This window comes from Vicia villosa, unplaced genomic scaffold (genome assembly GCF_029867415.1).
Source record: "Vicia villosa cultivar HV-30 ecotype Madison, WI unplaced genomic scaffold, Vvil1.0 ctg.001123F_1_1_3, whole genome shotgun sequence".
Lineage (NCBI taxonomy): Eukaryota > Viridiplantae > Streptophyta > Magnoliopsida > Fabales > Fabaceae > Vicia > Vicia villosa.
In genome coordinates this window covers 1,035-73,123 of record NW_026705491.1, presented here as the reverse complement: position 1 = coordinate 73,123, position 72,089 = coordinate 1,035, and the positions used below count along the sequence as shown (strand labels likewise).

The 72,089-nt window shown below is 33.9% G+C and overlaps 1 protein-coding gene and 1 pseudogene across 1 annotated transcript; both read right to left on the bottom strand.

Moving 5' to 3' along the window:
* Positions 1 to 40,888: 40,888 nt before the first annotated feature.
* LOC131633422 (cell division control protein 2 homolog 1-like) lies at positions 40,889 to 48,126 on the bottom strand. The gene is made up of 7 exons (XM_058904136.1): positions 48,089 to 48,126; positions 47,004 to 47,124; positions 46,083 to 46,256; positions 45,063 to 45,226; positions 42,588 to 42,675; positions 42,450 to 42,503; positions 40,889 to 41,698 (listed from the first exon to the last, which is right to left on the bottom strand). Exons 1-7 carry the CDS (start codon positions 48,109 to 48,111, stop codon positions 41,609 to 41,611), a joined length of 714 nt encoding a protein of 237 aa, XP_058760119.1. The 5' UTR covers positions 48,112 to 48,126; the 3' UTR covers positions 40,889 to 41,608.
* Positions 48,127 to 48,158: 32 nt separating this feature from the next.
* LOC131633426 (pentatricopeptide repeat-containing protein At2g22410, mitochondrial-like) lies at positions 48,159 to 49,967 on the bottom strand (annotated as a pseudogene).
* Between the last annotated feature and the right edge of the window lie 22,122 nt (positions 49,968 to 72,089).

The following is a 72,089-nucleotide window of genomic DNA, read 5'->3' as shown; positions in this document are numbered from 1 at the left end:
CTTTTGAACATAAACCTTCTTAATCCAAAATCTCTCAAAATAATCACTTTTAACCAAAAGTTGCATTGTGATAAGTTGTTTGTTTTGTCAATATCTACAACTTTCATGTTTGGAGATTTTTGAGTTTGTAGGCAAAATTTGAAGTTCCTAAAATTAGGTTAAAAATCTCACTTAAAACCCTAAATTTGACTTTTGTTGACTTTTTGATTCTTGATGAATTCTTTGAATTTTCTTTGATAAAATTTCTTCAATATATATATATATATGATGATGATTTGGATCCTTAAAAGTCCATAGTTGACCATTTTTCTCAAAAAACAAAGGTTGACTTGCACATTTGACCTTTTCTAAATGAACTGCAATTTTGTGATTTTCTTATGAATCAAGGTCTCCTATTAAAATGAATGATGTGAATGGATTATAATGTTGATTTGTATATCCTTGAATCATAGTTTGAGTCTTGGAGCCATGTCCTGATTAAAAGTCAACCCTCTAGAGGTATTAGGTGAAAAACCCTAATTGGAGCTTCTGATGAACTTGAAGGTGATTGATCTTGCATTGAACTATCCTTGGACTTTGATATTGATTTATAGAATCCTTTGAATCATAGAATAATGTTGAATTCCTTTGTAGGCCTCAAAACCTAATTTGCTCAGCCTCCTCTTGATCAGTCTCCTGTCTTAGGACACAAGCAACAAACAACAATTTTTTGTATTTTTTGTTAGCAAATGATAAATACATGATGATTATGATGATAGTGATGATCCTAACATTTAATATATGGTGGAATCTCAGTGGTCAAAAATTGGGGTACAACAGGCACTTATAAGATTACTTATAAAAGCAAAAATGTAACTTCATTTTCTTCTCTTTTACAATATTTTGAGCTTACTTCATTTGTATTTTCTCTCATTAATTCCAATTCTAAACTTTCTTCATATAATATGTCTTTTATATCCCAAATCACTACTTCTATACCTCCAACCATGGATTTCCAAATTCCTAAGCAAGTTAAAAGGGAAAATTGACTTTAATCATGAGTTTGAAGGTGGTTTGGTAGAAAAGGACATATGGAGATCTCATGTGTTATTCATATTCCTCATAAATTCTAAAAGTTTAGTCTTTTAGTTTCATTTCCTCCTTTTTAATATTATCTACACTCTAAATCAATTTTCTCATTAAACTCGCCCATTGAACTCTAGATTTCTATAAATTTTTACGAACTCCTTTTGTTCTATATTTGGTAGGTTTAATCCTTCCAAATCTAGTTCTAGAAAACCTTATGTTAATATCTTATACATTGAATGACTCTCCCGTGTTTCTGCCAAAAAATCTTCCTTTGGGAAGCAAAAAAAGTATCTATTGGTATTCATAAATTTAGGTTTAGCTCAATTAATTCCGAGTTTAGACATATTAACTAAAAAAACACATACCCTTCTCTAGAAATTTAATTTGGTTCTCATATGATTCTATTTTAGCTTAATTTTGATAAATGACATAGAAAGTATTTCACCAAGCTTACAAAAACATTCTATGCATATTTCAACCTTCCTCATGTTGACAACTTATTTCTATAATAATACTTCTTGAGTTGTTACTTTTTTTATTAATACCTTAGTTGAGAAAATTCAAACTAGAACATAAAACATTAAACTTGTGCTAATATTTTAACAAAATACCCCAAATAAAAGAAATTTTTCATTTTTTTCCCCTAAGTTTTCTCCTTTACCTAACACTTCTTTTGGAGTAGGTGATGGTAAATTCGGCAAGTGTACCAAATGTCGTAAAGTTATAAAATCACAAAGGTAGCTCAATACACCCACACTATATTATTGCTCACACACCCACACTACATTAGTTCTACTCTTAAGGCCACCACCCCACACAAAGGTAGCTCAATATACCAAAACACCAATAATACCATCAAATAAATCACAAACCGCCAATTAAATAATAAATAAAATATTCATAGTGTTACACATATATTGCTCAAATCCTTATCTAGGATGATTATATGTTAGTTTTTATACTCTAGAGATAGAAATTATAACTAACATTCACTTGGGTATATGTACGTAATGCCTTTGTGTCTGTTGTATTGTGTTGAGAGATCGTCGGTGTGAGCAACACAATTGTCTTTTGTGTTGTCGAGGTGTGTGGAAAGATCGCCGCTGAGGTGACACAATGAGTTTATGGTTGATACGTGATGACATTGACGAGAATCGTAGATTGAGTATAACTGATCGATAAGTTTAAGTTTGTGACGAGTGAGTATGTTTGCATGCCTGATAAGCTAATTCTATCTGAATAATGTATTTATTTTCTATTTATATCTTTTTATTTTCTATGAACCGCCCAAATCAGACATTCTTGTTGTTTTTTGGCTTCTTGATTTTTGGCAATCTTGAAACATATATTTTTCTCTTCATCAACAAAGATGTTAAGGCACATTTACAACTATCTCCACCTTGACTTTAAACCTTGTAGATACCAATTTAACAATCAACAATACTGCTGTTCTCTACCAGGTTAAAACTCTAATCAATAACCTTGATCAAATTCAAACAACCCTTGAATATTGATCTCTCAAGTTGCATCCACTTGTTTCTAATTACCTTTTTGTGCCTAGGTAATTTAACAAACCTACTAGTATTATTTTTCAACCACCCTTGACTTCACCTATTTTCAAATGCCTCCTTGAAGGATTTTCTTCTTTTATTTTTCAGTCCTTCAGCCATATTAAAAACATAATAGCCAAGGCTAACATAATTGTCCCTTTGAGATGCTACAATAACCCTTTTTACCTTATCATGAGTCAAATGATAATCAAATATCTCTGTAGCCATTCTCTCATTACTACTAGTATTCATAGTAGGAAACTCCACCTCAAACTGATTTTTCTCCGTTATAGTTTCTCCCAGGCATCTCCCTTGGTTTTCATTATTCTCCCTCTGAAGAAATTCTCTACCAACCAAGTAAGTTGTTTTATCTTTAGCTCTTCCCCAAAAACTCAATAACAACTCAGCGGTAGCATGCATTTTTATCCCTTGATTCCTGAAAATTTTATTATACTCCTCTGAAACTTTCTCAAGGCATTCATAACGCCTTAAACTCAAATCTCATAGTTCTTCTTTGTCATGAAAGTCTCCACTAATTACTGATGAATGTATGACAATATTTGCACCTTCTAAAATATATAGACCACATATTTTATAACCTTTTACAATAATCACTTCATCATGCAAAATCTTCAACACTCCATGTTCAACTCTAGTACAATAGCCTAGATCGTCAAACATACTTATAGATAACAAACTTCGCTTGAGTTATGAAACATTCCTAACATTCTGAATAACAAGTTTACAATCATCAAACATTTTAAATCTGACCGTACCAATACCATTAACCTTGCATGCTTTATTATCACCAAGGCGAACTATCCACCTTGCATCATCTTCAAAGTTTCAAAGTATTCTATTCTTAGACACATGTGATAAGAGCAACTTGATTCAGTGACCCAACTACCTTCAGTTTCCAAACTCGATACTACTAGTTCACTGGCATCCTCATAACTTTCCTCACCCAAGGCAACGTCAACTTGAAAAAAATATTCATTGACCTTTCTCTCAAGAAAATCCCTTTAAAGTGACCAATTTTATGACAATTAAAATATTTTACCTTTGAATTTTCACACCTCTTTGATTTGGACACCCCTTTACGCTCACCTCTTCCTCTTGACATATTTAAGCCTTCACCGCTATCTTCAATCTTTAAATCTTTTGATTTTGAAAATTATTTGGATTTCACCGCTGTCAAGACTTCATCCAAACTAATAATACCTTCCTTCCCATAAAGAAGAGCATCCTTAAAGTTCTCAAAGGATCTGGGTAATTTTTGTCCTCATCATCAATCTTCACTTCAAGATCATCGATAATCATGTGAAATTTTGTAAGCAACTCAACTATGGATTTGTTCTTCACCATTCGGAATGAATAAAGTTGTTGTTTTATATACTACATGTGAGCCAAAGACTTTTTCATCTACAATGATTCAATTTTTTCCCACAAAGAACCGCAGTTTGCTCCCTGGCAACTTTTCTTAGAACTTTATCCCCGAGGCACAAGATAATGACACTCCTAGCCTTATCCAACATCTCGGTCTTATGTACCTGTAAGCCCTGCAGATATCGATACACTTCAAATCATTGATACACTTCTCTTGAATTAAAATTGCTTGCATCTTAATTTTCCATAATCCAAATTCGTTGTTACAGGAAATTTTTTTGATCTCCCATCTAACCAAGGTGCTCACTTATAAACAGTACCTCTTTGCTCCATGCTCACCGCACCACCTGTTGGGAATTTTGTTATGAATTACAAAAAAAAATCAATATCAATTTGTGAGGAAAAGAATAGTAGAAACTAAAATAAATGGTCTACAACAATAATAATCCGTACAAAGATAATATAACATAATAAGGAAAGAAAAAGACGAAGGTTTGTTTACCCAGTTTGATCAAACGATCTACTCTATGGGAGATAGTAGCTCTCCAATTCACTATACTCAGAAAGTTGTTACAAGAGATTATATCTGAGTTACAAGAAAATAGCCTTTTCCTTCATGTTCCCAAGAAAAACCCTGAAGGCGCCCAAAAGTTAACCCTATTTTCTACCCAAGTGTTTCCCAACCTCTTTAACCTTCAATATATGAAAAACCCAAACTCAAGGTGTAAACAAGTGTTTCCCGATTCCCCAATTCCCTTAGATAATTCCAAAGGTTTCCCAAAACCCTTGTCTTTCTAAGGTTTCCCTTTTGAATAGCCAAAACCCAATGCTATGTATTTAAACCCTTGATCTCCCTTGTTGCTGTAAGCTATGATATTGTCATCCTATAAACACAACAAAGAGATACATATTTATAATAGAAAAAACCCAAGCCCAAAAAATACAACCCATAATAAAATATTATAAATACATCATAATATATTTTATATTAATTTATAATATTTCTAAATTAATATATCCAATATTCTAACATTAAATAACGGATCTGTAAACCGAACCGGTCAAACCTGAAATTTGTGGACCACCCAAACCGGATATTGTTATTGTTTTCGGTTTCTTGATTTTTGGTAATCTAGAAACATGTTTTATTTCTCTTCATCAACAAAGGTTTTAAGGCACATTTACAACATTCTTGTAAAGACAATTTGGGAAAACATTGGCACTAAGTAAACCTAAAAGAAAATTCGATGGGCGAATTATAACTTGCACAATGAATGAGGACAACTTTATGAAATATATAAATAGGAATGCTTGACTAGTTATTTTCACATATCCTTTTGCATTATTTTAGTTAGTTTTATAGTTTAGTGATATTATCAATGAGAGAGAGAGAGAGAGAGAGAGAGAGAGAGAGAGAGAGAGAGCTAGAGTTGTTATAACGATGAATACTTATCAATGTTGATCTAAGGAGGACTGAGAGACCGTCCAAAAGAGATTATGCTTCTACACCTTCTATATAGCTACCACCTTCATGTTTAGTTAAGTTCTCTCTTATCGGGGTTAGGTTTGTACCTTATTCTATATTTTATGTACTTTATATAAACACATTTGATCTATCATCTATTTCTTAATGCATATTATATTTGTATTATGCTTATGGATATTAGAGGTGTCAAGAGGGACGCATAGGTCTATACCAAGGGTAACTCGTGGTTGTGGATTGAAGGACATGATCATTTATAACATGAATATATGGAGCTAGTTGATTCTGAAAGGTGATGTTATATTTTACCTAGATAATCATCTATCATGGGTAGAGTCTAAACATAGATCTAGACATGGTATTCACATATAATTATTGAAGTGTAATGATTTTGTCTTGTTTAATATGCCAAGAGATCTTCGAATAAATAATATAATTGATATCGCATTGTCATTTCATGCATGAATAACATTACCGAAAAACATTTGATAATATCTGTTGATGATTAAATTGAGAATAATTGATCAATGATATGATTGTAATTTATTATTATTATATATATTAAAATAGACTCCGAAGATTTATAACGCTTCAACTATTTTAGTGCCACATCATCTAAATTTCTATTTGACACACTCTAAAACTCTTCTTCGTTTTTCAAAAAGGAAAAACACATATTTATTCTCTGTGAAAGGTAATGAGTTCATACCCTGACAAATGCAAAAATGTGTTATTTTCTTAAATTTTAAATAACATTATTTATATTTATCTTGCAATTATTTCTTTCTTATAAAACTAAAATAATTATACATTGGTTTATGTATCAATTATTTACAAATCATTATTAAAAACTTTATATAGATTCTTACTACAATATTCTTACTACAATATTTTCTATTATAATTCTATATAATATAATTTAAAGTTTTACCTTAATAATTTTAAAACTTAACTAAAATATAAATAAACAAATGAAGACATATTGAGCAAGCTGGAAAAAAAAACAAAAAGAAAATAGATTAAGAATTGTATAAAATATTAGTTGGACATATCTCTCACTATAATATTTTTTAATGTAATTATATCAAATAAATAGGAAGTAAATTTCATCAACTATTGTATCTATTGAAAACAATTATTAAAAATATCATATAAATTCATACTATAATATTTTTAATATAAATCTATAAAATAAAATTAAACTTGTTTCTGATGTAGACTTTGATTCTAATATGGAGCAGCAACATCTTGATAGACTCTAGAGACGTTTGAGACTTCTAAAGCAGCAGCTTGTTGAGAAGTGTTCTGGAGATCTTCTTTCTGAGTCATTCAGCAATTCATGTACCTACAAAAATTAAAGAGAGTAGTCTTTTTGACAACAGCTTTTCTGACGATTCTTTAGACAACAGTCATAAATCATACACAGCTTTCTTATCTGCAAACTCAAGAAAACATTAGAAAGACAATTGTTAAATATAAAATATATGTGTTGTTATCATCAAAACTTAGAGATGAGGTGTAGAAAAAAATCTTGTTCTAACACAAAAACTTGCATTAAATAGACTTGGCTCAATTGACATAGTCGAAGAGATAGGAGTCCTTGAAGCAATGAAAGAAGAAGTAGAATATTATGCAAATAACTTATACAATTTCTCTTTTATGTTGCCTAACTACAACTCCCAATTTAGTGGATCAACCACTTTATAACAATAGCCCAATAACTCTAACGTCATGCTTGTTCCGGATATCAAATTGGTAATTTCATAAAATGATAACAAGAACTTACTCATTTTTTCAAGTCTCGTCCACTCTTCCTTTGAAGGATTACATATATAATTTGCATCATAATAATGAAGATTTTGAAATGCACGTTGATACTTAAGTGCACTTTTAAGTGCACTTTTAAGCATCAAATATATTGAATTCTATCTTGTAGGCACATGTGTAGCCAACCTACTTGATACATCAATTTTGTCAACCATATCAATGCATTGCTTAAATCTTACCATCCTACTCTCTGAACCCTTCACATATTTGATGCTTTCCCAAATCTTTTGCAAAGCACTAGAAGCTACTTTAAGTCCCACTTGCACAATTAGATTTAAGACATGTGCAGAACAACGAACATGAAAGAACTCCCCTTTGTGAAGTCAAAACACTCCATCTATTTTATTTTGATGAAGACAGAGTAATAATTAAATGATCATGACAAAAGTATGGAAAAAGCCTCAAGTGCATTTAATCAAATCAAGTACTCAAAATTCATCATGTGTGAAAGCTAGCATCAAAGAAATTATATTTTAAAGAATAGCATTGATCTTGATTTATTGAGGTATAAGCATGCAATTATATTGATAATTTTAGTGCTCAAATTATTCTCCAAAAATCACTTGCATGCATTGGTCATTTGTGTTCAAAATCACTTTCAAATATTTTTTTTAATCATATTTGAACCATGTTAAAACTCTTTTAAGTATAATTTTTTTATCATGTTTGAACCATATTAAATAACTTTCAAATATAATATATTGACTTGAATAAATCAATAGATGCTGCATTAGGTCGGTTCAAATATTTAGACAATTCTTTAAATATTTTAATTTTTTTCAAACATGCAGTTTTTGGTAAATTATGGCGTTTTTAGCCGCCGTAACAACACAAAAACCGCCACAATATACAACAAGGTTTGAAAAACATGCAGTTTTCAAATAAGGTTTGAAACAGTATTTTTGAAATTTGAAAAATACTGCGAACTTGTTAAGTCAAGTGACCCTTTTAACTGACTTAAGAAGTGATGTACATAATTTAAAATTATATATTTTCATGAACCATTGTTATTTTAAACTATTGCAAACCTTCATGAAAATGTCTCAAAATTTACCATGTTTCATAGAGGTGTTATGCACTTATAAATACATGAAATTTCAAATTAAAAATCACCTTTTCCATTGCAATTTAACATCATTTTTTTACTCAAATTTTCAAACAACTGTTTTTGTTCTTAATATTTCATAAAGAATTTTCTACATGTATGTTCATAACATTCTAGAAAATTCATATCATTCTCATATATATTTGGTTATTATTGACTTGCTATCCAGGATTGTTGGAAGCAAGGGTTTTTGATTAGTGAGAGGATTGTTCTCATCATCAATTTAGTAAATTCAAGAGGATTGTTCTTGGTGGTTGAAATCTTGCTGTCCAGGATTGTTGGAAACAAGTGAGTCATTAAGGGAGGATTGTTCTCTTAGTGTACTTAGTGAAAATCCAAGAGGATTGTTCTTGGTGTTTGGTTTGTCTTGTGTAAGTCACAAACAATAGTAAAATCTCTTTCATGTTGAAAGGGGACTGAAGTACTCTCAGAATGTGAGGGAAACTGTTGAAGCAGGCATAGCGGCAAACAACAAAAGTTTTGGAAATATTTATCCAGAATTTATCGTGTCCACAGAGATAGTGAGAATGCCATTCAACAGTTTCTATGGTTTCGAACTTGGGTTTGAATGAACAAAAGTATAAAAACAGAAAAATAAATATGAACATAAAAAGAATTCATTCTTCGGAAAGATAAGATTTATCAAGCTTTGCATACAATCTACTTCTTACAAACTTAAACTTATCGACCAGTTATACTTAACCTACGATACTCGTCTATGTCATCACGTATCTCTCACATAAGTGTTCATCTCTAAAGCACCTACGAGACAATTCACAACTAAGGTTATCTCTAACGCAAAGTTGCGAGAACTTCTGTATTCTCGCGTCGACGATCTCACGCGCGCCGCTCATTCACGAAAGCATTAAGTACAGATACCCACAGTAATTGTTAGCTCTAAATCTATCTCTAGAGTTCAAAAACTAACAGATAATCATCCTAGATAAGGATTCAAGAAATTTTCTCTAAAGCAACCCAAATCCCGAGCAAAGAGCAAAAATCTAAAACAACAATCAACACATATTTATAAAGCAAGTTTTATATAACGCCATGGGCAACAAATATACATGAGTTCAAAGTAAATACATACATAAAATCCAACTATAAGAGAAAACACAAAGAGGAAGAGAAATGAACCGAAAATCTCCCGGTTTGTCAGCTCCGATCGATGATCAATCTATCTCCAATCATCCAAATGCAAGCTCCATAGTTGTTTTCTAACCTAATCTACCCTAAGAATGAAGGTTTGATGAGTTGGGAACAAATACCCCAAAACATAACCTAAAAAATGTGATTTTCCCCCTTTTAACGAGTTGATATATCAGGAAATCTCGCTTAGCGAGCTTGATCTCGCTAAGCGGGTAGCAGAAAAAACCAAATTTTGTTTTCGCCATAACTTGAGAACCGTAACTCTGAATTGCGCCCGATTTGAAGCGTTGGAAAGCTTATTCAATTCTGTATCTAACAATGACTAAATGGCAACCAAATTGATGATTTTTATCATCCTTATTTTGAGCCTTATTCTTTGATGAATTAATAAATTTTGCATTATTGAAGCTTAGTCTTTGGTCCTTATTACTCAATGCTCCAAATATGCATGAATACCTATAAAATAAGTGAAAGACTATTAATTGGTATAAAAATGAATAAAAAACACAAGTATGCACATATTTACACAAAAGTTAGGATTTTATTACAAAAAACATAAGAATAGAATCGATAAGTGCCACAAATATATACTCAAAATGTTGATACTTTGGCACTTATCAGGAACCAGTATGCATCATTGTGTTCTTTACTTTTCCGCATTTACCTTTTTCACAAATCATAACCAGTAAAGAAAGTAACACATTTCCAAACTCTTGCACCAAACCAGAAAAATTAGAACTTGTTTCTAAAACCGGATAAAATTTCAAGGTCCTAATTCACCCCCCTCCCCCCTCTTAGGCGCACTCTTATACTTACACCCTTTACATAACAACCAATTTTGCAAGGCTAGTTGACTCTTCAAATTTTGTTGCATGACATCATTTGTTGAAGCATTATCCAAAGTAATGCTAAAAACCTTCTTCTTTATTCCCCAATCAGTCAAAAAATCAAAAAAAAATTACACAACTCAAAACTAGAGTGAGGAGGAGGCATGTGACAAAAGTTGGGGATTTTACTATTTAACTTCCAATTTTTATCAACATAATGAGCAGTTAAAGTAATATAGCCCTTAGTATTAATTGATGTCCATAAATAAAAAGTTAAATAAATCCTACAAAGAGTGTTGGCTATTGTTAAGTGCCAAATTGTAGTTATTTTGTGTATGTAAATAGTGGCACTTATCAATGCTTTTTGTTAATACCGTTTGAATAATTCCCCGTTTTTGTGTAAATACGTATACTTTGTGAATAGATGTATTTTCATACACTTTTATACCGTTTGATAGTTTTGTTGTATTTTTGTAGGTATTCTTGCGTTTTTGGAGCCTTGAGGAATAAAGTGTCGAAGACACGGCTGCAAGAGCAAAGAGGAAATAATTCTGCTGTTCTGGTGCAGGGCGCTTCGCGCGCTGTAGGGCGCGTCGCGCCCTCTTTGAGTTTGAAGAACAAAAGCTGGCAGAAGTTAGGGCGCGTCGCGCCGGATTAGGGCGCGTCGCGCTCTAGGGCGGTTTGGTAAATTTATACAGGGCGCGTCGCACTGAAATAGGGCGCGTCGCGCCCACTGCGAAACTCAGTTTTGTATAAATAGTTAATAACAGATTTTTTAGGTTTTTTATCACCTCTTCTTGACAAGTTGAGCTCTGATCCTTTTTTGGTAGTTTAGAGGCTTAGGAAACACCATTGGGTGCGACGTCAAGTGGATTGATCATGGATCTGACTCGATTTCATTGTACCGGTGAGATCTTTCCGGTTCATCTTCTCTCTTCCCTTTGTTTCATTCCAATGGTGGGTGTTGTATGTATATTTCTACTCTTATTGTATGTACATTTGTGGATCTTGGGATCGTTTATATATTTGCTTTACAAATCATCATTGTTGTTGTTCTTGATCTTTTTGCTTAAATGCTCTGGATTTGTGTTGTTGCAGACATGGACACCATAGATCTTGATTAGGAATGATAACTGTTAGTTTCTGGGTTGCAGACATGGATTCAGGACTAACAATCTTAGTGGGTATCGAGTCTAATGCCTCCGTGTTGTTTGTGTCGGTGGAGAAATCGCTGATGTGAATAGTACGGTTGAGCTTTCGTCGGTGTTGCAGACATGGACACCGATGTGGCATCTCGAGTGATGCCCGGTGATGTTGATGCGTATTGTGAGTGTCGAGCGATAGATCTTCAGATTTAAGTATTCGACGGGTAGAACTAAATGCAACTCCATAACTATTTCTCTTAGACTATTGAGATTGTTTATCTGCTTTTATTTACTTTTCCCGCATTTACCTTTCCGCACCCAATTCATGAAACTTAGAACGCGAGATAGTCGAACGGCAGTTCTTCTCACCAATCTCTGTGGACTACGATACGATATAACCTATATCACCCGGTAATAAATAATACCTATTACTTTTTGCTTGCCGCTTTACCGCTCCAACAAAATGGCGCCGTTGCCGGGGATTGGTTGAGATTAATCGCATTGCGATGGTTTTATGTTTTAAGTTTCGTATAGTTTTGATTAAGTGTTTGGGCAGGTCATTTTCTTTAGGTTGCGTTTGAGGCGAAAGCATTGGCGTACCGCGAGGAAGTTTCTTACCATTCGCGAAACAATAAAGGCGTCGAGCTAACGACGTTAAACGAGCGCTTGTTGGGAGGCACCCCAACGGTTTTATTTTTCTGTTTTTCTGTAATTAAGTTGTGTAGGTGTTAAGTGGTGGCTCACTGGAAAATCTGTCTTTTTAGACTGGTCTGGTTTTTCTGGTGTAGCGCGCGTCGCGCGCTCATGGGTGCGTCGCGCGCTGGGTTGCTTTTGGCCAGTGACCTCTTTTTAACGGGTCACTCGGCTCGCCTTTTTCCCACTTACACCAAGGCTTTATAGTATAGTATTTTATCGATTTATTTTTAATTCTTTTGTTTGTGTTTAGACTCAAATTTTGGCCCGATTACTTGGAGTCGCATTTGGTAATTCTTCGATTTTGATTGATTCAACAAGCCGGTTGTGCGGTAATGATTGATCGAATTTGTACGTTGCAAGGTACTCGTTTATCGCTTTCTATAGCATAGCATGTTTAGGAGACTTTTCATTTGTACAATTTTCATACTATTCATTCTTTTTGCATAACTTGCTCATGACTTGAATCACAATTAGTTTTCCCTTTTTACCATAAATGTGAGGTGGCTTTCCATTGTGTATATATGTGAGTGACCGACATTTCTTGTTTTAACTGGATATTATTATGTTTAATCTTTCGTCTGTATCGATTTTGTGAATGCACGAAAGTGATCAAGGCACTTGTTTGATTTTGAGCACAACTACCATAAGCCAAATGTCATTTTACCTTGTGAGTGTGTGACCATTCGTACCCCCTTTGAGCCTTTTTGTCATTGTCCATTTTGTTTTTGAACTTGAGACATAGTTCACCCTTTTTGATGGATTTTGATTATCTTTGTTTTCTTGACCTTAACTATGATGTTTAGTTGGATTTTTACCTTGCCTTAGAAAGTAGGGAGTATTCGCTTTATGTTATGGTTGAATTCAAGTTGGGGAGAAGATGTTTGCCTCTTTATGTTGTGATTGATGTGAGGTTAAGAAAAGAAAAAGAAAAAGAAAAAAAAAAGTGAGAAAGAAAGAAAAGAAAAAGAAAGAAAAAAAAGAGAAAAGCTTGAAAAAGAAAAGAACAAAAAGAGTTTTGAATAAGAATGTGCTAATAAGTTTTGTGTTTGGTGTGAAATTTGTGATAAAGAGAAAAGTTGGATTGAAATTGTATTGTTTGAAACTTTGTGGAAGTAATTACTCCCTTAGGTTTAGGCAAGTTTTTGTTTCGATTAGCTTTAGGACTTATCACTTGTTTGTTAACCGAGCCACATTACAACCTTAAAAGCCCTGGTGATTCGTGCCGTTGCAATTTCGATACTATTTTTTGATGAATGCATAATTTTGTCTATTGTTTTCAAGATTGTTGGATGTGTGTTCAAAGTCCTCACCTTTCGGTGTTTTTCATCTACCGATGAGTTTTTGCTAGGCGTGATTCATTATTGAGCTTGTTTTGTTTTAGGATGTTTTGTATGAATTTTCGTACTTAGGAATCGTTTCATTTTCATGTTGTCGTTGTAGGATAGTGGTAAGTGTTTACTTTGTTCGTACGTTTTTGTTTGAACCGTACAATTGTTTCGTTTTTCCAAATCTTGTTGATTCTTGATTCTTTGGATTTTTACTTTTGATTCTTTGAGTGTTTGGCCTTGTTTGAGGACAAACAAATTCTAGTTGGGGAGAGTTGTTAAGTGCCAAATTGTAGTTATTTTGTGTATGTAAATAGTGGCACTTATCAATGCTTTTTGTTAATACCGTTTGAATAATTCCCCGTTTTTGTGTAAATACGTATACTTTGTGAATAGATGTATTTTCATACACTTTTATACCGTTTGATAGTTTTGTTGTATTTTTGTAGGTATTCTTGCGTTTTTGGAGCCTTGAGGAATAAAGTGTCGAAGACACGGCTGCAAGAGCAAAGAGGAAATAATTCTGCTGTTCTGGTGCAGGGCGCTTCGCGCGCTGTAGGGCGCGTCGCGCCCTCTTTGAGTTTGAAGAACAAAAGCTGGCAGAAGTTAGGGCGCGTCGCGCCGGATTAGGGCGCGTCGCGCTCTAGGGCGGTTTGGTAAATTTATACAGGGCGCGTCGCGCCCACTGCGAAACTCAGTTTTGTATAAATAGTTAATAACAGATTTTTTAGGTTTTTTATCACCTCTTCTTGACAAGTTGAGCTCTGATCCTTTTTTGGTAGTTTAGAGGCTTAGGAAACACCATTGGGTGCGACGTCAAGTGGATTGATCATGGATCTGACTCGATTTCATTGTACCGGTGAGATCTTTCCGGTTCATCTTCTCTCTTCCCTTTGTTTCATTCCAATGGTGGGTGTTGTATGTATATTTCTACTCTTATTGTATGTACATTTGTGGATCTTGGGATCGTTTATATATTTGCTTTACAAATCATCATTGTTGTTGTTCTTGATCTTTTTGCTTAAATGCTCTGGATTTGTGTTGTTGCAGACATGGACACCATAGATCTTGATTAGGAATGATAACTGTTAGTTTCTGGGTTGCAGACATGGATTCAGGACTAACAATCTTAGTGGGTATCGAGTCTAATGCCTCCGTGTTGTTTGTGTCGGTGGAGAAATCGCTGATGTGAATAGTACGGTTGAGCTTTCGTCGGTGTTGCAGACATGGACACCGATGTGGCATCTCGAGTGATGCCCGGTGATGTTGATGCGTATTGTGAGTGTCGAGCGATAGATCTTCAGATTTAAGTATTCGACGGGTAGAACTAAATGCAACTCCATAACTATTTCTCTTAGACTATTGAGATTGTTTATCTGCTTTTATTTACTTTTCCCGCATTTACCTTTCCGCACCCAATTCATGAAACTTAGAACGCGAGATAGTCGAACGGAAGTTCTTCTCACCAATCTCTGTGGACTACGATACGATATAACCTATATCACCCGGTAATAAATAATACCTATTACTTTTTGCTTGCCGCTTTACCGCTTCAACAGCTATTTCTATCTTAATATTTTCCTTTTCCATATTGTATATCTTCACAACATCAACTTTGGTGGTATTTCTAGTGATAAAAATGTAATCAGGATTCAAGTACTGAAGCCAAGAAGTAAGCTCATCAAACTCAGCAAATTTAAAAGGAAGGTCTCGCTTGATAATTAGCCGATAACACATTTCACAAGATATCAAATTATCAACCTTTCAGGATTTTAGCTTTCACTGCATGTCTAATATCATCTGACCAACATCTCCAAAATTAACTTTCTTACAAACTTCAAGATGACGTTTTAGAGAAGTTGTACCATATCATTTTCCTCCACATGCATATGATGAATCACATTCATTGCATTTTGCTTGTTGTCTTCCCTCACTATCCCACCCTTCTATCATAGTAAAATACTTCCACACATGGGATTTCAACTTTCTTTTAGTGTTCTTCATTTTACTAGGTTTCCCTAATACATTACTATTAGGTTTCACCGACTCACAGTCTTGTACAACAGTTAGGTCTAAATCCACACCATTATTTTAATCAATTGGAGCCAACAAATCCATATCCAAACTAAGTCCTAAAACACAATAAATAGAAATAGAGATAAGAATAAGTCAATAATAAAAATAATAACAATAATAATTAGATTGTCACACTAAAAGAGATCACCCCATCAATAAGTAATAACAACATCAGTAATAAGAAAGATAATTGGAGAAGAGACATTAAAAATGAAGAGTTTAATCAAAGATAACAACTAACGTCTTTGGATGAAAAGTTAAATATCATGCTGTATTAATTTTGTACCAAGATATATTGTGGTGTATTGTTGGTTGCTATACCACTATGCAGAAATCACTAATGTGTTATTTAACTACTGTATACCAGTATGCAGAAATCACTGTTGTATTATTTAACTAGCGGAATTAATAGTATGCAAAAATCACTACTGTATTATTTAACTACTTGCAAAAATCACTAAGAAAATAACTAATTGTTTTTTCTTGCAAATGATAACAAGAACATCAGTACTAAGAAACAACAACATCAACAACCTTAGTTTCACCCAAAATTGATATGTGAAAAGTTGTCAATAAGTAACAACAACATCAATAATAAGAAATTAATAACACATGACAATAAGTGATGTGTGAATTTTTCTGCTATTGGGGGTACATGTCGCCCCATGATCGTCTTATTTTTCAAATTTCACGATACTTTTTGGTTATTTTTATCCACGTGTGTAGAACTCTCTTAAAACACGGTTCTTTTCTATAAACATGGAGCACAAGTAAATATTTCAATTGTCTAGCCCTACTGAATTTCGACTCATTTTTTAGAAAGATTCGACTATTTAACATTCAATTTTATGTACACTTTTCTATCCTTTGATCGACTAAGCGGGCATTGTCTGATCTTAAATCACAAGTCTTCTATTTCAATTATTTGCACTCCCTTAACCTTTGATCCATTGACAATCAATTTACATCAACAATAGTTCTATTTCCCTCTACTCAATCACATGGTCAAGATAGTAATCAACTAAGTTCACAACATGCATGAAGGCTTATTTCTTTAAATAGAATGAGTTATTAAGTGTGTGTCTGTGTTTAACTGATGTAGAAGATGATAACTTAGTTGATGAAATATTGTGAGATATAAATACGACGAATCAAACATATAGTAAATTAACCAAATAAACAATCAATCAATTAAACACAAAACTATTCGGCTTAACACCAAATTTTGTATGACAACAACAACGGGCTTGTTTGGTTTGACTTATTTAAACTTGTCTTAAGCCATAAATTTTGTAACACTGTTTGAAAGGACTTATTAAAACAACTTTTAGCATTATTCATAAATTTTTTTGAACTTTTATTATAAATTCTCAAAAATAAATTATGCAAATAATTTAATATATATATATATATATATATATATATATATATAATTTAAATTTAATTTATTTTTGTTACGAAAATAGCTTATGCAAGCTTTTTCATAAATGATTATTTTCATAAGTATTTGTGATATAATTAAACTCTAAATAAACTGTTTATCTAATTAATTTCAAGCTAACAAATGTTAAAAATATATTTGGCCACCAAGCCATGCTGACCCGGGTTGAATTATTTAACACGTCAACAATAAATTTGATTAGATTAATTAATATTGAACAATGTTATATCTACGAGAGTGGTCATTAATTAAGCAAAGCTTGTAGAAAAAGACAATAGAATGAGAAGAAAATATTGATTTTTGAATTCATGTTTGCTTGAGAATATCCATGTCCATTTACTCCATTCAAAGTCAAAACGAGCTGACTTTACATGCCACCTAGTATATTGATTTTTGAATTTCTTTTGGGTGAGCATTCTTCTATTTTTATAAATAAACTATGTTAGCTTATGGAAATTGATCTCATTTTTCATCATCTTTGGAGGTCATAAGCAAGGAAAAATCTAAATAATTAGTATTTAATTACAAATAGAACTAAAAGACAAATTAACATTTAGCTACTTGAGGACGGCTTTTAGAAGAGTATTATTAATAATAAGTTTCTAAAAGTGATTATGATCAGATTGTGAGATATGCAATTAACTAGGAACTACTAATTATAAAGTATGTCGGAATGATAAAGAACAAAGATTAGAAAAATATTAATAGCTTAACCTAAGTTATTTAAATATTAATTAGGGTTAGTGTATATCTTTCTTAAAAGGATATATAATCGTTTGTTTAGTTTGAAAAGTTAATTCTTGGTTAAGTTTAGTCTTGTGACACGTTCAAAGATGATGCTAAAAGAATCATATCTTGTAGATAAAATGATACAAGCATGATAAGACACTTTTGAAGGCTCTCATTTTTATTACTTTTTTGACTAAGAGGTTTCCAAACGTTTTCTTCCCTTTTCACACTATTATTTTTTTTCTTATGTGTATACAAATCAACTATGATGTGGGGACAAAGAGGGACCATAATTTTGTTTTAATATTTGAGGGAAGAACTATGATATTTTGACACAATTTAACACAAAATATATGTATGTATGCAATTCAAATTTTTTGATAAAAAACAAATATTTTTTATATAATTGTAATGATTAATATTTCGAATAAAAAGAATCATAATAAATAATAAAAAAAATTAAAATTTTTTAACTCTAATATATGTGCAAGACTGAATTCAAATATAAATTTTTTGATAAAGCTGAATCTTACCACTTATGATCATGTTATAGATTGATGTTTGATATTAAACAGTGTTGTTTACCCTCGTGAAAATTTCATTTTTGATTAGTTTTTTAATAGATTTGCGGAGGTTTTGAACCTCCACAAAATAAACTTCGTTATTTATTTTTATCATTCATCAAATAAATATATTGTTTAACATTATTTTGTAAGAATTTTTATTTTTTTTAATTAATTACTCTTGATACATGTTTTGAGAAAAAACAAAACAAAAAATTGTCGGAAAATAAGGTCTCTCACCTTAGTGAGCGCGCTAAAAACAAACATTAAATTTATGTATTAATTTTTGTTTATATTTTAATAAGTATTATGGAATGTTTGAAGTATTCAAATTCTTAATGGGCCAATAATTAGAGAGAATCATCTTTGTGTTTGATGAGACATTTTGAGAATCTAATGTAAGACACCTTCAATATTTCTCTATCTTCTTGAGGGCATTTGATCACTACAAATTTCGATTTTGATATCATTTTGAGAATGCTCCAAAACGGATACTATTTTGCCAACCACATCTATAACTGTTCATTGCCCCCAAACTCTTAAACTAGTTGATTATAGGCTTCAAATCAAATCGTGCTATCGAGTTATTGCGATAATCATGAGGAGACACCAATTGTGATTGTTGTCCTATAAACAATGGAAAATTGTTTTTATACTATTTGTTGTTTATTGATTCTCTTATTTATATGTAATGTTTATTTTAGTTAATATATAATAGTTTTTTGAAGTTTAATAAATATTAATAATTAATTTAGTAATAATATTTTTATTATTATTTATAGTAATATGAAAATTAGATGATATATGATATAAATATATATTTATAAGTGATGCGTAGTCTTTACCTTATATGGTCTAGTAATGGAGAAATGGATTAGAGGTGATATCTTTTGGAAATATGTTTATGAGTGATATGTAGGTTTTTTTATTAAAATAGTGATATGTAGGTTTTATCTTACAAATCGATCAATTTTATAAGAATGGGTTAGGTTTAATCCAAAATATAAAATGGTAATATAATCAATTCATAATTTATTGAACTTCTACTATCTACTCATTTTTATCAAGTTCTGCTCTAAATCTCCAATCGTGTGCGAGTGGAGTGGAGTGGAGTGTTAGGAATATCATATTAGATGAGATATGGCATGTAAATGTGTTTTTAAGTGCTCATTAATTGTCACTTTATAAAAATGGATTTGTAAGAATAAACTAACTTAATACAAATTTTAAGATATGGTTTCAAATATTATCCAAGATGTATTATGTCACCATTATATCGAATCACCTGATAATGCTCAATAAGCTCAATTCTAAGCACAAATATGTATTAAGACCGCTAATATTTTAAGAGATATAGATTGAACACGTGTTTAGATGTAGTGATAGTTTCTCACCTTAATTACAAGATGATTTTGTAAGAATTGAGTTAGACACAATCCATATTATAAGATAAAGTGGAACATCACAATTTTTATGATTTCACCATAGTCTATAGTCTAGTTGAATACTCATTAGAAATAAAGATGTCTTTTGTTATTTGAAAATAAAAAATAATAGATTTATTTTAGTGTAAAGTTTCTCTACGAGTATACATAATCTTGTAATATGCATTAGAATGTTTTATTTTCATTCTATTTAGTCGTCTTTATGAAATATTTAGAAAGTTAATTCAAAAGTGCCTATCATGATTATATGTAGGTTAAAAATCTAATTCATCAAATTTTCATGCCTAATCTAATAATGAATCTGATATCTATGTTATCTTATGTACTTTTTGTTTATCTTTGGAAAGTATCTTCGTATCTAATTTAGTGATGAACCTGCATTACTAAAAAAAACATGTTTTATTTCAAATGTGAAATTTAAATTCGGTTACATAAACGAATTAATGAAGAGTGTATTAAAAAACTGTCACTTTACCCCTTAATTTTTAAAACACCAAGTAAAGTTATCAGCACATGAGTACTACTAAATCTGCATTTTCATTATTTTCAAAACTATCGCATCATACCTTTCGGTTTATCAACAAAATTGAAAGATAAGATAGATTATTTTTTATAAAAAAATTTGTTATATTATTTACGCAGAATATTAGTAAATTAATTTGTTTACAAACAATATTGTTTATCCAGAATATTACACTGTTTACATATAATATTTAAGTAAAAATTAATTTGTCAATGAAGATTAGATGTTGGATCTTCGAACCATTGAATTTTGGAGAAGGTCAAATGCTGAGTGTCGGGATATTTTCAAAGAGAACAAGATATTTTCAAAAGGGATTAGAAATATATTGCATCCAACATTTTATCTTTGCCGACATTTCAATGAAACGAAGATCCAATATCTGATCTTCACCAATAGTGATAACGATGAATCAGATTTGAAAATCATTATATAAATTTATAGAAATATTATGCGTAAATAAAATGTATTCATGTGGGTTCATTACCAACATATCTGAGAGCTTAATGATCTAGTGTTAGTGTGAGGATAAAATGTCTCGGTGTATAGTGCATATCAATGTAATTGGTATTGTTTAATAGTTTAATATATTTAATCCCTAGGATAATATGTTTGATTTTGAGGATCCTAAAAGGGAGAATTTCTATGTGGATGGTAATAACCTTTAATATTCATTTACATGACACTTGAGATGTATCATCCAAATATATGTGTTTTAGACAATCCTACATAATTTGGGGTTGTCACTCAATGTAGTTTTAGCAAGTACAATTAGCACCTGCCGTTGGACCCAGAAAATTGACATGTGTTACACTCATTATCATTCACCTTTTGTTTTCTACACCTTCCCTGCAAGGATGTAAAAATGAAATTCCAAAATTGTTGTCAACACCATTTTTAGAGGGTTGCGGAGGGAAATCAAGTTCTTCCCGCTAAAAAATATGTCACGTTGATTTTGATAGCAAGCATCGTACCCGCCAACCCTAAAGTAAATTTGGAGAAGGGGTTAGAGTTTAAAATCACATTTTCCAACAAAGATACCATTACCATTCTCCCTCACAACAATGACCTCATGGTTATTATGATACAATATGATGATTTGGAAGTGAAGCAAGTTGATTGACCTTGGAAGCTCAATATAGGTCATATTCCCTCATAGCGACTTTCAGTGGTTTCGAATTGATCTAGATGACATTTGAGAATTTCAAGATTCTCTAGTTGGTCTAACAGGTAATCATGTATAGTTGAAAGGTCACACAATTCTTAAAATGATGTTCAGTTTGGGGGCAAGCACAAATATAGTGAAGGTAAAATATATTGTAGTAGACACTTTGTCTCCATATAACACCATCCTATGATGGACCACCCTTTACTTAATGGAAGCGGTGTTATCCATCCTCCATTTAAGCATGAAGTAACTGCTACCTGGCGCAAGAGCTGGAGTGGTTTTGGGGGAGCGGGAGGTTGCTCAAGAATGTTATTAAAATAATCTAGAGATAAGAAGGGATTAAATTTCCACAGTCATCGTACCACTTCCAGACACACGCGAAGTAGATGGTTTAAGTTGGGATCCTAGATTGGAGACATAATAAAGGCTCTCTCCCACAGAGGACCTAAAAGAAGTCCTTATTGAACCCTCGGACCATCAAATTTTCAAGTTAGGTACCTTTATGTCTGATTCTGAGGAGGGGAGTGAATAGGTCTCCCTAATAAGAAAAAACATAGAATCGTTCTCCTGGGTGACCTTTAATATGTTAGGGATAGATTCCATGGTGGTATGCCAATGTCCCATCATTCACTCCATAATGAAACCTATTTCTTAGAGAAAATAAAATATGGACGGGAAAAATAGGAGGCCATTAATGAAGAGGTTTAGAAGTTGGGAAATGAGGGTTACATAACTAAGCTAAAGTATCCATCTTGGATAGATAACATAGTCTTGTTGAGGAAGTCTTCGAACAAATGGCGTATGTGTCTCGACTTCACTGACTTAAACGTCGTCTGCCTTAGAGATACATATTCACTTCCCAACCTAGATTTTCTAATTGATGGATCCTCCATCATGTTATAAACCATGAGCTTCGTGGATGCCTATTATGACTATAATCAGATTAAGATGGGCCATATGGATGCACCAAATACAACATTCATGTCCAACTATGGGCACTATTACTACAATATCATGCCTTTTAGACTGAAGAATGTAGGAGCAACCTATCAATGGCTTGTGGATGTCGTATTTTTAAAGTGGATATGACATAACCTAGAAGAAAGCGTTGATGATATGATTGTGAAGACATCATAAGCGTTAAAGCCACACTGCATATCTAGAAGACATCCTGGAATGAGTTAAAAGGTATAACATGCGCTTAAATCCTGCCAAATACTCTTTTGATGTGTATGTGTGTAAATTCATGGGATATATGTTAACCAGTAGAAGATTAGAGGTTAACCCAGATAAGTTTCAAGCCATTATGAATATGAGGAGTCCATCCAGAATAAAAGAGGTTCAACCACTAATAGGGTGTTTAGACTCCCTAGCACCCTTTCTTCCTTGTGCAAGTTACACAACATTCCAGTTCTTTAACATCCTAAAAAATAGGGATAACTTTGAATGGAAGAGCGAGTGTAGGGAGGCTCTTTCCAACCTGAAAACATTCTTCGAACCGCCGCCCATATTAATGTGCCTTATAGAAGGCATGCCCCTCTATTTATAGTTATCTAACATTGATTAGTCAATGAGCTTTGTGCTTTTTTGGAGATAGACAAAGTTAATAATCTTATCTACATTCATGTACCTATCTATGGTTGATGGTGCAACAATCATTATGAAATGTGTTAAATGCAAGAAACACACCAATCTACATCATACACCAATTGAGGTCCTTCATTTGTCATGTCGCCTTGGCCATTTTACAATGAAGTATGGACATATTAGACCTATTGGTTCATGGCCAATTGAAGTTTCTAATTATTAGAATATACTATTTCACAAAATGGATTGATATTGAATTTGTTGCCAAGATCACATATTAAAGGGTTATCCGCTTTTATTGGCAGAAATCATGTGCAGATTTGGTTTACTATGAATTATCATCTTTGAAATCAGTACCCAATTCATCATCTCCATTATGGTTGACTTCTACTGAAAAACGGGAATTCATAATAGGTTTATTTGAATTGTCCACCACAGGCGAACAATCATATTGAGTTGGTAAACAAAGTGATATTAGGTGGGGTAAAGAAAAAGTTGGATGAATCTAAAGAGTTCTAGGTGGAACAACTCCACAAAGTATTGTATTCATATCATACCACCCCATTAAAAAACCAAAGAGACTCCATTTACAATGGTTTACGATACTAACGATATGCTTCCTATTGAAATTTACTCAGCAGAGAGGAGAACGAGAGAGGACTTAGATTTGGATCCAACCTAATTAACAAGACCCAATATGTCTTCCACATTTGGAAGTTCTCGTTAAGAAAAGGGAGGCCATAAGGTATAACTTAAAAGTATCTCCGAGAAAAATGTAGGAGGAAGACCTCATACTTAGACAGGTTGTCATGCCATCCCAGTAAGGGAAACTGCAACCTAACTTGGAAAGCCTGTATCGCATATGACAGAAATTTCCTAATAGATCCTACAAGGTCGAATAGCTGAGGTGATGACTCGTCCCAAAAACATGGAGCTCGGTTAACGTAAAATATTATTATAGTTATTCGTTTTTCTATTATTTCTTTTAAATAAGGTGAAAGGTGCTAGCACGCTAATGTACGTATTCTCTTGAAAAAACAATTTATTATCGTGTTCAAAATAAGGTTGATCCATTTCTAAGTTCATGTAGATGTTGAACTTCCGTTGAAAGACCATTGTTGCCCTTAGAAGGAATAAAAATGTTGGACTTCCATTGGAAAATCTTTGTCTCCCTCATAGGAAAAGCGAATGTTGGTTTTCCACTAGAAGTCTCTTTCCATCCTAAGAGTCAATACAAATGTTAAACTTCCATTATAAGATCCTTTCCTCCCTCTTAGGAAATTTAAATATTGGACTTCCATTGAAAGATCCTTATCTCCCTTAAAGGCAATAGAAATGATGGATTTCCATTGGAATATCTTTGCCACCCTAAGAGGGAATATAAATATTTGAACTTCCATTAGAAAATTCTTGTTGCCTAGAAAAATATGGAGGAGGGACTCAACAAAATTCCCCCCTGAGGGACTTAACCTAAAGTCTCGCCTAAGGGAATCAACTAAAATTCTAGCTTGAGAGAGTCAACTATAGTATGTCTTGAGGGAGTCAAATTAAAGTCTCACTTGAGAGACTTGGCTAAAAGTCTCGCATAGAGGTCTCAACTAAAATTCTCAAATGGGGGACTCAGCTAAAGACTCACTTGAGGAACTCAACTAAAGACTCTCGTGAGGGACTAAACTTAAACTCGTGTGTGATGGACTCAACTAAAGTCTCGCCTAAAGAAATCAACTTAAAGTCTCGCCTAATGGACTTAACTAAAGTCTTACATGAGATAGTCAATTAAAGTTTTTCTTGAGGCACTCATATAAAAGTTTTACAGTAAAGAATCAAATTAAATTCTAGTTTGAGGGACTTAACTAAAAGTCTCGCTTGAGAGACTTGACTTAAATTTTCACAAAAGAGTTTGGGCCTAAATCACTTTGTCCTTTAAAATATCTAGTGCTTGAGAGATTGTGTACTGGTATACCAGTAAATGACGTATGTGTATTTGTTAAGGATTCACAAGAGTTGACAAGCGATTCGCCAAGGGCAGACACATCTCACTCCGAATAGGTTGTCTAGTCACCTAGTCCTCATAACATATGCCCATTTATCACAATGTTCTCCTATTGTTTGGTACACTCACCATTTGACCAAGTCACTCGCCTTATGGGCTTGGATGAAACTATATGTTGCCCACTCACATAATGTGGTAATTGACATATCCTAATGCACTAATGTCATGGAAGCTATGTCAAATATGGAAGGCCACATCCTTTTGAAAAATTGGGAAAATAACGGCTTCACTCCCCTAAGAGGATCAAAGTAAATTGTCCATAGTTCCTAGGATCCAAACCTATCAATCTATATAAATATCTCTATCATTGGGTTAAGATGAACATTCAATTAACTCACCAAACACTCTTCTCACCATCCTTGCATGAGCTTTCTCTAACACCCATAACAACTATAAAAACCCTCAGGCAACCATACACAACTAGGGGTTGTCACTCATTGTAATTTTAGCAAGTACAACAATGCTTGTGGCACTTAGTTTTCCAAGTCTTGTCCGAGGTACTCATCTTTACAAGTGATGCTTGAGAGTCTCATCCCGGATATTTCTTGAAGGATTCATTATCGAGAATACCAATAAGACCACTGCCAATTTAAATAAGTAAGTTCAATTGTTCCAAGGTCTCATGCTTGAGAGATTGTGGACTAGGGACTATTTCGTTGGACCTATAAAGGAAAGGTCCTTTATAAAACATCTTAAACTAAGTACAGTAATGTTAGGCATGTGTTGGAAGCAACGATGGACGCCTGAAGTAGAGTTAGTTGTATAGATCGCCCGAAGCAAGGCTAGTCGCTCAAAGCACATTGCAGGTCACCCTATAGGGTCGGGCCCAAGATTCATGATCTACCTCATTTAACACATGTGACTTGTGAGGTGTCCAATGAATAACAGTTTAAAAGTATCACTCAAAGGTAAAAAAAACTATATCCTCCACGTTTTGAGGGAGGAAATTATTTTCTCTTGGGACCTTGCCTAGGGATCCACTATAAGTATCACAACCTCATAATTGGGAAGGGATGATTTATTTACTAATTCACAACACACTAACATACACATACAAAGTCTCTCATCATTCATATGTGAGTTTACTCTCTCCAACCTTCATTGTGTATTTTGCAAGTACAACAATAAATATATTTGTATAAACAATATATATATATATATATATATATATATATATATATATATATATATATATATATATATATATATATATATATATATATGTGTGTGTGTGTGTGTGTGTGTGTATTTCAAAATAGTCTATCATTGTGAAATGAAAATAATATATTTTTTTATCATAATCAAGTCAATATCAAGAAATGAAAATGATATATTTTTTATCATAGTCAAGTCAACATCAAGTGGATATTCGAAAGAAAAAAAACACTTACTAAACAAGTAAGGTAAAAAAAACTACAAAATAAATACGACATGAAATTTAAATAATTATCAAAATAAATGGGTGTGAATGCAATGCACAAATATTTTATTACCCACTCGTTAAATATTTAGACATGAATATCTTATTATCTATTCGCCATATATATATATATATATATATATATATATATATATATATATATATATATATATATATATATATATATATATATATATATATATATATATTGTCCATTTATTTCATAACAACCATACATACATCACTTAGATAAGAAGCATTTATTTTGAATATGTAACCAATTATTAAAAATATTTATTGAATTGCTCACCAACTCCAACAAAGAATGAATTTAATACAATAAGTAGTATAGTATATAAATACATATCCCACAAAACCCGAGCTAGCTAAGCATAAGTACACACACTAGTTGTAAAATGAAATTTATAGATTGAGTTAAGACAAACACTTGCCTCACGTTTGAAGCATGACAACCCAATGACACTTGCCACAAAAGAACAAAACTAAACTGGGATTCTTTCACCATTACTATAACTAAGTTTTTGTCTTCTCACCATCACCCTACCATGTGAAGCAGGCAGGCCTCTAAATTAATGTAACATATGCTCATGTATTTACAAATGATACATTATTAAAGAATATACCTTATAGCTCTCTTAAATTTAATGCCAACCCTTCACACTCGCTTACACTGCATTTTCGTATTAAACTAATCAAATGTTTAAGCCCCAAATGTAATAGTAATTAAAATATTGTTTTTGGTATTGCTTGTGATATTCTTGTTTTTGGCCACGCGGGACACTTGGCATAGGCCATGACCCATGTACATCATATAGCCCTTGAAAATTGGAATGGTTCTCATGGACGGCTTTGATCATGCATGCCACCTTTTAAACTTGAAGTTTTGAGGAAGTGATGAAACACATTCTAATGAACCCTTAAACAAGGTCAAAGTAGGGGTCCACTTTAAAATTATGAATCTATTTTTCCCTTTTTTCCTCTCTGGATTTTTCAATTTGCTAGCTATATCAAGATCATGTAGGAGTTGTTTGCTTCATCCTTTATTTTGCACTTTAGAATATGTGAGTACATTTTATATAAGAAACAAACCAATAGAAAAAAGACAAATTGACATTAAATCGGGTATGGTGGAGTTCTTGTAGCCGACCACCAACCACAGTGCCTATTTAATAGACTTAGCTGTAGAATTTTATGCAGGCTAGCCTATGGACCATATCGTCACTCACACGTACATTTAATTTCACCATGACTTAAAATAGGACTGAAAAATCGGTCGGTTCGAATCGGTTTTGGGCTCAAAATTAAAATCCATTGTAAATTGCAATTGCAATTTTATTTTTAAAGTTCAATTTCGACCCATAAATTTTAGTTTTTGGCAAATTTGATTAACTCGGTTAAACAAATTAATCGGATCGGTTTAGTCGGTTTAACATTTATAAAGTAAATCTACAAAAATGGTTCATCTTTTATAAAATTCCCATATATTTTAACTTTTTACCTTTTTTAAAAAAACTATTAATGGAAAAGTATTCTTTATTATTGAAAAAAATTATTATTATGTGATAATATTTTAAATAGGATCATGCTAACGTGTGCTCTAAGGGCATATGTTAAGGATACTATAATTAGAAAAAGTTAAATGTAATTAAATGCAATAGAGTCATATTTAAAGTTTCAATACATTGAATGCACGCGTTCCAAGAAAATATTTCCATAAATATCTCATTAACTTATGCCCTTGGGGCACATGTTAGTTTTTCCCTTTTAAATAGGGGTGATCAAAACCAAATCAACCCAATAGAAAACCGCAAACCAAACCAAACCAAACTGAAACCGCGAAAAAACCGCATTTGGTTCGGATTAGTTTGGGTCATCTTTTAACAAAACCGCACGGTTCGGTTAGCGGTTTGTATTTTGTAAACCGAACCAAACCGAATCAAACCGCGTTATGTTACAACCTAACTTTTACTTAATTCACATCCAACCCAAACTTAAATCTATTACACCTTAGCCTTATGATTACGAACAATTTTCTCATCCTTACACATATGATTTTAGTCCTGATCTTCTCAAATCTCTAATAGCATCATCGCGCCTTCTTTGCCACATACATCTTCCCTTTTTTTCTATAATCTCTACTCTATTATATTCTTTCTTTTTCACCTTCTCATTTTTATGCAAATGTTCCCTATTTTAGTTTCGTTTTTATTGCATTTTTCTTCTATAATCTCTCAATTCCTTTGTTTTTTCTCTTTCACCTTCACTAATCTCTTATCTCTTCTATTTTTGTGTTTCATTCTAATAATTTTTATATTGTTTTATACTATTATTTTATGTTTATTAATTTCACTTTTATCTAATTTAATTTTTACATATTAAATAGAAAGTTATTGTCAAAATATGATGAGTTTTGTTGTTATTTGATAGTGTATGAATATCTAAATACAAAGTTATGTTGTCATCTATATGTATATGTATGGGTCAATAAAATATTTGTAAAAAACCGAACCAACCAAATCGAACCAAACCGCATTAGTTTGGTTTGGTTTGGTTCGGATTTTTTTTAAAAGCCAACCGAACCAAACCAAACCACACGATTTTTTCTCTTGCGGTTCGGATGATTTTTTTTGTCAAAACCACCCAAACCGCACCGCGAACACCCCTACTTTTAAATATCATTTGACGTTAATTTGACCATTGTCATACTTTAAATCACAAATTGAATAATACTCAAAATTTTATGTTATATACGTAGTTTCGTGATTACACAATGACACAATTAAATTATAAAAATGATAATAATCTTATAACATTATGAAGGTTAAGTCAATCATATGGTAATAAAAATAAATAAAATAATTATTAGTTAAATTCAGTCGATTTTGGTTTTCGTCGGATTTAAAGTAATCATCCGAGTCCGACCGAAACAACCCTATACTACTCAAATTAAACAACTGAGTCAATCCAACATCCGATCCGACTCGGTCCATTTGCATGAGAAAGATAATGGGCCGATCGATTTGAATCGGATGATTCAAATTTGTGTACCCCTAACTCAAATCCTACATTATATATGTGTGAAAAAGCTAATTTGTGATGTTGAGCATCATGTATTTATTGCATAATTGTAGGACGATAGTCAAGTGATGTTTGTAGGACCATTGGTCTAGTGACGACCCTTAATTCCATTGTGCAGATTGAGTGCAATATTGTGATGTGCTCCGGTTCCAAGCGGGAATCGATCCTATGGTGGAGATCTTTGGAGAACGATGACTGAGTCATCCGTAAAGTGTTGGTACCACATGCATGAGTCTATTGGTGTTGCATTGCATTGTTTGTGACATTGCATGATTGGTTGATGTTTGATTAATTGTGATGTGAATGATGAATTAAATGATGATTTGCGATTGGTTGGTGTGACGAGGTTGTGAATAGATGATGATGTGCAGGTGTTAGTAAATATGCGAGATGAGGATATGTTGTATCGGTATATGTATAGTTGTTGATTATTTGTGTACCACTACTATATTTATTTCTTATGTCTTATACAATAATTATAAAATACCCACCCTTTCTGTTTGAATGTTGTCTCCACGTGGGTAACGCGCATATATTCAGGAGTAGTCCGCCGAAGTTAGAGTATAACTTCGTGGAGACCTTTTTATCGTTTGCTTAAAATGAGGGAGTCTTGCTCTGATACGTAACATCGGGTCGGGGATGCTTGAGTTTTAATCTTTGTCATTTTAGACATATTTATGTTGATTCTGTTATTTGAGGAGTTGTTTGGTGTTAATCTTGATGATTATAAATTTTAATGGAGTTTTGTTTTAAATACTTGGATTTGAGATGAGATTGTGAATTCCGCTGTGAAGTATTTGAACAATCATGTTGACTTGTCATCCGACGTATGTTTTAAAATTGATGCAACCCGTATTACAGAGCAGGACGTTTATTATTGTGAAGTTTATATGACGATGTGACATCCTTGTTGGTGATTTTGTTTTGATGTAATTCATAGTATATTGAGAATATTCCTTGTGGGTCAAAAGGGTGTTACACTAGATCTCTTGATTACTAAGCTTTGCTGGCAAAACACAACTCATAAAAAGTGTGGTGTTTGCTATTGGCAATTTCTAGATGCAATGTCCTCTCCCAAAGCAAGTTATCAAGATAGTGGAGGCAATCTGGAGGTACTGATGTGATTATCAGGAATCCCTTGTGGCATGACAAAAAGTGTGTGCCCCTAAGAATAAAGGAGGTCTCAATATTGTCTCCCTCAATGAGTGTAATAAAGCTTGTTTCGCAAAGAATCTCTGGAACTTATTAGGCAAGACTGATAGTTTATGGAATCGATGGATGCATTATTATTATTCTAAAGGTAAGGATATTATGACTATGGATATAAAGAAGTCAAGCTCTTGGATTATGAAAAATCTGATGAAAGTTGGAGAGACTGTCAAGGATCTTCCAGACTTGATTAACATGAAACAAAGTGACAACTTCCAAATCAGGAAAATTTATTTTGCTATCCTTAAAGTTGCTAATCTTGTTCCTTGTAGATCTATTATGTTTGATAACATGACTAGACCGAGGGCTATCCACACCTTTTAGTAATGTTGATTGTTGCTTCTGCAGGAATATTGAGACTATCACTTGTTTTTTGAGTGTCCTAGTGTGCTCCCTATATAGACTAAAGTACTTAGTTGGATGAATGTCCATCATAACCCAGGTGGCTGAAATCAGGAATTTGTTTGGATTACCAGCATATGCAAACAGAAAGGCTAAAAGAGGAAGATTGTTCAATGTGCTTTCACTGAAACAATTTATGAATGCTGGAAATTCTGAAATTTGAAGAGTTTTGGTGGAAAGATTGAGGACAACACTATTGTTAACAAAATTATCGATGTAGTAGTGTATCGTTGTTGGATGAAGACCAAAATTAGGAAACAATTAGGGATCATTCTTATGCCATAATGTTGGCGTAGCTTTTTTGTTTGTAGGTTGTTTTGGTTTGTTGAATCGGTTTCAATCACATTGCTTGTAAGGTTTTTTGAATCTAGTGCGATAAAATTATTATTTTGATTAAAAAAAATCATAATAATACAGATTTAAGTTATTGAATGTCAAACTACTCTTTTAATTTGTAAAAAATAATTTTTAAATAATTTTTTATTGAAAAAATCATTAAAAAACCATTTTTAATGATACAAAGAAATTTTTTTTAAAAAAAAAAACCTATAACAAACGGGTGCTATATTAATAGAAATTAAGAATTGCATTTTAATCTTTTTGCTTCTTAAGAGAAATAACACCCTCTTATTTTCCAAAGATACTTGAATTCATCCTTTTAAAATGTTAAAACTTGACACTTTTTGTTTTCTTTAAAAATGAATATCTTTATTGCATGCACTTTAGTTCATTTTAATAAAAATAAAAAGAAAATTATACATGTGTTTCTCTATTTTTATTTATAATATAATGAACATACTACACGTGCTTTTAACATAATTAGAATCAATGAATTATAATTCAAACTTATCTTAAGATATGAAAGTATAGTTTATGCTACATTTATAATTTGAGTAATTATAATTAATGAAGTTGGTATATATCTTTAGACTTTACTTGATCCGTAATTTAACATCAAGACCACATCCTCAAGAAAAAGTTAAAGCTAATTAAAATCATATACAAGATTCACATTGGGAGTTGGAAATTGATATCCCTTCCATGTGAGCAATCCTTCAACATTTTTACAACCTTTTGCTCTATCTTTAAACACATATATTAACTGAAAAACAGGACTAAGTGTTGGGTCTTGAGCCATGTGGCTCTTTACCATGTGCTATAAATATGACTTTACTTCTAAGGGTAATGCAATTTGTTAAATCCATTGTCCTTCATTTGGGGAATCCTTTAGAGATCCTATGTCATTATTCCCTTTAGGTGCATTTCAAGTTCAAGAAAAGCCACCATAGTCTCTTGTTCATATCTCTTGTTGTTGTTGTTTCGTATTCACACACACACACACAAGTAAGAGAATAATATTGTTAAAATTGATTACCTGTGTGTTGTTGTCTGACCAAACAGATCGGTTGAGGTTTGACAAATTCAATATGGAAGAATGGTTTAACAAATGTAGTGTTCCCCCATTACATATTAGTACTACTATACGGAAGAAACACGTTAACAACTACTACCTAGGTACACTAATATATAAGATAGAAGCCAATTTTAGTAAGCCATGATACTGATTCATAAACAAACAAAATATAATAATGAATACTAATATATTTGTTGGAGGAGTCCGGAAAATAAACCATTAGAAGTTTAAATAGGTTAAATATTTAGATTTAAAAACTTTGATTTCACATATTTCATTCAAAATTTTAAAACATTAGACCTATAAGTCTTTTCTCCTTCATTTCTAGTTGATGTGACACCTAACCACTCACATTTGAATTTCAACAATCTCTCTCACAAGTATGGATCACACATATCATCAGTCTTAATTCACACTAGGATCCACTTCTGCTCCTACATCGAGCTTAACATGACCCTGATGTTATTTGGTGGAGAATCCGAGGAGCGAAGCACTTGAAAGTGTCAATAAGTTAAACATTCATCGATTCAAGAGACCACATCACTAACCTTGATTCAAGGTAGGAGTCTAAAGAGCGAAGCGTACGTCCAGAAGTGACAATGGACTAAACGTTCATGCACCCATGAGACCACATCACTAGCCTAGTTTCACATTAGGATCCATTCACCCACCGTGTCTAACCATGACTCTGATACCACTTGGGAGTTTGGAGTCTTGGGAGAGCCAGAAGTGTTATGGAATCAAATGTTCATGGATCAAAGAGACATTAACACTACATATTCATTCAAAAAAAGTCATATATATATATATATATATATATATATATATATATATATATATATATATATATATATATATATATATATATATAAAAGAAGGGATATTCTTACTCCAAGAGTAAGTTATTAATACTTACTACACATCTTGACTATTAATTGTTTTAAATCTAATGACTAGAAATAATAAGTAATTAAATATGGAGAAAGAAAAATATTACTTAATGATCGTACCTGATCAGACTGGATCGTCAATGGCCTTCAACTGTTGGACTTTGAGTGAATGGGGGGTGTACCTTCAAGGTACTCTGATGTCAAAGAGAGAAGGAGATCAAAGGAGTGCAAGTACAGAGATTATGTGAGAATGAATGAATTACTTGATCCTCTAATGAAAGAGCGTATTTATAGCCCACAACGCGGGGCCAAAATTTCCTTATTTTGGGCTGGATCACTGGAGGCCCAAAACAAAGGAAACTTCCACGATGTCACGTGGTAGGGCAGAGTTAGCAAGAGACTTATATCCTAGTTAAACCGACCGTAGGGTTCGGATATGGTGGCCGAAATTCTTGCTAGTGGGTGACCACGTGCTCTTCGTGGAGCATGTGGGGCTGAAGCTCCAACGGTCACCAAGGGGAGCAAGCGTGTTTGGGCTTGGACCTTGAATTGGGTATGCCCGTCCTTGGATCTGCTCGGTCCAGCTCGGAACACTTATTATTTTTAACCATCAGATTGAGAAGAATTAATAGTCAAGATGTGGAGTAAGTGTTAATAACTTATTTTTGGAGTAAAAATATCCCTTATATATATATATTACACCCGAAGAGTTATACCATGAGTTATTCTCGCTCTTAACTTCATTTTGAATTAATATTTTTTTAAAATTAACCGTTAGATTGAAACATAATATCATATATATCATACCTATAAAGTTTGATATTAATCTATAATGATTTACTATACCATCAAGATATCAAAAGATTAATGTCAAAATGAACTTTCATATAACATTAGTTTTGATGTAATTCATTGACATAGTAATTATTATAGATTAATCTTAAATTTTATAGGTATGATCTATATGGTATTATGTTTCAATCCAACGGTTGATTTTAAAAAATATTTATTCAAAATAAAATTATGAGCGAGTATAACTCGTGGTGTGACTCTTAGAGTGAAATTTGATCTTTACTTATATATATATATATATATATATATATATATATATATATATATATATATATATATATATATATATATATATATATATATATATAATTTTATTTCACCACTATGGCTTTTGTGAATGAGAATCTTCTAGAATTAATGAGACAATCTTAATTAATGCCCTTACTGTAACATGTTTGCATAGTTGTCCTGGTACTATACCAGAAACATAATAAGAAAAAATAATCTTTCATAACATGATGCAATATAACAGTATCTGAAACAGCCAACGGTTTGAGAAATTGAACTGTACTTGACTCATTTTCTTTATATTGCAGTATACTTCATTCGATCTACATTTAATATTGAAGTATTTCTTCGTAACAAGAGGAATAGATAATTAATATATCCACAACTTACTGTGTATTTTAGTTTAATCAGTTTTGTATTTTAACTGTTTTAATAATAAATTTGAAGCAATTTGCGTAACGTGTGTGTTACATTTAATTTAGTTTTTGAACAAGTGTATGTTGCATTTAATTGTTACATGTGCTTCCAATGACATAATGCATCTTCTGAAGAAAATATAAGGAATCCCTAGGAGTATAGTTTTTTTTTTTTGTAATGACATATTGCATTATTAATCTTTTTGATCCATGTATTATGGATTCGCATTACTTTTTCTAGCATTGTTGACACAGGTTTTCTATAAGATCCTCGGGAATTTTATTGTTAGAGTTTTAATTTTTTTTTTATAATTATTCTGGAAAAAAAACTGAGCAACTTTTGTCAATGAAAAATAAACTTTCAAAGTCTGCATGTAGTAGGAAAAAAGGAGCTGTCAATAATTAAGGCCCTAAAAACGAAACATGGGAGAGCTATATTTCATCACACTAGTTATTTTGCGAGAGAATTTTACCTCAACTCTTTATAGACTATAATTATTCTCGTACTCCTATGAAATGTTTCAATTTTATTTTTATATGAATTTTCATTTTTTTAATATTTATTTAAATATTCCAAAAATTCGAAGAAATTTACTTTAGGCCTTATAAATGTGTATCGAATAACTATTAGAAATTTTATCTGGTATATTTTTTTACCGGATAATTTGAAATTATGTTATCCGATTTGTATTTTATTTTTGTTAAAACTGTACCGGATAACTTTATACAATGTTATCCATTATAGATGAATTTGTGTACCAAAAAATTCGTTGTTAAGTTATTTGGTGATCTATGTTTTGGTAACCGGATAACTTAATCGTAAGTTATTCGATAGTCTTTTTTTAATTTTATTTGTTTTTTATGGTGCAACTATGGAAATTCCTTTATAAATATGCGATAAAAACAAAATATGTGTAGATACATTTAATGCATTCTCAACTACACAAAGATTCTAAATAATACTTTCAAAATAGGTGATAAGGTGGATTAAAGAGGTTGGAATTAGAAATAAAGTAATTATTATCATCACTCGTTCGGATATCGAAATTGGCGAGAGAGGGAGAAGCAACAAATTAATATGTGACTGTGATAAAAGAAGAAAATATATGGATACAGATAGTAGAACACAAAGTGCCATTAAAAAATGTGGATGTTCATTCCAAATCAAGTTGACACCGTCGAAAGATGGGTCAGGATGGAAGGTTAATGTAAAATGTTGTTCCTAACCATGATTTACCTGGTAGATTAAAAGGTCATTTCTTTGTTGGTTGACCGAGCATAGATGAGAAGCAACATGTTGTTGATTTGACAAAAAGACATGTTCCGCCTAGACACATATTGCTTTCCTTGTAAAAGTGAGATTCAGAGAATGTCACTCAGATCACGCAAATATATAAGCATAAGAGTAAGTTACAAAAAGAGATAAGAGGTCATAGAAGTGAGATACAACATTTGTTTAAGCTGATAGAGGATGCAGGCTACATTTATTGGAGTAGAAAAAGAGATGACTCAGAAGTTGTGATAGTTTTTTTTGGGCCCGTCCAGATTCAAATATTTTTTCTATTATGTTAGTTATGGACATCACTTACAAAACAAACAAATATAGACAACCTATATTTGAAATAGTTGGCATGACATCAATCGAGTTGACATTTAATGTTGCATTTGTCGATATGGAATCTAAGCAGACATAGGACTTTTGTTGGGTGTTGGATATGCAGAAACAATTGTTTGTGAAAAAAATTGTGTCCACTAGTGATTTTAACTGATAGAGATCTTGCTTTGATGAAAGCAATTAAGGTTATGTTTCCAAAGACGATTAATTTTCTTAGTCAATTTCATATCAACAAAATATTAGTTCAAAAGGCAAGTAATATGTGGTGAATAACATGCCCAGTAGACACATTATGGATGAAAATTGCATGGGCTAGTGATAAGGTTGAGAATGATCAACAGTTGCAACATCTTGAGCAAGCATATCTAAATTGTAGTGAATTTATTGATTATGTGAAAGACACATGGTTGACTCCTAATAGACATAGATTTATTAGAGCATGGATTAATCGAGTGCTGCATTAGGGTAATATCACACCTAATAAGAATGTACCATTAGTATTTTTAGTTTGTATTTGTTTTATGTGTTAGTTTGATTTTTTTATTTTTATTTTAGGGTTTAGTCTTCTCATCGGAAGTTAAGGCGGATGTTAGAGATTAATATAGGTGACATGGTCAGATGTTGGTAGGCTATGAATAACAACTTGAAGTTATAATTAGGCAACATTAGAGCATAGTTTCAAAGAAATTTTTGATGAAGTTAAGTACGTGCACACTAGTTCATTTTATGGTAATCTACGTGGATCAGTATCTCGAGCTGCTTTGAGGCGCATTATTGAAGTGAACATGGAAGAACCTTTGAGATATCTATAGAGGGTGAGCGACGCATCTGCTCGCTAACTATACTTCCCACATCCGTTCAAGTATATAAATAGTAACACGTACGGTTCCTCGACAGGCGTAAAATTCGTGTTGGCAAAAATCATGAAACCTACCAGCATCAACATATACGCTTGGTTGCACAGTCCCATCTAGAAGAAGATCGATGACGTGTAAATAACTTGTGCATCCATTCTAGCTTATAATAAGCACCCATGCAAGAACGGACAAGTGGTGGTGCCTCACTACATAGCACTCCCAAGTAATCAACAACAAGACTAACGCAACCTTCTTTAATGACATCTCGAGGAGTTTTGGAGCAAGATGTGAAACAATAAGAAGGTTGTTAGTATTTCAATAGTTTCATACAGGCCATTAATCAAAAGAAGGGTTGTGGTAAAGTTGTTACTAATCAAACCTTTGTGAACAGGGTGATGTCCAGTGTCACCTCCAAATAAGGATTTGGTCATCGTGAAGGTTGAGGAATAGTAGGGTTCTTTGGAACCACATGAACAAAGATTCCTTCAAAGAATGAATGACTGAGTAAGGAATACAGGCTCAAGAATCCAAGAAAGATGGTGGTTTAAAGTGGAAGGAAAAAATAAATCAGAGAAAGGGGGATCTCAAAAATATAACTCCAAAAAAGATTATCAACATGAATCTTTTTCAATAAACAATAATTCTCATCAAGATCAAAAAAGAAAAAAACCAATTAATCAGAATTGCACTCAATGATGTAATTGTCGATGTTTTTGACACTTTATAGTTGAGTGTAAGACAAATGATGAACTTAGAAGAATATATACATAATATTTGGGCAAATATTGCTCAAATTACATGAAAAGACATCAAAAATGGTTAGTCAATATTGATGATTCAAAAAAGATAAAGATAACATTTGCCAATGATTCTAAAAAAATGGAGTTTGTGATGTTTTTATAAAAGGTAGGAAAGGAAATAAAGAACTTATCACTAGTGTGTTATATGTTATAAACATGAAAAGTAACTTGTTAATCATAGGTGAAATTCTTTAGAAGGGGTTTACTATGCACCTTTTCAAAAATGAGGTAGAGGTCTTTGATACACATCAAAAAACTATTTTGGCATTTTCTTTTTCTCAAAATAGAACCTTTCAAGTCTATATCAATACATCAGATTTTCATTGTCTTAATTCTTAGGGAAATAATACATGATTTTAAGAGTCTATGTACCTTAAAATCAATGGAAATAATACATGATTTTCCCAGTATCAGATTTCTTGTAGATGTGTGCAATAATTGCTTGATAGTCAAGCATCAGAGAAAGATTTAGTTTCTTATACTCAAATGAGAGCTCAAGGTAAACTTTATGTGATATATAATTACGTGTGTGGTGCCTTGATACACTATCATTAGGAGGATTAGATACTTTGTTTCTTTTGTGGATGAGTTGGGTAGAATGATGTAGGTCTATCTAATAAAAAACAAAGATGATGTGCTCTAAATTTTAACGAAGTTTAAAGAAATGGCAGAAAAATAGAAGAAAGGCAACTAAAGATTCTTATAAGTGGCAGACGTAGTGAATACACTTCAATAGAATTTGAATTCTTTTGCGAATAGATTGGAATGATATCACTGCACCATACACCCTTCAACATAAAGGTCTTTACTTAGAATGGGAACATGACTATCATGAACATGATCATATGCATGTTGAAAGAAGAGAAACTTCCACGCGTTTTTTGGGATGAGGTTGTCACAACGTCCTGGTATATGCTCGATCGAAATCCAACAAAAATATTAGACATGGCTTTAGAGGAAATATGGTCATGTTATATTCCATCTATGATGCACTTATGGATAGTTGGATCTTTATGTTCCAAACACATTTTAGGCTAAAGAAGAACCTTAAAGATAAGAGTGAAGTCATGATTCTTGTAAGTTACCACATTGCATGTTCATACAAGTTATATAACCTTTTGGGACTCATAATATTTTTGCAAAAAAAAATGTTACAATCAGTGAGCATGAATATTGGAATTGGAATACTCAAGATGTTGCATCATATTCAAGCGTGTCATTTGTATAACATGATGACTAGATAGGCCATATGTACCTGCAAGAGGTGTTGCACATATCAGTCAAGTAAAAAGATATCAAAGGATCATTATATCCCTCCAAAGTGTCTTCCTCTTGAATCCATTTAAGTATCTCAAAACCCACTTCAAATTTTTCTAATGCACACAACTCAGATTTTTCATAAGTCTAATCAATATACTAATTTCATCTGCTAAGTGTAACCTACTACAAACTATGTCATTCATTATGCTTCCAATCTCACTTGCATAAGGATTGCTTCCCATATGTTTCTTCTCGTCTTCGAATCAAAAACATTGCATGACACAAAGTTTTGTGTGATGACAAAGGAATACCCATCAGTTTTGGAATCACTTATCCTAAACTCCTCCACCAATTTCATCATGTATCCTTGATGAGATAAAAACAATTCACCCTTTCATCAGCCTCTAACTACAACCTCCCAAATCTTCTAGTAGCAACATCAAGGTCCTTAATCTCTAATTAACTTTTAATCTTATCCTTAAGTATGTTGATCTCATCCTTACTAAAACTTTTGGTTAAGATGTCATCCATAGGTAGAGAATATTTTTTTATTCCTCTTCAATATGTAAACACAAATGTTATCTCCTATCATCACAAATCATTGTTTAGAAGGAATTCATTAAATTGATGATATAACTTTTTTGGGATTTGTTTCAACCCATATAAAAAAAAATTAAAAGACACACTTTAAACTTGTCCTCTACAAAACCCTCTAGATACTCCATGTAGATGTCTCTTCCACTCCAGTACATTGGGCGGTTGTTCTTTGCTTTCTTTGCTATCTTCGAGAAACTCAGTTTCAGAGCCTTTTATTTTCCTCGTCGTCCTCATTAGAGTTACATGCTTATTCTGATGCTTATTGAGTTGGTGACTTAATAGAACATAAGTTTACCATAGATTTTTGTATCTTTCTTGGAGACTCATTTTATTTCTTGGAAAAATAAGAAACATGATATTCTATTCCACTCTTCTACAGAAGCTGAGTACCGTGCTATGGCATTCATTGAAATAATTTAGTTGCGCTGGCTACTTTTGGACATGGGTGTCACTATTTTTAAACCAACTCTCATGTATCAAATTGCTCACAACTCGGTATTTCATGAATGTACCCAACACATTGAGATTAATTGTCACCAATTTAAACATAGAATGATTACTCTACCGTTCGTATCTTCCTCTTTGCATATTGTTGATTTGTCACGAAGACACATTCTATTAAATAATATTATTATTATTATATTATAATGTAATATTATATATTAGTAAAGATGGTTTAGTCTTTTAAATTTTATACTCTATTGTAATCCTTATTATTCCTACTTTTGTTATTCTAATAAAAACCCTAGAATCTCTGCTCTTTTGTTAACACAACCTAGATTTCCAATTCCTTTTAGGATTACAGCTGCTAGAGATTGTTGGTATATTTTCAAAAATGAGAAACACAAGTTAAGAAGTTATTTTGATAAGGGATTACAAAGTGTTAGTCCATCTCATATTTGTTGGACTTTTGTCCAAAATTTGATGTGTATTTCATTGATAAAGATTTGAAGTAGCATAGAAAAATTACTAATTTGTGTCCATGGGAAGACAAGTTTATGAGCCAGTGATATGAGAAGGGTGGACTTATAAACCTGCTTCTATATTGCAAATATGATTTTGAAATTTACTATCCCAGAGAAGATGATAATTATGCATTGGAAAAAGTTTACATCTTGCAATCTATAGATTGTGCATGAAGAATGATCATAAATCCAGCAAACTGAACAGTTACCTGTATATTGGTATTCAGAGTTCAACAAAAAAAAAAAAAGGTCATATGCCAAATACTATTATCATATCACACTGAATTGAATCTGAAATATTTTAGGACAAAAAATTAAAATCTGACAGTATCCCAAGTTGTTGAAGAAAATAACAAAAATAGCACACCCATTTCTTGCAAAATCAAAATTCATAAATTCTGCACATATTGCTATAAACACCTTTACCATTAAGATGTGGAATTAGGGTACAAATTTAATGTCTTTGAAGTATTCATGTTCCACTGCGCTCCTGGCGGTGATTCTTTTGCTGGGGTCCAAACAAAGCATGCTCTGAAATACAATAGATAAACATATACAATACAGTCAGCACCATAGGAAAATAATAGAAATGGCTGACAAACTGACAAATACTTCAGTATCTAAAATCTAAAATGCATACAATTCATGCAAAATGAGAAGGGATAAAAACTGATAGAGGATTAATAACCAAAGAATATTCCTTTTATTTTTCCTCTGCTTTCAACGAGTTGAACATTACTAAAAGAATGATGAGAAACACTCACATTAAAACATTCTAACACAAGTGTTTTGTGCAAATGAAAATATAAATAAAATTCACATGTTTACAACCAAAAAAAGAAACAAGAAAATTTAATGGCTGTAAATCTGGAGCGCTGCCCCTGTTATTTTTATTCAGTATGTCATTCATTATGATTCAGACACTTAATATAAGAATGCCTTCTTAATGAAATTCCCCGTAAATGATAATCTTTAACCTCATGAAGTACCGTGTTTTCTAAGCTAGGATCAGAAGCAGAAAGGATGACTACCATCTAATTTTTATCTTTAGATTTTTGCTTCTAAATAAATTTCTCTGGTTTTGTTAATTTTTCAACAAAATAAAAAAGTGCTGTCTCATGATTAAAAACAAAATAAACTAGTTTTTGTTTTATCCCAATAACACAGACTAAGACTGATGGAGCCTAAGAGACTGAAGTTGGTGGAAAATGAAATATAAACTTATTACACTAATTTTTAATAATGGCAAGAAAAAGAATGTTGCAACACATATTGCACTTACAGAAATAAGATCAAGACCAGCTGGCTCAAGATTTGGAACCACGGCCGCTAGGTCCTGCAAAGTATGAGATAAGGTTGAATTGTTATAGTAATAAAGATTACATCAATTCAGATGAAGAACAAACAGCCATTTGCTTACCTTAGCTGGCCACCTGGGAAATGTTGATTTAAAATCAGGCAATGAAGTTACTCCTGGCCATGTACCTTCGTTTGGGGTGCCCAAGATTCTTCATATAAAGAACAATACGTAAATATATAACAACTATATGCAAATTTGATTATTTATTATATACATCCCTGTTAGAAAGTAAGGAATGTTTTCTTATGGTCCCATTTTTCAAATCTATTTAACAGATGTTTATGTCAACTAGAATTTGTAAATTCATGGCATGCTACAGAAATTGTTAGATTAAAAAATCACCATTAAGAACTCCTTTGCTATCCATTTCAGCCAGTAAACAAGAGATGCTAAACTAAAAAGAAAGGAAAATAGCAAGAGGAAGGAAATGCTATCTCAGAATTCAAATCTCACTGAAAAATACTGCCCTCACAGCCATAACATCCTGAAACCAAAAAAAAAAAGGTCTTGCTTTTTTTATTACTTCAGCAAAAGAAATTTTTGAAAGAACTCATTATAAAGTTTAAAAGAATTGATGGCTTTCCACAAGTTCAAATGCAATAATCATAATGATAACAGACGAAGTTGTTCATATTTTTTTCTTTTTTCTAAAAACTAATCATGTTTATCATTTGAAATAAGATGCTTGCACATCTAAAAGTCCAGTTACAATCAAGGCAGATGTTCATATTTCGTTTATTTTTCTTTTCTATTTTTTAAAGCTTCATCTTTATCATTTGAAACAAGATGCATGCACATCTGAAAGTCCAGTTACAATCAAGACAAAGTTGTTCATATTTCATTTCCTTTTATTTAAAGCTAATCATGTTTATCATTTTAAACAAGATGCTTGCACATCTCAAAGTCCAGCCATAGTCACTATGAAAAGAAACAAAAACTTAAACAAAAACAAAGCTAACCAATTTTGTAGTTAAATGTAGACTATAATGATTGATTGCAAAGGATGGCAAGAATTGTTGAAGAAACAACTAGGAATGAAAGCTCAGCTTGAAGATTTCAAGAGCCAATCACAATTTTAGTTTGTGCAGTAGCCAGGCCAGGACTGCAATTTATACTAAAACTCTAGCACAATAGTTAGATTCTAAAGGGGACGAACATCCACCATCCACCTCAGTAACTGCTACAAAAACCTTTTCCCACTGAGGTCAACTACATTGATCACACAATAAAACATTTATATTTTTTCATTTTCTCATATTGTAAATCACATCCTACAATAAACCATTTATATTTTTTCATCATCTGCCTTGTCAAACTCAAGAGTTCATATAAACTCGTGAAATCTTTATAGACTTTACTTTAGTTTACTTAAGTTTACTTAATACAAAAATAATTAATTGAGCATCATAAATTAGTTAATATTAACCTATGTGCATAGAAAATGTTAATTATTCTAACTTATTAATAAATTAAACCTTAAATATTTTGCGAGCGACCACTACTTAAATTGTACTAAGACGGTCATAGCTCCAACAAAAGCTTGTCCTAGAGACCAGACCAGACCAAACAAACAGAAAACACACACATGGTATAGGTGCACACTTTATGTTTCAACACACAAAAAGAGCAAAAGAAGTTTAAAATCAAGTGACAGATGGACAAATCACTAGGCTCAAAATTGCTAAAAAGTGAAGAGTGGCGGGACTGGGTTCCCCTTCCCCCCTCTGTGACTGAATTCAGCTCGGGTTGATTTCTACAATAGTGAGAATAATGTTGTGTTCCTGCTTAATGATGCTTCAATCAATAAACACCTCTAGTAAATATTTGGGGACAGTTTTTACACTTCATTTTTCTGCCATCTACATAAATGGAAATACCATGCCTCCACCCCCGCATCATTTGTATATCTAGGAACATTCTTGAGCATTTTGGAACTTTTGCCCGCACAGGGATAGCAGAAGTAGCAGTTGTAGCAGAGCTGCCACCAGTAACAGCTGCACCCCCACTAGCATAGCCCCACGTGAAGATATTTTAAAGGCGGCAAGATAGAGAAGAACTATCTAAGACTAAGACTATAGCTGTTGTGGAACTCTTAGCTAAAGATAACTAACTCAATAGTTAGCATAAATATTCCACCAAGGTCATCAGTAACAGTAACCATGCTTTCTCCTAGCTTCAAAATAATTCAAATATGGAAGGGGTGGAGTTCTAAGGTTTAGAGAAAGAATACATAAGGGGAATTAAACAGATAGAGAAACAAGAATGAGGCAAACCAGCCTATTTACACAACAATTCAATTACGTATGAGACTACATTCAAAGGGCCTTGGCCATGAAATGATATAAACATGAGAAAACACAAATCTGTGTGTAGATTTAATAGTAAGTTTATTACCAAATAGAACTCAGTTTCTACAGTCGAATGCTTTATAAATATTAAAAAATATCACTTTTAAAATCAAAAGATGCATTATCAGATGATTGTTAATTAAATGATCTACGAAGAGTATAAACCTATGGAAATAAAGATATTCACCTGAATATTTTAAACAATTCGTCAATCTCTGAATCCCCGGGGAATAGAGATAGTCGGTTTGACATCTCTGCAAATATACATCCCACTGACCAAACATCGACTGGAGTTGAATAATGACGAGATCCAAGCAATATTTCTGGAGCTCGGTACCACAGTGTAACTACCTACAAACAATCATCAATGACAGTGAAATAATATTAAAAATGTTTACCATATTTAAAAACACCTTTTCGCAAGACTTTGCATGTACTCCTAATCTGCTCTTAGTTAATTTAATTGTTTCTATTCAAAATGATAATACATATATAGGTTAACCAAAGTTTGGAGAAGGGGAGGCTTCCCCATGCCAAGGTTGAGACTTCTTAGAAAACTTAGTGAGGGCTTACAGTTGTACATACTCATGACGCTGGCAATAAAGGATCATGGCAGCCCCCATTCTCATGGTACCCATGGCACAACTCGTGGAAATGGAAGAGAAACCAAGGGGGGAACACATAAAAAGAGAGATGGATTCAACTGATGATATTAAACCAACACAAGAAAGTTTAGAAGTTGAAACCCCTTTTCCACTCGAGTCTTTCCTCATCCATCTCCAAAGCGACAACATCCCATCTCTAGAGACTTCCATTCTTTCTATTCTAACCTCTTTTTGTCCTCTAATTTTTTACCTTTCATTTTCTCTTATTTTACATTTGAGTCCACCCATTTTTCTATTCTTTTTTTCCTTTTTCTGATTCCGTCCCTTTCTCTACCCTAATTATCGCTTCCTTTGTGATTCTTGTTTCTTTGTGTTCTCTTATTCTGCCCTCTTGTTTTCATGTGCTCATTGTTTATCTCTGCCATTTTCTTCTCTTATACACTGTCCTCTCAGTTCAAGCAGTGATACTCTTTTGGTCATCTGACTCCTCTCAAATAATAGCAAGAGGAGGGCCATATTTTTCATTCATGTTTACACTCCTTTTTTTAGTTTGTTGATACTTGAATGAACGACTGGAAACAAATATAAGGAAGCACACAAACCTCATGTGTAAATGTTCTGACAGGAATGCCAAATGCCCTGGCCAATCCAAAATCTGCAAGCTTTAGAGAATTAGTACGGCGATCTATCAACAAATTCTGTGGTTTCAAGTCTCGGTGAAGAACTCTATGTGAATGACAGTAAGCAATTCCACAGAGCATTTGATAAAGGAACATCTGCAAACAGATCATTAAAGAAATCCAAATTAACGGGCCAAGTTCACAAAAATTAGCAGCTCTACTTTTTAATCATATTGTATATCAATTATGAATGTGACGAGGATATACTTAAACAAGAAGTTAAAATACAAACAATGGGAGGTAAAAGCACATGCATGACTAGATACACTTGGATAGTACATTAATCTAATGAGGAAGTTGAGCAAGCAATATGAAAGAGAACCGTAACCAAAGAAATAAGCAAGGGCTGCATCTGATTTGAGCACATTATCTAAATAGCCATAAGCCATGTTATATCAACTTGAACAAACACAGCGGAGCTCTATTTTATGATCTACATGAAATAGTATTTAAACAACATGATTTATAAACACAAGGCAGATCCAACCAAAATGCTATTGGTCAAACATAATCAAATCATCTTATAACCAAGAAACTGTAACCTACGAAACTCTGCAACAAGTCATGAAACTCACAAGAAATGTATTATAATGATATGTATATATCTGCAATTTGACAAGCTAAAATGTTTGTTGCCAACCATAAGCTTAGAAGCATTCATCAATCACTCTTTGTTTAAATTTGATTTGTGGAAGGACAAGACATAGGATAGAAAAACCATAAAATTAATGCCAAATCAGATTCTTGACCACTATTTTAGTATTAACTTGAGCTATAAAAGCATGAGTGGCATTTTAAAAGAAATAGAGAGGGAGAGATAAGAAAATCACAGAAGCCACCCACTTTTACTTGTCGAGGATCTTTTATGAACTCGGGAGATGAATCCATATGCTTCTTCAGATCTAAGTCCAGATACTCGAAAACCAGATACAATCGCTTCTCACTGTGCACTACATCCTGTAACCTGTCATCCACACAAACAACCACCAAACATATCTTGAGAAGGAAATGGCTACAGATTCAGAATAAGATTTAACAAAGCATCATAATTGAAAGAAAATAATTCATTGAAAAAAAATTACACAGCGCCACAAAAGTATGCTTCCGGAAAGCTTTTACCACACGTAAAGCAGTACTCATCTCTCATAGTACAATTAAATATAGGAATTTAGTAAGTTCAAAAGTAAGACTCGATAATGAAATTGTTCATACAATTGAAAATGCATCCTACAATCACCCCAATTACATGAACAATAAAGAGTATAAAGACATAAACAATACTTGAGTACTTAAGAAAGCTTTACCAATTGCTCGACCAGTTTGCCAAACACAAACATCCAATGAATGGAATCAAACTATCAAAAACAGGTTATAACTAAAATTAACACAGGCACTCAGAAAAGGATCAGTTGCCAATATCAAAAATCAACACAGGCACTCAGAAAATAAATACATAACAAACAAAACTAACCACACAATGGCAATAGCATTTTCAAGTCCTAGAAAAACGTACAGATTATAACTAAAATTTCAAACAGATCATGAAAACTACGAGAAACAATCCTCAAGACCTTATGAAGAACCATATCAAGCCACCTCCAGTCATTCATTGTAATGAAGCGCAGACACCGGAAACACGACACCATCAACACCGGTAATAATTTCAAATAGTGAATAAATTAAATGTAATCACAAATATCCGTGTCAGTTTCAAAGGCGTCGGTGCTACAGACGACTAAAATGAAAAGCTTCAATACTATTCCAGATCCAACTTAACACTAATTAACAAAAACACCAATTAACAAAAAAAAAACATCTCTAACCTTCCGATTCACTACATATACACAACAATTCTACTCTCTACATCATAAAATTAACTTCACATAGAAATAAACACTAAACAGAAAGAGAGTTATATTATATTATACCTAACAATTTTCCTATGCTGCATTTCTTTAAGAAGCGGAATCTCACGAATAGCAGTACTCGGAACTCCTTTTACATAACGTTCAATTTAGTTTTCTCTTGAGCTTCAACAAATCACGTATCCTGAGAACGGTTTAAAACATTTAGTTCTATGGAACTGCTACCTGATGGTTTATGTACATTACTCTCCTCCATCAGACCTCTCATTCTAATAACATCTTCCCACCTATTGGATCCTGCGTAAGTATTAGAGGATAGTATATAGTTGCCACTATTTGAAGGATCCAGTTTTAGAAGCTTGTTTGCGGCAATCTCAGCTAAGGATAGATTTCCATGAACTTGAGAGGCACTCAGCAATATCCGCCATACTACAACATCTGGTTCCACAGGCATCCGCTTTATGAACTCATATGCCCTTTCTAGATCGCCAGAGCGACTCAAAAGATCCACAATACAGCCATAGTGTTTCATTTCCGGTGTTAATCCATAAACTTTTTCCATACTCTCAAAATATTCCAACCCCTTATCTACCACTCCAGCATGAGCACAGGCCAGCAAAACTCCAACAAAGGTTCCGTGAGTAGGCCTAACACCTTCCTGCAACATAAGTGAAAATAAATTAAGTGCGGAATCTGCATAACCATTAACAGCAAGGCCTGCAATCACTGATGTCCATGATACAGAGTCCTTCTTCCCCATCTCTTCAAACGCCGCCAATGCTTTCTCAACCGCTCCACACTTGCAATACATATCAATCAAAGCATTTCCAACATAAATATCAGTCTTCACATCATGTTTCCTGATATAGTCATGAACAGCCTCTCCAACATCAAGTGATCCGATATGAGCACACACAGAGAGCACACTGGCAACCGTTATTTTATCCGGCTTCACCTTAGTATCCATCATTTCTTTGAAAAGCCTCACTGCCTTTGCAAACTGACCTGCTTGAGAGTAACCGGTGATCATAGAAGTCCACGAGATCACATCCCTCTGTGGCATACCATCAAACAGTTCCCTTGCAGCAACCAAGTTTCTTGCTTTCCCATAACCCATGATCATAGCATTCCAAGAAACCATATTCCTATCATGCATTCGATCAAATACTCGCCGGGCCAGATCAACCATACCACGCCGTCCATACATATCAATCAATGTATTTCCCAAATAAACATCAACCTCCACCTTATTTTCCTCAATGTACTCAGCCACAGCGTCAGCAACACTCCACTCACCCAAAACAGAACAAGCCAAAACAACTCTTACCATTGTCACAGCATCACCCTTCACACCAGCCATCCTCATTGCTTCAAAAACATCCAAAACCTCACTATACCTCTTACACCGACCATACCCACATATCAAAGAATTCCAAGAAACCAAATCTCGTTCAGACATTTCATCAAACACCTTACGCGCAAAACCCAATTCACCAAATCCTGCATACCCATGAATCAAAGCGTTGGAAACAAAGAGAACAGAGTCAAACCCAAGTTTCAAAACACGAGCATGAACCATTCTGGTGCAGGAAACATTAGGAATACGAGCACATGCCTTGAGGAGAAAAGGGTATGTGATATTGTTACCAATTAGGCCTTGGCTATACATGAGGTTGTAAGTGCGAATGGCTTCAATGGGGTTGTCGGTTTGGGACCAACCACGAATCATGAGATTCCAATGGGATAAAGTGGGTTTTTGAATTTGGTGGAAGAAGTCTTTGGCTTTGAGGATATTATTGGGAGAAAGGGCGTAAGATTTGAGAAGGTTGAAAATGGAGGAAGGGTCTTTATGAAGAAGCTCTTTTATCATGTTTGAAATTGAGTGAAGAAATTGAAGATCTGAGAAGAAATTGAAGCTCTTGGCCACGTCACCCAATATTAAGTTTTACGCTATTCTCTTTTCCATCAAATCAATTTTGCACTTCAGGAAAATCAAATAAAAAGAGATAAAACAATTAAAACTGAAGCGCTTGGAACGAAAATCAAAGTGACTGACGGCGACTAAGAGGGGAGGGATGCTGAATTCACGATGGTGGTGATTCCGCGTGAGAGAGCTTTGATTTCGAAGGTGATGAACCTTGGGGATGTTTTCAGCGGCGGCGACAACCTTCTCGGACGGGGTTTTCGCAGTGGTTGTATGTAACGGCGAAGGTATAGGTCCGATGTATGTTGGTTTTTGATTTCAGTTGGCGTATATGTGGTGTCTTCACGGATGTTTCAATTACAAAATGTGAACTTCTCCGCCAGCGCAAAGGATGTTTCAAGGATTCAGCAGATCAGAGAGTGCATTCGTACCATGTAAGTGATTATAAATTTCCTCTTTTCTACTTGGAAGGGAATGCTAATTGTTTCCTTCATACACTTACAACATTTATATGTCCATAGGTATGAAGTGTTTGAAAACTTGTGGCTAAAGTATTTGAAATTTTGTTTTACCTATGTGTTATCAGAGAAAAGTCCAAACTAAGATATCCAAGCCAATAGGCAAAGGAAACTACTAATGAGACATGATCGTCAAACATATTTGGACGAAGCTGCTTTACGGGAAACAGAAATTTTGCAAGAACTTGATAGGTATTAGCTCCTTGCTAAAGGATTTTTCTGCCTGTTTCGAGTTGTATTTATTTTTTGTATTGTCAAACTGAGCATTGTCCAATAAATAATTAGGGAGAGAGTGGCTGAAATGGAGAAAGAGATGGAAAGACAAAAGTTATTAGAAATAGAACGTCCTAAAACCAGGGAACTGCGTTACAATCTTGATATGGAGAAAGAGAAACAAGTACAGGTAATCACACTTAAAACAGGAGTTTATTCTCAATCGTGTTATAATTCTATTGATTTCAAAAACCTAACTAAACTACTAATTTAGTTCTAGGTGTTGCACTACTAACTAGTACAAGCTTGGCTCATTGAGACTTGCTAAACTTGTTCAAATGCTAGTATGGTACCAGTCAAACTGCAGTTCCATGCATAATTGAACCAAGGAGTTCCTGGTAAAAATTTGTGGCAATTGATCATTGAAGTTACAAAACATATTCACAATTTCTAAGCTTGAATAACTGCTTTTTAAATTGCTTCAGAGAGTTTATTATAAATTTATAATCAGTAATAACAAACAATCTCCTTCGGAGAGACAAGATAGATGCATTTTTCATAGATCCGGTGTCATTTGAAAAGAGTGAAAGATTTCTGAATCACTCAAAGAGTTCCTTAGCATGATCGAATATATAAAACGTGATTTTCAATTTTCTATAGGAATCTAGGGAAATGGGAAAAAATTCAAATAAAATTTTAATTATTAACTGCAAATGTGCAGTCCCAAAAGTGGATGTTTTTTAGAATAGAAGATACTTTCCAACAATTTTAATAGAGAATAGAATGATCGACTTAAAAATGAGTGCTGCCATTGCTTGACCAAAAATGCTGAAGTAAAACAAAGCTAGATGATACTACTTTAAGCCACATAGAAGATAATTTGTATCAATATCTCAACAGCACGTAGAAGTGGGCGCCTGATGTGCAATAAACCGAGTGGGTTGCTCTATATATAAATTCCCACAAATTATAATGAGAGGGATTTGTTGATGTCAAGTTAATGAAGAGACCAGTGACATGTAGTAATGATAGTGACAGAGATAATTTTTCTGTTATTATGATAGAGCAGCCTGTGCTCTTAAATAGAATACAATGTATTTAGAAAAGGAAATTCCTAATAAATACTCATCACTGCCCTGTTTCAATTCTATAACTAAGGGCCAGTAATTTCTATAAATACATACACATTATTCAGCTAATCAAATCCTATTTATGAGAGTTTAATCCTATTTAAATATAAAATATACAACTAATTAACACTTTGTACAGCTGGTTCTGACACTCCCCCTCAAGTTGGAGAGTGGATATTACCCATTCCCAACTTGCTGATAATAGATTGAAATGTAGAGCCACTTAATCCTTTTGTAAGAACATCTGCCAGCTGATTTCCAGTTGATACAAATGGTATACATATTGTCCCACTATCCAATTTTTCCTTGATGAAATGTCTGTCTACTTCGACATGCTTCGTTCTATCATGTTGCACTGGATTATGTGCAATGTTTATTGCTGACTTGTTGTCACAATATAGTTTCATGGGTCCATTCCATTCAATCTTTAGGTCATGTAGAATTATTTTCAGCCATAGGAGTTCACAAATACCTAAAGCCATAGCCCGAAATTCTGCTTCTGCACTTGACCTCGCAACAACGTTTTGTTTTTTTGCTCCTCCAAGTCACCAAGTTTCCTCCAAGAAAAGTACAATATCCGGATGTGGATCTTCTGTCATCTACTGATCCAGCATAATCAGCATCTGTATAAGCTTCCAAAGTAATTCCTTCACCCTTTGTAAATAGAATTCCTTTTCCAGGAGTGCCCTTCAAGTATTGCAAAATTCGATAAACAGCTCTAAGATGATTTTCTTTGGGATTATGCATGAATTGACTCACCACTCCCACTGCATAAGCTATGTCTGGCCTAGTGTGAGATAAATATATTAACTTTCCAACCAACTTTTGATAGGATTCTCTATCCACACTTGCATCGTCAACAAATTCACTAAGTCTGTGATTTTGTTCAATTGGAGTTTCTACTGGTTTGCATCCCAATTTACCAGTTTCAGATAATAAATCCAGCACATATTTCTGTTGAGAAATGAAAATACCATGACGAGAGTGTGCCACTTCAAGGCCCAAAAAATATTTTAATCTGCCTAACTCTTTTACTTCAAACTCTTTCAGCAAACACACTTTTAGGCTATCCATTTCTGCTTGATGATTTCCTATTACAATTATATCATCCACATAAACAATTAGTGCAGTAACTCCCCCTAAGGCTGAATGCTTAGTAAACAAAGTGTGATCTCCCTGACTTTGTTTAAATCCCATATCTTTCATCACAGTAGTAAACCTGCCAAACCAGGCCCTAGGGGACTGTTTCAGTCCATAAAGGGCCTTCTTTAGCTTACAAACTTTGCCTTTCTCAAAGCTGAACCCAGGTGGGACCTCCATGTAAATTTCTTCTTCAAGGTTCCCATGTAGGAAAGCATTCTTGACATCGAATTGCTGCAAATTCCATCCATAATTAGCTGCTAGAGATAACAAAATTCTGACAGTGCTCATTTTTGCGACGGGAGAGAAAGTATCATGATAGTCAATCCCATACGTTTGTGTGTACCCCTTAGCTACTAGTCTTGCTTTATACCTTTCAAGTGTTCCATCAGACTTGTATTTAAGGGTGAATACCCATTTACAGCCAACAAGTTTTTTGTCATTAGGAAGCTCTACTAACTTCCAAGTTCCATTTTTCTCTATTGCATCCATTTCGACTTTCATAGCTTCTCTCCACTCTTTGATATCTAGTGCTTCAGTAACATTTTTTGGGATAGTGGTACTGTTTAAATGAGCAAGAAAACTTCTATGATTGTTGGACAAATTATCATAGGATATAAAGTGAGACAATGGATACCTTGGCCTTTTTGTGCATTCTCTAACATCCTTCCTTATTGCAATTGGAAGATCTCTAGCATCCATGGACATATTCTGCTCCTCTAAAACAGTCCCATCAACTTCAGTTTCAGGGGGCACAATTTGCTCCTCTAAAACAGTCTCATCAATTATAGTTTCAGGATTTGGGTCAGATTCTGGAACTTGCACAGGTTGGATAATAGGTGCTGCCCTTCTTGTGTAAACTATTAGTGGACGAGTAGCATTAGGAGTCTGTAATGAAGTGGGCATAAAAGAAAGGTCTTGGAACAAATCATCCTTATCTTCAATATATTCCTTCTCCCCCTGAAGATAAGGTTTGGAAAAAAAGGATTCGGTTTCGACAAAAGTGACATCAATAGACACAAAGTTCTTTTTTGTTGTAGGTTGATAACACTTGTAACCCTTTTGGGTAGGGGAGTAACCAAGAAATATGCATTTAATAGCTCGAGGATCAAGTTTTCCTCGATGTGGAGAATGAACATGGACAAATGACACACATCCAAAGATCCTAGGAACTAGGTTGTTTGAAGTTTTGAAATTTGGGTAGAATTTGGAGAGGAGCTGAATGGGGCTGTTATTCTGAAGAATTTGAGAGGGTAAGCGGTTAATCAAGTAGGCTGCAGTAAGAGCAGCCTCCCCCCAATATTGTTTTGGAACATTTGTGTGTATTAAAGATGCTCGGGTAACATTGAGAATATGCCCAATTTTTCTTTCAGCCACCCCATTTTGTTGTGGGGTGTGGACACATGATGATTCATGAATAATACCATTTTCAGTGAAAAAGGAAGACAATGTTTGATTAAAATAATCTTTGGCATTATCAGAACGAAACCGTTTGATGGTAGTCTCAAATTGGGTTCTTATCATTTGAAAAAACAATTTAAATATTTGAGTGACTTCACTTTTTTGTTTTAAGAGATACATCCATGACACTCTAGTACAATCATCAATAAAAATGACAAACCAACGGGCCCCAGATATATTTGGGATATTGGATGGCCCCCAAACATCACTATGGATTAAGGAAAAAGGAGTAGACATTCTTTTATTATTATTAGGAAAGCTAACACGTTTGTGTTTAGCAAGTTCACAATCATCACAATGAAAACTTTCTAAGTTTATACCTTGAAACAAGGTGGGAAACATATTTTTGAGAGTGCTAAATGAAGGATGACCAAACCGGAAGTGACGCAACCAGATTTCTTTATTAAGGGAAGGAACAGATTCTGACAACATAGACAATGGAAGTTGACTCTTAATGCTACTTGTCCCACGCGCTTCCATAAGAAGGTAGAGCCCATTGTCCTCTCTAGCAAGTCCAATCATATTCCCCGTTTCCTGATCCTGAAATTTGCAAAGTGTAGGAGTGAATGTTACTAAGCATTGTAAATCTGTTGTAAGTTTGTGAATAGATAACAATTTGGCAGATAATTTGGGCACATGCAAGACATCTCTCAAAATTAAATTTTGACTTAGTGGAATATCTCCCTTCCCAGCAACAGTAATAAAAGTGCCATCTGCAGTGACAATCTTTTTATTACTTGGACACGGTGTGTAAGAGATAAACTCAGTAGAGGAATGGGTCATGTGATTCGTAGCCCCAGAATCAACAATCCATGTCTTTTTTTCTGTAGATTGTATAACACTAAGAGCATAAGGATGAGAACTACCTGATAATGCCATGGAAGAACTACCTGTATTTGTGGGTTTGCCTAAAGAGTCTAGTAATTCCCTTAGTTTTGTAATTTCTTCTGGATTGAAGTCTGCAGTAGGTTTGGAATGACTTCCCTCAACAACACTTGATTGGACCAAGTGAGCATGTGCTGGTCCTCCTCGTTGAATGCCTTTGGTGTTCCAATTTCGATTCTGATTTGGCGGTTTTCCATGACGTTTCCAGCATCTGTCTTCTGTGTGTCTCGGCTTCTTGCAGAATGTACACCATAGAGAATCCTTGCTATCCCCTCTTTCAATCTCCATTTTGGGGGCTCCTCCGATTTGACCGTTCTTCCATTGGTCGATGTTCTTCTCTCGACTTTCTGCTACTAAGGCTGAACTTTGAGTTGATTGAGGCTCCATCATCACTCCTCTTCGCGATTCTTCTGTTCGAAAGGCAGCCATGGTTTCATTTAGTGAGGGTAACTCTTTTCCGAGTACTTGAATCCTTATTGGATCAAACTCGTTGTTCAGACCTGTTAAGAACTTATAGATTCTATCCTTCTCCTTATAATTTTTTAGTAAAGTAGCATCTGCTGTGCATTTTGCTTCAAAATGTTCATAGTGATCCAACTCCAACCATAGGTTTTGTAGAGTTTGTGCATACTCACTAATGGACCGATCTCCTTGTTTGGTAGTCGCAATCTTCATCTTAATTTCGTAAATTTGTGCAGCATCACCAACCTTTGAATAATTTTCTTTACAACTGTCCCACACCTCTTTGGCGGTCTTCATGAATATGCACGCATCACTAATCTCGGGTACCATGGAATTCCATAGCCATGACATTACAACAGCATCTTCTTCATCCCATGCAGCAAACTTTTTGTCTGTAGCTACTGGAGTATCCTTTCCAGTAAGATGATTCAATTTGCCCTTTCCCTTTAAAAAGGTTTGGACAAAATGAGACCATTTGAGGTAGTTTTTACCATTGAGACGAAGGCTAGGTTGAACATTCTGCAGTTCAACAGAGCCAGTGTTTGGGGCAGGGGTATTAACTGGTTCAGACATTCTGAATTTTGTTGGGAAAACAGCAATATAGACTGTAAAATAAAATCGGCAATGCAGGCCGCACAGCGGAAACAATGGCAATGCAGGCCACAATTTTTTAACAGGCTCCTATGGATTTTGGAGCTCTGATGCCATGACAGAGATAATTTTTCTGTTATTATGATAGAGCAGCCTGTGCTCTTAAATAGAATACAATGTATTTAGAAAAGGAAATTCCTAATAAATACTCATCACTGCCCTGTTTCAATTCTATAACTAAGGGCCAGTAATTTCTATAAATACATACACATTATTCAGCTAATCAAATCCTATTTATGAGAGTTTAATCCTATTTAAATATAAAATATACAACTAATTAACACTTTGTACAGCTGGTTCTGACAGATAGCAACAATAATTTGTATGGTAGGTGTTTGATGAATTAATTTAGTTAATATGATTGTGTAATTGATGTGTTAGTAGTAGTTGGTTTATGTTTGTTTCAAGGGAAATTTGAAACTGATGGCTTGATTTAACGTTTGCATTAGAGGACATATGGAATGTGAACATTGCTGAAGAGATGAAAGATTCCCCTACATTCTCAGGTGATCCCTTATTCATGTGATATTTCTCTCAAATATCATCTCTCCTGTATTTTCTGTTAACTTCTTTTCCCTCTTTGTTGAAATGTGTATGTAGATGGTGTTTGTTGAAATGTGTCTATAGATGAAGTGCCAAAAGAAGGATTGTGAATACAAGATGGACTTGTTAGAATTGAAGTTCTGCTATTGATAAGGGAAAGAGTAAGTTCTCAAAGTAAATTCACTATATATTAGTTGCTTGTTTTTTTGTATATCAGTTGCTTGCTTCATTCATAGTGTTGGGACAGTATTAGAAATCCAACTTTATTTTTTAGCAACACTGTTTTGAACAACACTCCTTTCAACAAACTTTGTGTATTCATTGATTTAGTTATGTATGAGACTGTTGTTTTATGGGACTGTTTGTATCTGCGTTGTGGACACAAACACAGGCACGAAAACTAGATAGACACGAACACATGACGAATTAGTATTTGAATTTTGGCTGAGAGAGATATTTACATTTAAATATCCATAGAAATATATAAACACTCAATAATTTCAGTATTTGATAGTAGCTATAGTTCCTCATGGTTAATTGTTGTTAGTTTTGTTAACGTTTTATTTGTTTTGTTCAATTATTATGTTAATTTTGAGTGTTTGTAATTACAAAATCAGTTAGAGATTGTGTGGATTCATTTGTTAATTTCTATCGCCGAAGTGGGGAGGATAACCTGAGCTTTTAATGGTTTTTCATGTTTTGAAGTGAGTTTTAATTAATTAACTTTCTTGTTACAGTATTTTCTAGATTCAATTGACATTTGATTGGTACATCTAAAGTTTAAATTTTGATGAGTGTGAATTGTTGAATTTATGTTTTTCCATTTGCTTTGTATCTAATATTGTGTTTCATATGTTACCATTTACCAGGACTCTAGTATGTGTTCATTTGAGATGTAAGCTCGCTTGGTGAAGAATATAATATATAAATGATGAGGAAATTTCTATCAATGTGCTATTTCATTTGCATGGTCATTAGGAACTTTTAGAGACCTTATGACCAAAATTGTCTAAAAAAATAATACACATTTAGTGTAGTACATAACTTGGTTTCTTTGTCAATTGGTGATTTCTTAATTTAGTTTTTTTTCCCAACTATAATCTGATCTGTAGAGGTTAAATGAAAATTAAATGAAAATAATTCTTCTCATTTGTGGGAGGTTATTAAAAATAATAATAATTTGGGAAATTTTATGAAAATAATTATTCTCATTTAATTAGAATTGATTGGGCGATTTTTATTGTACCACAATCTTAAGAAGTTTGGTAGCTAATAAATTCTTCACTACTTGATAGTATTTTTAAAATTAAAAAATTTTGAAATCTTTTTTTAAGTAATGCCACTTTTAAGCTTCCACTACTTCATTCTAGTATTTTATTTTTAAATTAATAAACAAAATATTAATATTCAATATTAAACTAAATAATATTTTTAAAATGAACCAAATAAATGATATCATAACTGAATAACCATTTTTAATTAATTGAAATTAATATGGATTTAGATCAATATAGACTATAATTAAGGGGCTTAATAGATATGCACTGACAATGTAACATAGTTTTACACTGTCATCTATTAAAAAAACCATCAATTTGTCATGTCATTAAAAATTTTTTAAATTAAAGAGCGATTTATTTGGAAACATAATTGTGATTGGTTCACAGTGTAAAATTATTTTACACTATTATTGCATCACCCCTTTTCTCTATAAGGGTTTAACGGATATAGACCGACAATATAACATAGTTTTACACTTTCATCCAATAAAAAACCATCAATCTCTCGTGTCATTACATTTTTTTATAAATAAAACAGTGATTTAATTGGATGCATGATTGTGATTGATTGTCAGTTTAAAACTACTTTACATAAAATTGTTTTATACTATCATCTAATAAAAAACCATCAAATTGCCATGTCATTAAAAAAAAATTAAAATAAAATAGTGATTTAATTGGATACATGATTGTGATTGATTGTCAGTGTAAAACTATTTTACACTGTCATGCATCACCCCTTTTCTCTAGTAATGGTTTAATGGATATGCACAGACAGTGTAACATAGTTTTACACTTTCATCCAATAAAAAACCATCAATCTATCATGTCATTAAATTTTTTTAAAAATAAAAGAGTGATTTAATTGGATTCATGATTGTGATTGATTGTCAGTTTAAAACTACTTTACACTGTCATTGAATCACCCCTTTTCTCTAATAAGGGTTTAATGGATATGTAATGACAGTGTAAAATTGTTTTACAATATCATCCAATAAAAAACCATCAAATTGTCGTGTCATTAAATTTTCTTAAAAATAAAATAGTCATTTAATTGGATACATGATTGTGATTGGTTGTCAATGTAAAACTATTTTACACTGTCAGTGCATCACCCTTATTGTCTAATAAGGGTTTAATAGATATGCACAGACAGTGCATCACCCCTATTGTCTAATAAGGGTTTAATGGATATGCACAGACAGTGTAACATAGTTTTACACTTTCATCCAATAAAAAAAACCATCAATTTGCCATGTCATTAATTTTTTTATAAATAAAAGAGTGATTTAATTGGATTCATGATTGTGATTGATTGTTAGTTTAAAACTACTTTACACTGTCAGTGCATCACCCAGTTTCTCTATTAAGGGTTTAATGGATATGCACTAACAGGGTAACATAGTTTTACACTATTATCCAATAAAAAACCATCAATCTGCCATGTCATTAAAGTTTTTATAAAGTAAATGAGTGATTTAATTGGATACATGATTGTGATTGATTGTCAGTGTAAAACTATTTTACATTGTCACTGCATCACTCCTTTTCTCTAGTAAGGGTTTAATGGATATGCAGTAATAGTGTAAAATAGTTTTACACTGTCAGTACATCACCCCTTTTCTGCCATAGCCCTAAAGAATTGTCACTATACCACCCTAGATGTAATTACACCTCTAAACCACCCTCATACATTCATGTGGTAGAACTTATCCAGTACCATTTACTGCTGCCACATGACACTTGATCCTGTCCAAAACCCTGTTTTCCAACTGACATGGACCCTGCATTAGCCCAACTACTATCAGAGTCCAACTTCATATATTATAACCACAACTTTTATAAGGTTATACAATAAGAGTACTAAAACTGTCCTTTTGGATCGAAATCCGGGTGAGGCTTTTGTATCAGCCTGTCAACTTTTATAGAATTGCTCATTGTTTAATCCTAAGAAATCTGTCTTGCTTAGAAGAAATATAACTCATTCAAATATTTAGATACAAACCTATTTTTAGGAATAACAGGTTGATAACCATTTGTTTATTTTGTAGTTTTATTTAATTTAGACATTGATTCTCGTAGAAGATAATAGTTTGGTGATACATGATTTTAGTTTATTCTCTAGCTAGTGTGGTAGATAGCTTGGTTTTATAATAGGACATTTGGAAATAACCCTAAACCCATGATCCCCAATTATGGTTTCGTCTTGACGCTGTTTATTTGCAGTGTATATATGGAACCATCTCCAATGATCTACTCAACATCATTCTCTAACACGGTTCCACTGCTGAAATTGATTGTTCGACATCTTTTACGACAACAAAAATTCTAGGACTCTATTTAGACAAGAGTTTTAGCGAAGTCATATGGAACAATTCTTTGATGCATCCTCCTACTGTCAACATCTCAAAACTCTCTCGTCTCTAACCAACGCGCAACAGGCTAATGTTTGTGCTATTGTATCTAATGAACAATTGATTCTTCAACTTATTTCAGAGGTAACAAATGCATATAATATGTAGGATCCTAAATTCGTCACGGGAACATTAATAATCATGGAGGCCAGAGCATTGGCTGCGGCCTTCGCGGAAGAGGAAGAGGTTATGGACGTGATGAGAGTCATTCCCCATATCAACAGTGACCTTTGTCATTCTACCCGCATACGCAATGGCCCTATGTATATTATATTGAACCAAATTCTAACTCATGTGTTCACACAGAACAGAGTTCACGCATATAAATCTTATGCAGTTTTACACACAAAAACACAAACACATGGTATGCATTATAAACATAGTGCTAGAAGGAAAACCTCGGGAACAAAGCAAAACACTCCAGATATAAAGAGTAGGCTATTGACTTTGTTTGCTGGGGAATATGGTCCCAATGCTGCTGGTGCTTTTACCGTTTCAACAACTTTCTTAACTATTATTCCTACAATCAATCAAAGCCAACAAACACAAAACGATAAGCACTGTTATACATTTTTTATTTAAAAAAAACTGCAACTTTTTAAGGTTTAATGGAAGAAGCGTTGAAGAGAAAGTGGTGATTCTTACTGGCATCAGAAGAACCACAAAGGGCGATTCGATACAGAAGAGGTGTGGCGGAAGGATGTGTCGTCGGTAAATGCGAGATAATCTTTTCTTTTCTGATACTCAATAAAATCGGTTGCAGAGAAATTTAAAGAAGACGAAGAAGAAAGCCAGGTCGGCGGTTACAGGGGAGTATGCTTGAAATAACGAAAATGAATAATACTAAAAGAAAGAAAGTGATGTTGTTGGGGGATATTACAATTTCATAAATTTAATAGTATAATACTTATTAATATAATAATTATTTATAATAAAATTAATATAAATTAAGTGGACCAATCAGAACATTACATGTCACGTGGGTACTAGTACCCCATAAAATTTTATGGGTACCAGAGTGTTGACCATTTTTCTATCTGTTTTTTCTCTTTTTTGGTTTTTTTTTATTTTTTATTCTACTGAACAAAGTCAGTTATTACTTATTACCGCCATTGAATGTGATTTTTTGGGGGCGAAACTCGTGATGATGCTTTAATGACCAATCAAAGACTAGGGTAAGAACAATCCAACGGTTGTAGTTCGTTTGGTTCTAGCGATATTCTTTTAAGTAAAAGTTTTATTATTGGTTCTAGTTCAGTCTTCTAGGTGTTGAGTTTGTGGGTAGGTTTCGCATTGAATTCAACCAACTACAAAATAATTTCTGATTTAATGTAATTCTTATGCTCCGCCAGCATCAACATCTCCGTGATTCACTGTTTACCGATGTCTTTTGATCGAGTCTAGTCGTCACTAGTCTCTGTGATCTCTTCCCTCGTACGGAAAACTTTTCAGGTTCAACCCCCGTGTTGTGAATCCTTTACCTTCCAACCTTCGAACAATTTCAAAGCCCAGTTCTCGCCCTGGCAAATCAAGTCAAAGCCCTGGTTCCCGTCCTGGCAAACATTCTAAAATCCAGTTCACGTCCTGGTAATCATTCTAAAATCCAGTTCACGTCCTGGTAATCATTTTCAAAATCCAGTTCCCGTCCTGGTAATCATTTTCCAAATCCAGTTCCCGTCCTGGTAGTCATCTTTCCAAGTCCAGTTCCCGTCCTGGTAATCATTCTTCAAAGCCCAATTCTCGCCTTGGCAAACCTTTTTTCAAAGCCCAATTCTCGCATTGGCAAACTTTCTTTCAAAGCCCAATTCTCGCCTTGGCAAACTTTTCTTTCAAAGTCCAATTCTCGCCTTGGCAAACACTTTTCAAAGTCCAGTCCTCGCCCTGGCAAATAACTTCTTTCATTTTCAGTCCTCGTCTGATATCCTAGGTGAAGTCAGTTCCCGCCTGACAACCACCATTTATCCCTAATTTCTTACTATAAAACCAATTCCCAATCCCCAGCAAGTCATTATTCTCTTTCCCTATTCAACCATAACATCCATAAATCATTCCACCAAAAAAACAAAATTTCTCTTTCCCCAGCAGACATCAAAACAAAAAAATAAAGATAACACTTACACCATCTTCTCTTTAGGACAAATTTCTGGTACTTTGATATTTAATCTTCTTCTACCTCGAATGTTCGAAAGGCTGACGCCAATCTCACCTTCAGGTTTAAGACGATTAAATAGGGGTAGGTGTCTGTGGACCGTCCTTTCGGGCCATACCCCTCCCGTGGGTGGGATACGTGAACTGACTCTTTTTTGTCGATCGGACGCTTTCGCGTCTCTTTTGAAAAAAAGTTTACAGAGTCGCCACCGACCTTTTATTTTATCCAATGAAGGAAAGGTTTATAAAAGAAACAGAAAAAAGACCTTTGAGAGGTTCTGGGTAAGGGGGTAGGTTATACAAAGGGAAGGTGTTAGCACCCTTTGTATCCATGGTTATCCATGGGCTCTTTAGTTTGCTTAGCTCATTTGCTTTACTTTTCAATTGATTCGGAATGCTTTACCTGTGTTTTTGAAATACCTTTGCAAATAGAATTTGTAATGATCCTTGTGCGGATATATACAAATGCTTGTTTATCTTTCGAAAGATGTTTTGAAAAGATCGTTAATTTTGTAATGATCCGTGTTTGGATGTATACAAAATATTGTCTTTTGGAAAATTCGTTTTAAAAAAACAACAGTGTATGAGAATTTTGTTTGTTTTGATTTTGAGCAAGCAAACTAGGAGGTCTACCCTGAGTTAGGAGGTCTTTATCCTTGTTCCCTTTAAAAATCTATCCATTCGTCGGATATAAACAAAAGGTTCGATTTTGTACTCGAAACAGTAGAAATGTAACTTTGATTTTGAAAAGAGTGAAAAGGGGTTACCCTAGGAGGTGCAAATGTGATTGTGATTGAATTCAGATATTTATCTTTGAAGTTAGTGATCTGACGGTTCAGTTTTATCTTTGACATACACGCAGTTTATATGGGTGCTGGAAATTAAAATGCGGAAATGTAAAGTGCAGAAAGTAAATCTACGCTATTACATCGATTGTGCGGGAAATGTAAACTAGCCTATTTACATGAATTTGACATCCTATACATTTATCTAGGAATTTTAAATTGCAAGAAATAAAAGGCATATTTTTGTATTTTTGTGATTTATTTTAAATATAATTAATGCATTATTAATTAATTTAAAATAAAGAAAAGATGGAAATATGATTAAACCTAGCAAATAAGTTTAAAAATATGTACAAAATGTTTGTTAATTGATTTTAGAACAAAACTAATTTTTTTGGAATTTTTGAAATTTGTTTTTGGATTTTTTAAGTTAATTAAAACATAATTATGCAAATAATTACACAAATAATTAAAACTTGATGATAAAATTATCCTAAATATGTACAAAATTAGTTTATGATATATAAACAATATTTAACACAAAGAACAATTTTTTTTATGATTTTTTGATTGGTTAGAACAATTAAAAAGCAAATATATAAATATATACTAATTAATTATGTAAAATATTGAAATTATGAAGAAAAATAAAATATTTTTATTTCAGAAAATAATATATATTTTTAGAAGCATAAAATATTTTTTGTGGGATTTTTTGAATTTTAAAACTATTTTTAATTAATTTAACAAAGAAATTAAAATAAAATAGAAAATAAAATAAAAATAGAAAGGATACTGATTCAGTGTGGTGAGGAGCTGAGGCTCCATGGTGTGCATGCGTGTCTGATGCGTTGGATTAAAGGTTGAAGTGATCCAAGGGCTCAGATCTTGAGGTTGCATCATAATAACATGGTAATCAGTGCGTGTGATTAATGGAACTTTCAAAGTCCACTCTGGGACCCACGCTGGCTGACCAGCGAATGAGAAGCGTGGGATGAGCCACGCATGCATGCAGAAAAGTCAAGGCTGGGCTGACGAACCACGCTGGGACGCGTGGTCGTCTTCAACCTCCAGAAGTCTGGTTTTTGGACTCAAATAGCGGGGGTTTTTAACCTCCCCTATTTTTAACGATAAAAATGCAGCTTTTGGTAACTTCACAACCTGCAAAAAACAAACGTTAAGAATGAATGAAAGTGACCCAGATCCCCTAATTAGGATGCCCTGAGTCCAAATATAGCATTAGTTTTGTGGTTTGAGGTCTGTAGCTAGGGATTCGAAGATATCAAAGTTTGAACACTTATATGCATTTGTCAATGGCATGAGGTGATTCTCACGTGGAAGCTCACATGTTAAAGCCCAGATCACTCCTATAGGACCTCATGAACACATTAGGATGGTTAGTTTACATGGAAATTGATTATATCTAAGAAAACGAAAATCAATTGCATATGTACATGAAGAGCTCTATGCACATGATACGACTCTCATGGGACTGTATTAGGAGTTCAATCTTACTCTATGTTGCTTGAGAAGATGATTGGAAATGATTGTTTGTATTAATATTGCTTGGAATATAGAATTTGAAAATTACAAAGTATATGGAAATTTTGAGAATTTTTGTGAGATTTCTTGCTATACTCTTGCTCTCTTTTTCGTGTCTCCCTCTGTTGCTGAAGTATGCTACTCCTTTTATAGCCAAAAGGCTGCTTGGAAGTGAAGCAATAAGCTATAGTTGTCTTTGTTGAAAGTTTGGTTCTTTAATATTAAAAAACTTTGAATTTTTGACCAAGCCTTGACTCCATTCAATGCTCTTGTCTTGGGCATCAATCTTCTGCAGAAAATTGAAGATTTTGGAGGTGAGTCATACTTGGAGACCAAGTCACCAATTATCCATGCAATTTTCTTTTGATTTTAATCTTAAAATAAGATAAAATCATGTCAAAAATGGATAATATAGATGTGGGCTTTGTCTTGGTCGTGGGAGGCCCATAGTAACATGGCAAAGATGTTTGGACCATAAAAACTTGGCATCTTTTGGAAAAAAAAAACATTTTTGAGCAATGTTGATTTCATGCATTTTCCCAAAATTTAGCCAACTTCAACAAGGTGTAAATCCTTCAATTTTTGTCATATGAAGGAGATCTTGCACTTTTTGGAAACCTCAAAGAGTCCTCTAACCAATGTCTTTGGTCTCATATCAAAATGATTTTTGGTTCTCCTTGTGTGTCCATTTGAAAAAAGTGTCTTTTTGTTGACTTTGAAAATGACCTGTAATGTCTTTGGCCATATTTTTCAAATGGTGAATGCTATGACCATGGGATCAATTGCATTTGAAAGATAATTGAATTTCCTTCAAAATGAGCTTTGGTTGACATTTTTTGGATGAAGGATGAGAGAGTTATGATCAGTCAAAGTTGAGTTGACTTTTCAGGCAAAAACCCTAATTTTGAATCTTAGGGTTTTGTTGATTTTTGATCTTTCCTTGATGAATTGTGATCATCCAATGATCAAATGTTGAATCCTTTGACAAAATATGGACTTTGACAAAAAATTTCATTTTTGACTGTCAGTTGACTTTTTTGGTCAAACGGGTCGTCTGTTGACTGTTTGAGCTGCTGACGGTGCGTCTGAGTGAATTGAAGTTTGAAAATTTGTATGATGGTACTTTGAGATGTATGGATGTATATGAAATCCATTTGAGCTCTCAAAACTTGTTGCTCCTGTTAAAACAAGAAAAACCCTGATTAGGGACTGTCTGTATAGGAGGCAGTTAAGCGTACCTGATTTTTGTGCAGTGCTGAGTTTCTGCTAATCGCGTGATATTCAGAAGACTTCTAACACAAAAATCTTGGAAATTTGAATTGTGAATGATTGATTTGATTGATTGTACAAATCACTGAGAATTGTACTGTCTGCAGTCTGGCCGTCAACTGACTGTTCGTGTACTGAAGCAGCAGTTAAAGTAAAAAATCAACTGTCAAAGTTAATTTTCTTTTTTGTTGTTATTTTTGTTTTTGTTTGGTGTGAAGCATGAAAATTTATTTACATGACTTGTTAGAAAACAGAAACATAATAAATAACTGATATTTACGGTATGCGGGCAAAATTACCGATAATAACCTGAAAATTATTTAATGCACAGAAATAGAAATATTTGACTGGCAGAAAATACACAAAATATTATCTTAGTAATTAAGCAATATTATGACAACTAGTACAACATCTAATACTGACAGCATAAATATTACATACTATTGAACAGTATGACGAGTAGACGGTACGTTTAAGAAAATAAGAAACACGACAAATTTTAAAAATGACGGTTGATGAACCATGCTATGATCAATAACATGTAGATGATTGGGAGCATAACCATTGCAGGTCCACACTCCTCAGGACTGTGTAGGCAGAAGAAAGTCATGATCACCGTAGCAATGGTGATGACTGTAAGAAGCAGTGTCTCTATCCATTTTGCCATTCTTGTTAGGGAAGAAGAAATGATGGATTATGAGGTAGGAATTTGAAAGATGATTTAGAATTTGATGTGAGATTTGTGAAAAGAATGAGAGGTATTTATAGAATGGAAAGATGATAGAGACGTTGGGGAATGATGTGATTCCGTACAAATGGAAATTTTGAGTGGAAGTGAGATTTGAAAGAAAGTGTAAGGTATTGTTGGAAAAAGAGAGATGGAGAATAAAGTTGAGATTTGAATTTGAAAGGAGAGATTTGAAAAGATTTTGAAAATAATGGAATATAGTACAAAAGTTAGTGGGAAACCAAAAACAATTGTTACCAGTACAGTGTGAGTTTCCTGCTTTTGCGCCTGCAAAAAAGATTTAACCCTGCATGAACTGTGTTAGTACTATTTATCTGTAAAATAAATAAATAGTATTTGTGGTGTAATGAACAGCATTTGGCGTTTGCGTAAGAATAAATTCCACTGTTAGCCAAGTTACTGTGTAAGAGAAATTCTGAAATTTAAGCACTTCATATGTTTAGGATATTTGAAATAAAAATCCATGTTTATATGAAACTCTTAATTTTCAGATTGAAGTTTTCTTAAAAAAGACGCGGGCAAATTTTGGGGTATAACAGTTGCCCCTATTCAATCTTCTTAAACCTGAAGAGATTGTCTGAAATCTGAGGGTAGAAGATGATTGAATAAATAGATGCCCTGAAAATTTGCACTTACCTTGATCAGCAGAGATGTTGGAAGTTGCATTTGAATGTTGTCTGTGAAGTGTTGTTGGCAGATTGAAACATTACCTGAGATGGGCTTTCGGATGCCACCTGGACAATGTGTTGATGGTTTGTTCATCAGAATGAATCTGTTGATTATATCTTGATGAAGGATTTGAAAGTTGATCATTGTGGAACCGTTTGAGGTATCACTTTAGACCTGCAATGTTAGATCGTTCTGGAAACGTCGGAGGTATCGCCTTAGATCTGAAATGCTAGATCGTTCTGGAACCGTCGGAGGTATCGCCTTAGATCTGAAATGCTAGATCGTTCTGGAACCGTCGGAGGTATCGCCTTAGATCTGAAATGCTAGATCGTTCTGGAACCGTCGGAGGTATCGCCTTAGATCTGAAATGCTAGATCATTCTGGAACCGTCTGAGGTATCGCCTTAGATCTGAAATGCTAGATCGTTCTGGAACCGTCGGAGGTATCGCCTTAGATCTGAAATGCTAGATCGTTCTGGAACCGTCGGAGGTATCGCCTTAGATCTGAAATGCTAGATCATTCTGGAACCGTCTGAGGTACCGCCTTAGATCTGTAATGCTAGATCGTCCTGGAACCGTCTGAGGTATCGCCTTAGATCTGAAATGCTAGATCATTCTGGAACCGTCTGAGGTACCGCCTTAGATCTGTAATGCTAGATCGTCCTGGAACCGTCTGAGGTATCGCTTTAGATCTGAAATGCTAGATCGTTTTGGAACCGTCTGAGGTTTCGCCTTAGATCTGAAATGCTAGATCGTTCTGGAACCGTCGGAGGTATCGCCTTAGATCTGCAATGCTAGATGATAAATGAGTTGAGAATGAGAGTTCTTCAGAGTGAATCTTTGGTTTGATTGTATCTGAAAGGACTGCTTGTCTGAATAAGATTCAGGATGAACACTGCATGTGAGTGAGAACATCTTTGCTGAAGACATCTGTCTACCTGAAAAATCAAGTTAATAATATGCGATGTCTATGATGCATGTATGATATGAGATCCTCGAGCTAGAGGAGAAAATATGCAAGTTATGTTGTGTATGAATATGCGTATGATGCATGATTGTGAATGTGAATATGAGTGTGATGCATGGTTTATGCAGCTTAGAGCGTGTCAAGCTCCTGATTGGGAAAATAAATCCCAACTTAGTCGTCAAGAAATGAAGGCATTGTGATTGGGAAAATAAATCCCTGCTAGCCATTTGGAAGTGAAGGCATCGTGGTTGTTGATGATCTTCTGTCTCGCTTGAGTACCCTGGGTTGGGGAAATTCTTTGAGAACCAGGATGTTCTATTGAAGGATCTTTGATTACTGCTCGGGGATGAACAGTAGTTTTGAGAGTTCGGACTGTGACGCCCTTTGAAGTGGGAATGAGGAAGATGCATAATCCTCCGATGCACTATCTGACCAAGTTTGGGTGCGGAGATCACATCTTCTGAAGACAGTAATCTGGAACAACCCTGCTGGGGAATAAGACTTCTTTCGAAAGAAAAATCTTTTTGAGGGATTTGTTGAGGAATGTGTCTCCATTGGGGAAACTTCCTTCTGATGCTGGTTTAGGATAATGTCCAAATAATTGGGACATGTCCGGAATGCTATTCCTGTTTTTCCTGGTAAACATCAATCATATTCAAATGCATATGTTCATTCAAAATATCATTGGGATGCTCGCGTATTCAAAACAGAAAAAATGAAAATGTTAGTTATAAGCTGCATTGATTTTGGAAAAGGTGCCGTGATAGGCGGATTAGTATAGGGAGACAACAATCCTAGAAGTAGGAAATTGTCAGAAAGTTTTGAAAAGTATTTATGAAAAGAAATAGCTATGTGAGAACGATCCAGTCAAGTTTCAATTCTGCTATTGCCAATCTGTCTTCGAGCATCTCATCCCTCACTTGTTGGAAGAAAGTGATTGGACTGATTGGTGTCTTTGAGGTGTTGAACCTTGTCGGTGAGTAGGCAGCTGAGCGGGACATAGTTGTATGCTTTATTCCCTAATTTTTGCCTAGGCTGCCCTTTCAGGTTTTCAGCCTACCGGGATTGTATTTGTTTTGTCTCTAATTTTTGCCTGGATCGCCCTTTCGGGTTTTCAATCCACCGAGACGCTCATTTTTGCCTAAGTTGCCCTTTCAGGTTTTCAACTTAGCGAGCTGTATATATTTTTTTTTTTTTTTTTTTTTTTAAGCAAAGTACTTTTTGACTATGTCCGCATTCACAGGGTGTGGGAAATCCTCGCCATCCATGGTGGTAAGCAACATGGCACCGCCGGAGAATATTTTCTTGATTATGAATGGTCCCTCGTAGGTGGGGGTCCATTTGCCTCTGGGATCACCTTGTGGTAAGATGATGCGTTTGATAACCAAGCCACCAGTTTGGTATGCTTGACTTTTGACTTTCTTGTTGAATGCTTTGATCATGCGCTTTTGGTATAGCTGGCCATGACAGATAGCTGCAAGTCTTTTCTCATCGATCAAGTGTATTTGGTCGAATCGAGTTTGAATCCAATCGTCTTCGTCTAGATCGGCTTCTTTCATGATCCTTAAGGAAGGAATCTGGATTTCGATTGGGAGAACTGCTTCCATACCGTAGACTAACGAGAATGGAGTTGCCCCTGTTGAAGTACGCGCAGATGTGCGATAACCATGAAGAGCAAAAGGTAACATCTCATGCCAGTCTTTGTAGGTTACTGTCATCTTTTGTATGATTTTCTTGATGTTTTTGTTGGCGGCTTCGACAGCGCCGTTCATCTTTGGTCGATATGGAGAAGAATTATGATGTTTGATCTGGAACTGCGTGCAGAGTTCAGTAATCATTTTGTTGTTTAGATTCGTGCCATTGTCAGTGATGATCCTTTCGGGGATGCCGTACCGACAAATGAGATTGTGCTTGATAAACCTGGCTACCACATTCTTGGTGACAGAAGCATATGAAGCTGCCTCTACCCACTTTGTGAAGTAGTCAATAGCGACCAGGATAAAGCGATGTCCGTTGGAAGCAGTAGGTTTGATTTCTCCAATCATATCAATACCCCACATTGCAAAAGGCCAAGGAGCCGTCAGGACGCTTAATGGAACTGGAGGTACATGTACTTTGTCAGCGTATATCTGGCATTTGTGACATGTTCGGGAGTGACGATGGCAGTCTGTTTCCATGGTAGACCAGTAATAACCTGCTCTCAGGATCTTTTTAGCCATTGTATGTCCGTTGGAATGAGTACCGAAGGTACCATTGTGTATGTCTTCCATGATTTGTTCTGCTTCCCTCTTGTTTACGCAACGAAGTAAAGTCGAGTCATGGTTGCGTTTGTACAAAGTTCCATTGCTTAGGAAGAATTTGGAGGCAAATCTTCTTAGAAACTTTCTGTCGTTAATAGATGCCCCTTCAGGGTACTCCTGGGTTTCGAGATACCTTTGTATTTCATGGAACCATGATTTGTCTTCCATTTGTTTGGTATCGATCTCATTGCAATAGGCTGGTTCGTCTTGCCTGTAAATGGTGATCATAGGAGCTTCGTCGTCCCAATTGACTTTGAACATGGATGACATGGTAGCTAAGGCATCAGCTAGTTGATTTTCTTCGCGTGGGATGTGTTCGAAAGTGATCTCCTCGAAGTAAGGAATCAAACTCAACACATGTCCTTTGTATGGAATTAGATTTGGGTGCTTTGTGTCCCATTCCCCTTTGACTTGGTAGATTACCAAGGCCGAGTCTCCGTAGACTTCAAGGAATTTGATTTTTAGATCAATTGCAGCTTTGAGACCCAGAATGCATGCTTCGTATTCGGCTATATTGTTGGTGCAATTGAAACACAATCTGGCGGTGAAGGGTGTATGACCTCCTGTGGGGGAAATGATCACAGCTCCGATGCCATTGCCGAGCGCATTAGAAGCTCCGTCAAAAACCATAGTCCATCGGGATCCTGGTTGTTTGTAGTCATTGACTAGCATAATGTCTTCGTCTGGGAAGTCAAAGTTCAAGGCCTGATAATCATCTACTGCTTGATGAGCTAAATGATCAGCTACCACACTTCCTTTGATTGCTTTTTGCGAAGTGTATTGAATGTCATATTCTGTTAGGATCATTTGCCATCTTGCAATCCTTCCAGAGAGAGCAGGTTTTTCGAACACGTATTTGATTGGATCCATCTTGGAGATCAGGAAAGTGGTGTGATTTAGCATATACTGTCTTAGTCGGCGAGCCGCCCATGCTAAGGCACAGCAAGTTTTTTCGAGTAGTGAGTATCTTGTTTCACAATCGGTAAACTTTTTGCTAAGATAGTAGATTGCGTGCT

What these genes read in the sequence shown, in the direction of transcription:
- LOC131633422 (XM_058904136.1), bottom strand. Translation starts at nt 48,111, where the DNA reads ATGCAGCATAGGAAAATTGTTAG. An exon ending in CAGCATAGGAAAATTGTTAG is followed by an intron (nt 47,125 to 48,088) that starts GTATAATATAAT and finishes TGTGGATGACAG; the next exon opens with GTTACAGGATGTAGTGCACA. An exon ending in TTCCCAGGTGGCCAGCTAAG is followed by an intron (nt 42,504 to 42,587) that starts GTAAGCAAATGG and finishes CATACTTTGCAG; the next exon opens with GACCTAGCGGCCGTGGTTCC.